We start from the raw sequence: 72089 nt of genomic DNA, 5'->3' as shown, positions 1-72089 counted from the left end.
AGTTTAAGATAGCATTCATGGAGCAGTTTGGCAAAAGAATTAATCCAAGCTCAGTTATGAAAACATTAATGGGTATCCGAAAAGAAGAAGATGAGTTAGTACCTTCTTTTAGTCTTAGGTTTGCTAGGGCATTGGATGACATTCTTAGCAGCTATAGACAAAAGATGCAGTATTCTAAATCATTTAGTTGGCTACATTTGATGAGGAAGAGAGTTATTTGCTGAAGATAAGGATCCTAAAACCTTGCATCAAGATTATAGGATAGCAATGGATAATGAGAACAATTTAAAATATGGAATCCCTAAGGGTTATCTATCTACAAGGGTATGTTATATTAAGATATTAGAGGTTGAAGTAAAGAATAAATCTGAACATAAAGAACCATATCAAGGCCCTTATATCCAAACTGATCATATTATCCCTATTATTAATTATGATTTGAACAAAAATATGAGTGAAGAGAACTTGTCCTAGACAATGGTTATTCCTCTTATTGATGAAGAAGGGGTTAATGAGAAATTATCTGACATAGTAGATGTAGAGATGGATATGGTGTCAATCACTTTATTGAAAGACAACAACAATAATTGCTCCAGAAAGAGCATCTCATAGGAAATTTGTTTGCAGTCTTGTGGTTTACATAGATCCGATGGTGAGTGTGAAGAATTGGAAATTTTTATGTCTGAAATGGATTCAAGTCTGCAGGATTTTGATAATATGAATTGAGTCTCTCAGGAAGTAATTGTATATGATAATGAAAAACTTAGATAATGAGATACCATCATCTTTAATTGATAAGATCACTGAGATAGATAGTTGTGTGGTATGTTCAAATAATGAGGAAGTCATATTAAACTAGTTTAGGGATCATCCTTATAATGGACCAATTTTATGCAAGGAGTTAAATTAATTTGAAGAGTGGGAGTTTGAAGAAGATGAAAAAGATTATGCTAAAAGCGGTTGTCCTGATCTTCTGAGGGATTTCTATAAAACTGATCTAGAAACATTTATGACTAGTAAATGGGAGGATTATTTCCTCTTTGATGTCATGAATACCGATATTGAATATGAGAGTGTGGAGTTTGATGATATTGACCTAGGTTCTGAAATAGATGAAAGAGATTGTTGTCTTGTTTTCCCGCATGACATTTTGAAGCCAGAATGGTATTTTTTTGTGTTACATGAAGATAACATTGTTGAAAGGGTGAATGATGGTTTTTTTTTCATCATACAGTGATTTGAATGTACACACAGTTAATCAAGACACACTGGCCATAATAACAAAAAATGGAAGTGAATTAGAATGTTTTTCAGATATCGACTATTCTGATATGGATGTTTGTAAAATTGTTACCATATTGGATGAGCCACCATATGAGAAATTTATTTTTGACCTTTGCAATGAGTTGCCACCATGTTCGCAAAAATGCTTTAGTGATAAGAAATCTTATAGGGGTGCTAACAGGTGAAGAAAGCAATTTTTATGATGGCAGCTGCATAACAAAGTATGAAAGTTTTAACTTCTCTTTTCAGCTTGTTGAGGTAGACATGAAACCCGTTGAATATTGTTATCAACTCATCTCCATTTCGGTTAGTGAGTCTAGCTTCTGTATATGTCATGCAAAGCTAGATGGCAAGGTTCAGATGAATGGACATTGTACTCAGATAAAAGGTTTTTTCTAACATGCTGAGGAAGAAAAAAAAATATAGTTATTATATCTCTAGATTGTTCAAAATGCAACATGATCATAACTATATTTTTGACAAAGGAAAGTATTGGTTGACATTGGCAGATGGCATTGGGCCATCATATGTGGTTTGATCCTGCAGGCCATAAATAATTTGGGGTAGAGTAAGTTTATTGACTTTATGCCCAATAGAACCATAAATAAATTCCCTCTTAAAGATGATATGACACTGTTTAGTTAGGATTTGGTGGGTTCGTTGATATAGGTGGAAAGTCAAGTGCCGAGTAAAAAAACAATGACCGTTAGATTTTCCAAGCTGGAGGAGAATTGTAGTTGAGTTTCAAATGAGAAATTAGGAGGGATTTTGAAGGCACCGATCATAGCTTGCGTAGGAAAAAAGGGAAGAATGAATTGGATACAAACTTGGTGGCTTCAAATTGGTTAGACATTTAAAGATGATAGCCTAGAGATTTGAAAGGATATGGATAATGTTCCGGTTGAAGTGTGATGGATCACGAGTTCTTTGATGAATTTAGAGATTTGTCTATTGGTAGAGGTCCTAATGTAGAATAATCTACACCCATGGAAAAATAAAATGAGGATAAAATCACTCGCATCAAATGAACCTTGACAGAAGAATACAGTGGATGTGATATGCATGAATTATAGTGTCAATAGCTAACAGAGTAAATTAAGAACACCAGAGTGATGATGTTTCATGAATAAAAACTACTTGATGAAGTATTGTTCAACTATAAATGCAACAAGGTGGTGATCAAATTGGTGGGAGAGTATGAAGCCTTTTCATTTTCTGAATATACTTTTTCCTTCTGCAAAGGGAATGATGTTTGAGAAAGCTTGTAGATGGAGTTACAATATACTTTGTTATACTGGATGGATTTCTTATCTCATGTGTGAGTATGCCTATTGTCACAGGGGATGTGAAAGTGGGGAGGATTCCTAGAGGGGGCGTGAAAGCCTTTTCTTATGAAGAAAGGCCATGCATGGCATAGCCTCTGTGTCTACTCTATAATTGGATGACAAGGGGTTCTGAGAGAGCTCGTAGAGGAATGAAAAGGAACACGTCTAGATAGGGATTGGTAGCTATTGGGACTATTTAAAATTGAGTCAAGTTTAGAGGCCTATTTCAAAATTTCGCTTTTTATGTCAGAAAAGTACCTGAATAAGTCAGTTTGAATGGCCTAGTTAGAGAGGGGGTAAATGAAGTCAGTTGATTTTCAAAGGGTAAGGCTCAGGATTCATGTCCCACACATTTCATTTGGCCTATTCAGTGATGTGCAACTTTTAGAATTCAATTTGGATAAGTTTATGAGGTACCCATTTTGAGGGGTGAGCTCGAAGTGCATTTTAGGCACAAATGCAGATTTTATTGAGTAGCCTACTTTGAGTGATTACATATTTTTCCCTATTGATCTTCATGGAGAATTTCAAAATGGATTCAATTCTATGCATAAATATGAGTCTGTCTGCAAAATTTCAAGTCTTGACGAATCCATTTGCTTAGTTTTCATAGCCAAATCCGTTTGCAGTTTGTGTGGTTTGACTAGTCCTTGTTTCGACAGCTAGTCGGAGCCCTATTTTACACAAGTGTAAAAGTTGCCTCAGTAAGCGTTACATCAGAATGTTTGTTTCGGGCTAATTTTAGTATAAATGATGAGCTACGTTTCAAATTTCAAGCCTCTGTCAATCTGTTTGATCGATTTCCAAAAGGATTCATTTAGCTATCATTTTTAGTTATCCACACTTCCATTGTTATATCAGTTAATGTAGCCATTTTTGTGAGCGCGCCATTTGCATCCTGTCAGTCTTGTGATTGAACTGAGATTTCCAAGTTTTAATATGTACTTTAAGGTACATATGTTCTGAATTTGAGGACCTACGGAGGTCGTTTGATATTTTTGAGAAAGGCATCATGTGTTGCCAGGACATTGACTTCATCAGGTCTGCAGTGTCGACAAAGCTAGTTGGGCATTTTTGCCAATTAATATATCATCGCTCAGGACTCATCTTGAGAAACTGTTTGGTAGATTTCATGCTTGCATATCAGAGTACATGCCTGTCAGATGGCGAGCTCCAGAAAGGTGTTTTGACAGGTTTGAAAATTATGTCTTCGCTATTAAATGCGAAAATGTGGCATAATAGTCTGAAGGTTGCACATTTAAGTCTGATAATCCGAAAATGATGTCGATCATTTCCAGAGGTATGTTTGAGGTCCATGAAGCCTTTCAGAGGTCAGTTGTATGAAAACAATTTTTTTTTTAGTCGGACCCACTTTGGGGCCCGACCTGGCTCATGCTAGTGCATTAAATTTTGTGGCGAACTCTTCATATTTCATGGCAATGCATCTTCCCATGCCTTGGTCTTCACATTTCTAATATCATTGTTCAAGTGTTTTGATTTTGTTCAATGTGAGCAATTGGATTTGTCACAAATCTTCTCATTACAGTTTACTCTGGAGTAGTGGGTTCAGGAATTACGTGGTGTTCTTGAAATGTGGGAAGATGTGAGACTTGTTGTTTTTAGGAATGCAATGGCATGCCATCTCTCGGGGACAAATATATATAAGTATGCAAAATATCTATTGGAGAGGTTAGAAATAAAATGGGGAAATGTTTTGGGACCAAAGCTTATAGAAGCATAGAGCAGTGCAAGTGATTTGCAGCAAGCATGAAGTGCTCTCCTATAGCATGGATCAAATTTGAGTGTGCTAAAGTGAGGAGAGTATTTGAATAAAATCTAAAATTAGGCAAGCATCTACTATGGTGGTTTCCTCTTTAAGTAGCAGAGGGAATGTTGTGGATCTTATTCCAGAGGATAAACGCCTGAAATGGGTTTTCAAGCTATGGAGAAAATTAAAGCAAATGCAATTAGCTAGTCCAAAGTCCTCTTCCCCTCCTCTCACGTGGTATTTGGCAGGTGTAGCATTGTTGTAAACGCAGCGTGGTGGAAGAGAAGCTCCAACAGACATGGAAACCATAAAAAATGCACATTGGAAGCCCCATGTGACTGGTGTTTGGCAAAGGGGCTGCAGGGAGATGCAAAAAAATGCTCCAAACTTCAAGCGGTATCCTCCATTTTGTGGTCTCCTATCCTCCTTTCCCCCCTGCGTGACATGGAGGATGGTAAAAAAGGCTACGTTGGAGCTTTCTAGCAAATGCAAACCAGTATTCCCCCCTCCTTTGCGTTGAACATGAAGTTGATGGCAATATTGGCATGGTGCCAAACTCTCCTTCTGCATGGTGTTTGAGCAGTAGCTGGAGTCTTTTGAAGGAAATGCAATTGGCTGGTGTAATTCCTATATAAATCTTCATGTGGTTTTGTGGGCAACATCAGATGCCTCATGCAACTCAAATGACAAATGTAATATCAAATCTGTAACCTTTGCTGGCCTCTTCTCACATGATGATTGCAAGTTGGAAGGCTGATGGTGTCTCTCCCTCCATGTGGGCCATGAAGTCTCCATAACTCTGTGCCTCCTCCCTGTTGTGCAACGATAGCATCTTCCTTTTCATGTGGATTGGTGTTTGGCAAAGGTTTTTTAAAAAAATGCAATCAATAACCAACACTCCCCTCCATGCGATGATTGTTAAAGATAATGCATGAAACTCCCGCACATGTTTTAAAAATGTGCAGAAAGCAACTTTCAAAATAATCAATTCCCAGTCCTTAGCATGGCATCCTCCCTTCACATGCATGGTGTTTGGAAAAGGCATTTGAAACCCTTCAGAAAATAAGAAATAGCAATAGTGAATGGCGCTCGAACAAATCAAAGTTTCAGACCAAAAGCGCCATTGAAATTTTGAGCAGGAAAGCTTAAAATGCACAGTCCCAGGCAAAATGTATTATCCCACATTTGCTGGGTGAAGGGATTTTTTATTCTTTAAAAGGAATACTCCACTCATGTAATATGTCTAAGCCATAAAGGCTTTTGACGAACAATGCCTATGGGCGCCCAATCTGGGCCCACGTGCGAGCATGGATCTTGAGTCGATGGAGGAGTTGATTGAGAAGCGACCAGGTGGAACCCATATAGGCACGCTTCCCGAGGGAACCAGGTGAATTTTGCAGAGAAAGGTCGACTTAACCGATGAGCAGGTCTGAGATGATCTGACGAAGCATGTGATTTCATAGGCTGAAGATGCATGCGAGTTACACCCTTTGAAGTTGCAAAAAAGATAAAGATCATGCAGGTTCCAGTCGATCGGATAGTCCACGCGGTTTCACAGGGCTAAGTTGCTCCCCAGTTAAGTCCTGCGAAACAGCAAAACGCAAAATGGTGAAAAGGGCAAAAATGCAGCATGGTTAAAGAACGCACATGTTAGCTGGAGATCAACGACTCGCGCGGTTTCACAAAGGAAAGATGCATGAAAGTTAGAGCCTACAAAATGGCAAAAGCCAGTTGGCACAGAGGTGGCACCTAGGTGGCGATGACGTGGCGCTGAGGTGGTGTACATGTGGCGGCCAAGTGGCAGTGACAAAGCGAATGACATGGCGATGATGAGGTGTCATCCTAGGTGGCATCCAGTCAACCCCATCAACCAATCAGAGGCTACCATGTGGCAAAGTGTCAAGGCCAAAAGGGAGGCAAAAATCAAAATTAAAATCAGTTAAATGATATAGTTGAAACTATAGAGAAAATTCAAAAAATTTAAATGATGGCCTGTTGTTCAAGATTAATTCGTCCAGGGTTTAATTTTTGGCCAAATGTAGAAGTATTATATATTGCCAAAAAGCTCTCGAGATGAGGATTTCAGTTATGGAGTTAGTTTCAACAAATGTGGGATATTTTGGAAGTAGTTTCCAAGGGAAAGAAGAAGATAATGAATTTTAGTTGGAGAAAGGGGACACATGGCATGTTTTGATGGATCCTGATATTTTTTCCTTCTCCTTCTTATTCCCAATTCTTCTCAGTTGTAGGGGTTCCAATTTTTGAGAGATTTTCTCCAAGAGAGAAATCCAAAATTGCAGGTTCCAGTGATGGCATCTTTTTATCAATGCAAATGACAGTGTGTTTTTCTATGTTTTCAGTGTTGTCTTTACTGTAGGTTTAGTTTCAGTTTGCAAGTTTACACATATGCAAGGCATGTGTGAGTTTCCATGAAATTGTCTCCAAAATGTACACAGATTCATATAATTTCATATTATCAAGGATAATTTGAGTTGTCTCTTTTAGATTCCTCTAAGAGTGTAATGTTTGTCTTTTTGGGTATTCTTCAAGGAAGGATTTAAATCCTAAAACCCAACATTAATGATTGTGAATACATATTGGATATATATACATATAAGTATGGTTTTGTGACAGAGCAGAGGATTGTATTAATGCCAGGCATTGATACATGAAAATTTAATGTTGAAAAGAACTTGCATCTGAGATTTCTCTTCCAGTTTTATGCATGACTCTGTGGCCTGGATAAAGCACTGGTCTCTTGTAATATTGAAAGGTTGTCAGAACACCATTTAAAAATCCAAAATCAGAATATCTTTTATATTTTATATTATGTGGAAATGTCCCTCCATCTCATGATTCAAAAAATGTTGAGTTTCAAGTGTGGATCTAGCCCATCTGTAGTTACCTCTTAGTTTTTGAACCTTTTGAGATCCATCTGCTTTTGATTGATGCAGTCTTGTGTGTAATAGATCTAATTAAAGGCATCAAAGGTATACCTGCCTAGGTTTTGCAGAGCCTGAAGAGTAGAAGGATTCTTATCCTTCTCATGTTGTCCAAGCCCTGAGGTGTTTCATTGATTGAGATTGGCTATCTCATAGATAGATTTGCAGGTGTCTTGGATTATCACTTTTGGTGAACAACAGTAGCAATCCATCCATGTAGCTGCATGGAAGCTGTGAACCCTCCCCATTATCTTATGTTTACCCTCTAACTCCCCCTCCCACTATTTTTGATCCTGGGCATGAAGGTTGAAGCTCCTCCTTTATTTTAGAGGCGACTTCTCTTCTTGCGAGGACCCCATTTCCTTTCCTAAAAAGGAAACACTCAATATGACAAAAACACAACATCTGACACTCCATCTGAAGGTGTCAAGGCGATAATGACGTGGTTCAAACAATATTTCCCCTACCAATTTTTAGTTAAGAATGATGATTCACAGGTGCTAGCGCATGGACATGTAAACATTTTTGTAACAAAATTGCATATGACCTTCTAGGGCTAATTGTTAAGAATGAATCTGCTATTAACATGTGTCTTCTAGCCAGAAGCTTGTGGCTCCCTTTAATTCTTTAAAAAGGAAAATCATGGCTAGAAGAAGGGTTCAGATTTGTTGGAAATGTCTTGTAGGTTCAGTTTTCTTGTTCTTTGGGTTTTTCCTAGTCTAGTAGTGAGTCAAAGTGAAGCAAACAAGTTGTAAAATATTTTACAGAGAAAATAAAAAAATGTTTTAGTGTCAAATTTTGTATAGGTTCTTGAAGGAGTTATGCATAAATTTTATCTTGTAACAGAGATAGCAGTTTATCTATAAAAATAGAATTCTGACCTTTCTCTCTCCATTGCATGATTCTATCACTTTTTAAGTGAAATGAATCAAGGTTTATTTCATTTAGTGCATTGTTATGATGTATGTAACTTTTTGTTTATGCTTGGGCCCAAGGGGCCAATTAAATTGCTTAAATGGAGTTACAGAATGATAGGAATTATGCAAGGATTTTAGATAAGTAGTTTTGGGTTGGGGTTACAAATGGGATATATTGTAAGGCAGTATCATCTCAGATCTTATGTTATCAGATCAATTTTTGTCACACTTTCAGGTTTATGTTTCACGTCTTTCAAGTTCCCAATAGAGTAAGGCACTAATCAGTGCTTGTAACCGGTTTTGTTTATCAGTCTTGTTTTATTTTCAACTGATGAATCACTACAAATCTCATAAATATCAGAATATCATTTGTTAAGTTTTATGTATTTTCTAAAAGTTGTCCCACCCTTTCTCATACTCTAGCTTAAGGTTAAGGATCACTAAAGGATTTACCATCCTTGAGCATTCTCCCTTTCTATTGAGTCTTTTCGTGAGATAATCTGCTTTGTTTTTTCAGCAAATTTCTGAGTATCGTTGTAGAGAGCAGAAAATTTTATAAAGGGAACACCCTCCCTGGTTCTCCAGAGCCTAAAGTGCAGAAGGAATTTGTGCCCTTGTTAATGTTTGTCCAAGCCTAATGGATATTGATAGTTGGAGGTGGCTCTGCATATATATTTGGAGGAATCAACTTGGTCTCTGCCTAGTGGCAGTGTAAGCCCATCCTTTTTTGGGAACCAACATAAGGAATTTCAGTTGGGTAAGAAAACAAGGATTTCTCTCAAAAGCAAACATTATACATTAGAAGGATTTCTAGATCTTATGCATATTGACCTATTTGGACCTACATTATAAGTGTGCAGGGTGATAGGAATTTTATGTTGCTAATTGATGATTATTCTAAGATGATGTGGGTTGTCTTTTTGAAAGAGAAATTAGAAGCATTTGATAAATTCAAGATATTCAAAGAAAAGGTTGAGACTGAGTCTGGATTGAAGGTGAAATGTTTAAGATCTAATAGAGGTGGAGAATTTTCTTCCAGTGAGTTCAATTCATTTTGTGATAATAATTGAATTAGATGACAATTATCTGCTCCTAGAACCCCTCAGCAAAATGGAGTCGTTGAGAGGAAGAAAATAACTATTTTGGATGTTGCAAGGACTCTGCTGATTGAAGGAAATTTTCTAAAGATTTACTAGAGAGAAGCCATTAGCACTGATGTTTATACATTCAATAGATTTCACATCAAAGGTGATATCAATAAGGCCTGTTATGAGCTAAGGTTTGGTCATGTTCCTACTGTGAGATATTTCAGAGTATTTGGTAGAAAATATTATATCAAGAGAGATGAGGATATAGGAAAGTTTGATGCTAGAAGTGATGAAGGTATATTCTTGGGATATTCTACAAAGAGCAAGGCCTATTGGTGCTACAATAAGAGATTGAGAAAGATTGTAGAGATTGCAAATGTGGAGGTGGATAAGAACCTTGGGAAAGAGATCAAAGCATGTGATTATGATGATGGTTAGCATATTGTTTTAACACCTATTCATCTTGAAGAACCTAAGAAGAATGATCCCGTAGAGACAGTTAATCTGGATGTTGCTGCTACTCATGAAGGAGCACAGGAACCTGATAATCAAACCAATTAGAAGACTCCAAGGTATGTAAGATTGAATCATTCTAAAAATCAAAATTGGTCATAAGAATAAAGGTGTAAAAATTAGAAGAAGGTTAGCTACTAAAGAAGTATGCTTGATTTCTAAAATTGAAACTAAAGATCTTGTTGAAGCCTGTAAAGATGAAAATTAGATGAGAGATATGGAAGAAGAATTATATCATATTGAAAAGAATAATACATGGGAGCTTGCGCCTAGATCTAATGATAAGAATGTTATTGGTACTAAATGGGTATTCAAAAATAAACTAAATGAAGCTGGTGAAGTTGTCAGAAATAAAGCTAGACTTGTTTTCAAAGGATATTCACAACAAGAAGGAATTGTTTATGAGGAGAATTTTGCCCCAGTTGCCTGAATTGAAGCTGTTAGACTATTGGTTGCTTATGCTACTTATAAAGATTTCAAGGTATATCAGATGGATGTTAAATCTATTGGCAATTGAGACTCAATTGGTTGGTTTCAGTATGTTGTCATTGATGACATGGTATTGTGTTTCAACTTCGTGTTTTGGTTCTATGGTGTATGGACAGGCACTTCACAAATACTACACCAACATCGACACCAACAAGACAGAAGGATTTCTTTGGTCATCAACAATGCAGGGTGACATGGTTTAGTAAAGGTTATTGATATTACTTGGATCCAACATCGGCAATTTTTTTTTAATGTTTATACATTTATGTTATCTGGCCAACATGTAATTCGATATTGTATATATCTTTGTAAGCCAAAATAAGGCATGTAAATTTGTATAGGGTATATTGGACAATTTGATAGATATTTTTGTAATACATATACAAGAGATATATGATAAGAGATTATGGATATGTGAATGTAATATGATGTAAAATATATTAGAGAGATCATGTATGTGAGGAAATTCATGTAAGGGTTATTCTAGTAAAGTGTTTAGGGTTTCAGACCGGAACAAACAGAGCTTAAATCAAAACTGTATTCTGGCATAGAAGATGCTATCTTAGCAGTTCACACTTCTCTAGATTGTAGTATAGATTTTTATGTAGTCAGTGAGGCTCCTTTTGTGATTGAGCAGGATGTAAGCTTCTTGCAAGTGCATGCCCCTCATATTTTATAATATCTCTTCATATGGCCGGTGGATTGATATTGTGGGTCACAAATCCCACCATGGTTTTTCCTCTTTGAGGTTTTCCACATATAAATTTGTGTGTTATGGTTCTCATTTATGTGATTGGCTTATTGGTTGATTTACTTCTTTCAATTCTGTATGTATCGGTATACCGATTGGTGTATGCATGTTTTAATAAGGCTAAAACTTATCATTATGGTATAACACTGATTCACCCCCCCTCTTAGTGCTATTTGTTTCCAGCAATCGGTATTAGAGCCTTGTGCCTCAGAGGAAGTTTAACAGCTTGAGGAAGATCTTGAAACTGGAATCCATGGATATGGCTTTGGAGAAGCAACTTGAGATAGCACTTGAAGATTATGATGTTGAAAGGTTGCATAAATTAAAGCTACAAGATGAATTGAATTTTGCTAAGGAATTCATTCTTGTCATACAAGAGAGGCTATCATTTGTTCAAGCTAGGAGGAAGGAACTTTTGCAAAGTCAGGATGGTGAAGAAAAAGATGCACTTAAGGAACAATGTCAGAAATTGAGTCAGGAGAACATGGTTATGAAGAATTAAATTCAAGCTATAACTATGAGGATGTCTAAGGAGATTGAGGACAAAAAGAAGATGGAAGAAAATCTTGTTGTATCCTTGAAGAACAAATTTGAAGAATGTGGTAGGTTGGTTCATGAAAATGATATGTTGAGAATTGATTTGGTACAATCCCAAAGTAATGAACAAGAGCTTGAGAGACAAATGATAATTCTGAGAGAAGATTTAACTACTACAAGTGAGTACAAAGAAAAAATAAAGATTGGCTCAGCACAACTAGATGAGTTATTGAAGAGACAAAGGTAGATTGGAGATTCCAATGGACTTGGATTTGAGCAAGGACAAAGTTTCGATACTGCTAATGAAGATCAAAACCATAAGTTAGCGGTAAGGCAATTTAATGCTTATAAAGTCAATGGTAGATGTTTTGTTTGCAATATATTTGGTCATATGGCTAGGTAATGTAGAAACAGAGAAAATTAGAACCCTAATTCTGGTCCCGGTAAATGTTTTAAATGCAATAAGTTTGGTCATAAAACAAAAGATTACAAAATGAATGTTAAATGCTATGCATGTGGAAAATTTGGACATATGGCTAATCAGTGCAGGTCAAGAAATTTCATTGGTTTTAGCAAATAAATTCAAAGGAACAATGTTACATGTTATGAATGTAATGAGGTTGGACATATTGCTAAGTTTTGTAGAAGCATAAATCCACCGGTTAATAATGGAGGATCAAATGAGAAAGGAAAAGAGAATGTTAGTGAAATCCAACAAGATCATACTCAGAGATGGGTTAGGAAGACTGAAGAACAATCATTAGATGGGAATGTCCCGGTTACTTATTCAACAGAAAAGGCTTCTCCTACATCGACAGGGAGCTCATCTGGTAACTAAGGCATATGCCTTAGGGGTAAGAAAAATTCATGAAGATACTGCATATGCCCCTGGAAGAGGTTTTGGAAGGTGTTCTAGATGTTGGAGATGATTATCCAACATGGATATGTTCCGAGCAAGATCAGGTATCTTTCACCGACACTCATTTATGTCCATGGAAGATTAGGGTTTTTGTCAAAGGTTAAAAGGTCAAATTGACTTCATTGTTTTGATTAAGTAAAAGCAGGTATTTGAAAGGCACCCAAACCTTGTACAAGCCTAGAGATCAGAAGGACATGAAAGAAACATGCCTGATCACTTCAAAAAATAGAAAGATCCCACCTGAACAAAAAGGGATCAACTTACATAACATAAAAAACTAGAAATAGATAATGAAAGGACAACACAACGATAATAAAAAGAGAGAACCTAGAACCCTTGCAGAAATAGAGACAAAGACCTAAATGCTTTTCATGATATCCTCGGCATGGACAACCATTTGTTTTATGTTGTTCGCCGAGGTCTTTAACTCCTCCAGCTCATGACCTTTGATGTCACCCTTGGTCCTTATATTAGCTCTGGTATGCTTTTCATGACCCTTCTTGTCCGACTGATCTTTATCACCATCCTTCTCTGCATTGTTCTCAAATCTATTGATCAGGATGTTCATGTTATCCACCGAAGCTTTGAGGATCTGAAAATTTTGATCTGCAATCTTCTTAACATTGAGTTCCAGTCTGTCCATTCTGCTACCCAGATTGTTCATTTTATTTTCCATTCCTTTAATCTCCTTGTTATCTTCCATCTCATTGACCTTTTTTTCCATTGCTATGATTTTACCCACTATACATTCAATTGCTTCTGAATTGTGAAGTACAACAACTAATTACTTAACATGTTCCACCAGGGGTTTATCACCAACCATAACTCTTGTAATAGCCTCATATCAGTCTTCAAACTATTAATATCCTTCACCATGGTTCCTATGGTATTACAGAAAGATTTTATAGTATAATTATCACATATACCAATTTTATCCCCTTTATCCTTCTTCTGCAGACTTATGGTGTTCAAACCCTCAATGTTGCCCATCATTGGGTTTTCCTCCCACTCTTTATCCTGACCCTCATCCTTCATGTTCCCCTCAAATTCCTTCTCATAATCAACCGGAACATGGTTGATGTCTTTATTGTTTCCCTTTTTAGTGTTCTTCCTCTGAATCTGCTTTCCAGTTGCTTTCCCTTTATTTTTTTTAATAAATTTTTTCTCAAAGGATTCAGTTTCAGATTCTGAAATGTCTTAATCCACCACAATCCTTTTCCTCTTAGCCTTATTCTTCCCTTTTTTACTAGTCTCTTTCGAATCTCCCTCAGTCTCCGAATCAAAGTTGAATCCGATGGCTTCACTCTCTGTAGTCTCATTTCTTGCATTTTTGCGTTTAATAGGCTTTTCAATGCATTTCCCTTTAAGCATTTTATAAACCAGAACCATAAGCCCCTAGTGGAGGGCATGGTCACCTTTGGGGTCTTTCTGAACCTCCTTGATAGTGTGGTCTATAGAACAGGCTAGGTAACATGGCAAGCTCACCTTTTCCCTATGGCAAAAATGGTTGAGTAGGACAAAGTGATGACCATAGGCTCTAGTAAACCTACCATCCAAATTAATTTAGGCGATAGAAGCAAATAAAACAAACCTCCATGGCCTGCAAATACTCTTTGGGGCATGGTAGGAATTGTCGATTTTCACCATCTTTCTCCTCTCATCATCCATGACTGGGAACTTGTCTGCTGCTTTATCCGATATGTTGTGGTCCCTATAAAATTTCATGCCCTCAGTAATCATCCCCATAGCCTCAACAATGACCTCCTCATCAACATTCATCATCTAGGACCCGACCAAGATTTTGCAATTTTTCCAGTTCTTGATGAAATAGTTGGTAATTGTGGGATCTTTCCCACTTAGCCTCTCCATGAATAGATTCAGACCCCCCTGCTGAAGGATATCCCACACTTTGATGTTCTTTCTCTAGTCTGAGCAAGAGGTGGGTTTGAATCTTTTCTTATTATCTCCCATTTTTTCAGCGCTTTCCTTAAAATTCCTTCTCTGGGCTTCAAAACCTCTTCTCTAGTTTCTATGGATGCCCTATAAAAACACCTAGAATCCGTGCCAGATAATTATGATAAGGCACCTATATAAATGCTCATTACCTATGAAATAACCCTGCATCGAAAAAAGCGATAGAGGAATTAGAAACTATGATTAAAAGTACCACATTGCCTAGCCTGGCTGCGGTCCAGATTAAGCAGGGATTTCATTTCACTTGCAATCTCACTTTCACCATAACTAGTAATGATGTCTTCTGATTGGCAAGCCAGGTTGGCAGCCCAATTAACATAGGAATTGGCCACCCTATACACATGTGTAAAAACACACATTTCAAATTCCTCACTAATTTTCTTAGTCGCTTTAATAGCATTACTAATTGACCAAGAAGGTGGGAATTTCATATTTAAACAATTGATTATGTTCAATGAATCTCCTTCACACCAGACTCTAGTGCATTTGGCTTCCTTAGCAAGGATCATCCCATGGTAAGCCGCCATGGCTTCAGCTACATGGTTTGTCTGATTTCCTATGGGGATGCTTTTTATGATTTTGCATGTTCCCCATTCATCCCTAAGGACCACTCCACATCCTGCAACACTTGGATTACCCTTTGAAGTGCCGTCAAAATTAATTTTCATTCACCCATTGGGTGGGCTGACCCATATCACACCCTCTCTAGGATTGATCTGAAAGTGCTCTTGACCCTTTAATCTCCACTTATTGTAGATAAATTGATCATCCTTGTCTTGAGGATTATCAATGCCTCCTATGATATTCATATTTTCCACTATACTTCTTTTTATTTTCTCAAACACAATTTTAGCCTTAGAAATCTTCTCTTTGAAAACTTTGTTATTTCTCTCTTTCCATACACCCCAACACATATGAGGTAAGGGAAGTTTCCATAATAAATTAGTAGACTTATTTCTTGAAGGATGATGCCAAGAGTTGAAAACCTCCTGAATCGACTCTGGGAAGCCCCAACTGATTTTGAAGTGGTCCAGACATCTTCCCCAAACATCAACACAGAAAGGGCAATAAAGGAGCATATGATTAATGGTCTCCTCATTTTTCTTACATAGAATACAAACACTAGGCATGCTCATACCTCTTTTTATGATATTCTTAATTGTCAGAATTTTATCTTGAAGGGTTGTCTAGAAAAAAATGTTAATCTTAGGGGTGAGGCCTTTCACCCATGCCTTAGCCCAGCATGGGCTTTCCATGTTAAAGTACTATTGATAATAAAGAGAAGCCATAGTGAATGTACCACTTGCTGTGAGTTTCCAAATTAATTGGTCTTCCTCTTCAACCCTTACCATAGAGTTCATAACTTTGTTCAGACCTCCCAAGGACTGATCCACCTGAGATAAATTCTTCCACTGTGCATCTTCCCAGTAATCACCCACCATAGATCCAAATCTTTCCTTACACTAGTTCTAAAATCTACTCCACTCAGGATTTTCAATCAATGGGGACTCCAACAACTAAGAATCATCCCATAATTGGATAAGATTCCTTTTCCCCATTTTCCATTTTGCACCTTTAGCAATTAAGTCTCTTGTTCTAGAAACATTTTTCCAAATGTTGGAGCCAATTGGAATATTTTCTGAATTAAGGAAGCTTTAAAGAGTTGGACATTGTCTTTTATACTTGTTGTCCCATATCAGTTTTCACTCTCCCTGATTTTTATACCCTCTCCAAATCTGCTTGGCCATAAGGAACTCATTTATGTCTCTTATTCTTCTAAGACCCAGTCCTCCCTTTCTTATTGGCTTGCATACCTTATCTCAAGCAATTAGATTCATTCTCTTCTTCTCCTCAACCCCTGTCCATAAAAAAATCTTTGAATCTTTTCAATAGCCTCTGCATACTTGGCAGGAATTCTAAAGAGACTAATGGCATAAAGAGGGATACTTTGAAGAGTAGATTTCAATAGCTAGATCTTACCATCCTGGCTTAGAAGAGCACCCTTCCAACCAGTTAGCTTCTTGTGGAATTTATCCACCAAAGCTGCCCAAAAAGTGTCAGGTGGATCATGGCATAAGGGGAGCCCCAAATAGGAAGCATGAAGACTCCCTACTTGACAACCCAGGATATTACTTATTTTAATCCTCCTCTCCGGGGTGTTGATAAAATAAACAAAAATTTTAGACCAATTAATAAGTTATCTAGTAGCTGAACCATAACTATGCAGAGCATTCTTTAAACTTCTAGAGTCCTGCACCATAGCTTTCCCCATTATTATAGAATCATCAACAAACTGGTGATGGGAACAGATTTGATCCGTAAAAGATGGATTCAATCCACAAAACTCCCCTTTCTCAACCAACTTCCCAATACATCTCCCCAGACACTCCACCATTATAATAAAGATAACTGGGGATAGGGGATCTACCTGCCTAAGTAATCTAGATGCTTTAAAGAAAGGGGAAGGAGATCCATTCATTAAAATAGAGAAAGAAGTTGAGGAAACTAATTGTCTGATAAGATTAATACTTCTAGAGCTGAAGCCAAAAGAAGAGAGCACATCCATCATAAAATCCCAATCCACTCTGTCATAGACTTTAGATAGGTCAAGCTTCAGAAAAAAGCCTTCTTTTTTAGAGTTAGACAAAGAATGGATATTTCCATGGACTGAGATGATCGAGTCCAAGATTTGTCTACCTAGGACAAAACCACTTTGCTGAGGAGATATGATAGAGGGAAGCAAATTTAGGATTCTAGAAGTTAGAACCTTGGAAATTATCTTATAAAGAGAGTTGCATAGACTTATAGGTCTGAAGAGATCCATAGAATCAACCCCCATCTTTTTGGGGATAAGAACAATAAAAGTGCCATTTACCTCTTTCAAAATTTTTCTAGCACTAAAAAACTCTTTCACAGCTCTAGACACATCATCTCCAATAATATGCCAGTACATTTGAAAAAAGAACATGGGAAAACCATCCGGGCCTGGGGCCTTGTTGCCTTCAAAGGAGTTGACAACTTTTAGAATCTCATCATGGGATGGGATAGCAGTCAGGTGAGAATTCTGATCATCCCCTAAGATTGTAGGAATGCATTCTAGAAGATTCCTTTGGGCTTGCATATCCAAATTTTGATCCTTAGCAAGTAGATTGGAGAAAAAATCCATAGCAGCCCTGCTCATGGGTTCTTCTTCTTCAACACTTCTGCCATTCACTTTAATCTAAGATATTCTATTAATGGCCTTATGTCTTAGGGTGGACATGTGGAAGTATTTAGTATTCCTGTCCCCTTCCTTCAACCAAACATTTCTTGATCTTTGTTTCCAGTAGGTTTCTTCTTTGGCTATTATGTCATGATATCTCATAAGGATAACATCTTCAACATCTCTTGAAGTATTAGTATAACCATTATTATGTATCTCATCCTGAATATCCTTTAGCTCTAAGAGGATTGTGGCTTTCAAGGCAAAGATATTCCCAAAGCAATCCTTATTCCACTTCTTAACATTTTCTTTTACAATCTTTAGCTTTTTAACCACTCTATACATGGCATTTCCTTCAATACTGACCTGCCACCAATCCTTAATCTTTCTTTCCATATCCATGTGTTTAGTCCATATTCTTTCAAATATGTAAGGGAAATGCCTCCTTCTATTCTTTGCCTCCACCTTAAAGGTAACTGGGTAATGATCTGATCCTGCCCTTATGTGAGAAGATAAAGAACAAACATGAAAGTTAAACCAATCTAGGGATAGAAGAGCTCTGTCAAGTCTAACCTGAATTAAATCCTCGCCACTCCTTCTATTAGTCTAGGTAAATTTAACTCCTTGCAACTCCAGGTCATGGATAGAATTATTGTTAATAAAGTCCATCAAGTCCAATCTACTGTCCAAATTAACTTGACTCCCTCCCTTTTTGTCATTTTCTTTCAAGGGGGTGTTGAAATCTCCCATAATAACCTAGCTATCCTCAACAAACCTACTTCTTAACAAACTAAGATTTCTCCATAAATCACTTCTGCTGGTCTTAGTGTTAGGAGCATACAAATTAGTTAAGACCCAAGTAGTGCATTTTTTAAGATGCTTAAATCTGATACAAGCCAAGTTGTTGTCCTGAATCAACACCTCTCCTTCTACATTGTTTTTGTTCCAAAAAGTAACAATACCTCCCAAGGCACGTTCTGAACTCCCTCCACTAACTCCTCCATTTTTGAACATCTTCAAACTTTCTACTTTATCTTTTTCCATCTTGGTTTCTTGAATCAAAAAAATATCAGGGTTTTTATCTCTAATAATACTTTTAACTAAATCATGTTTGTGAGGATTGTTCAGTCCTCGAATATTCCAAGAGATGATCTTCATGATTTTTTAGAAAAACCTGCCTCAAAGATGGTTCTTTGAGTCCCATCTGCAATATTCCTACTTGTTTTCATAGACCTCTTTTTAGCATTTGAATGTCATCCTGGAGAAGTATGCTGCACCCCCACATCCCCAAGCTTGCTTCTGGTGTTTCTAGTAAGTGTACTATTATTAATGTTATTGTTATTCTTTTTTTTTGAAATTGACTTCATTGTTAATCACCTTGCATTCAGAGAGATTTCAGAGTGATTCAGAGTGACTAAGAGAAATCAAAGGAAATTCAGAGAAATTAGATTTCTTTTTGAGCGATCTCACCGACGTCTGGAAGAATTTGTTGGAGGTTTTCACTGAGAGCAATCGAAATGTATTTATCTTTAAACATGGAAGTGGGATCATCATCTATTCTTGTTTTTGTTGCAAACCCAACTGTAGTAGAGGTCAAGGACCACCCCAGGCCAATTTTCAAGTGGTATCCACATGTGGCTACCCTGGAAGATTTAGTTGGAATAGTATCTCACATTCTGGAGGGAGTTGTCTATGTAGAGGATGTTAGGGCATATATTCATTGTGTTAGATAGTTTAAATAACCAGAAGACAATTGAGAGGGGGGGGTGAAACAGTTGTCACTAATTACCAAAACCATTAACAATTTAAAATTTAATACCAGAATAGCAGTTAAACCAACTAAGCATAAACAATAATCACAGAATAAAATCCATCCATATAACACCAAGATTTGTATGTGGAAAACCGGGTAAAGGGAAAAACCATGGTGTGAAGCCTACCCATAATCAGATAATACTTCTGTAGTAAGTATGTGAATTACAATTAAGGGGCTTGCAATTTCAGGAAGGCCAACAACCTAGAGTGCACTGCTCATCACAAAAGGAGCCTTAGCGACTACATATAAATCCAGACTATAAGCCGAAGAAGTGTTGAACTGCAAAAGATAGCATCTCCTATGCCTGAGTACAACTCTGGTTAAGCTTAATACCAAAGGAATAAATCCTCTTACATAAACCCAATTTGATCTCCAATGATCAACCAACTCCTCTTCCTAAATGATATTACATTATTCGCACATTACATTCCTTGACCATGACCTATCACATTAACCATGATGATCTACAATGAGATCTTACATCTATATATACAAACCCTCGACCATAAACAATTAGGTCAGCCACCAAACAATAAACCAATTACATAATTAGAAACCATGATGACTTTAGACCAAACAAATAGTATCAACACATAAGACATCCCAGAAATACATCAATAGGTCATATCCACACATTACATTAAAGGCAGTCCATAACCTAGATCAACCAGGGCCAAGTATAGGTCCATATGCTTCAGCAATGATCTCCATCTACCAAGTCTCAAACATGATCACCAACAACATCCTATAACTCCACTAGAAGCTGCACCAACACCAGTTATGCAATTCATCAAAGATCTCCATCAAAATCTCTATTGGTGAAACCCTCACTGGAACCAGAAACCAATCTTCTAAGCAAGCAGGATAGCTTCCGATCACCAAAGCAAAACCAACTGACCAAATATGAGTATAAGTATCATGAACAAACTTATTCCATCACTAGAGTATACTAGAGCCTACCAGATCATTCCAGATCCAAGTTAACCAGAAACCACTCAACCTACCGGGACCAGAAGGGTGCCAGTAAAGCATCCAAATAGCTAGTGTTGGCATCAATGACAAAACATCAATGCCACACATAGTCAATTCCACCAAATGGCCAGTACACTGTCACACCAAGGACTTGAGAACTTAAAAAATTAAGGGGATGTATATGAGTGAGCTGATGGGAGAATCTGGAAAGATGATATTAACATACGAACATATTGAAGAACTAGGGTTTACAAACATTCTGGATATTTTGGAATTTGAGGATGAAATAATCAGATATGTTTTGAGAAAAGTACAGGGGGATTTTATATGGCTGAAAAGACCTTAGAATATCACCAAGGAAGCCATCCGATAAATCACTAGTTTACCATAGGTTAGGCAACATCTAGACAAGAAGGTCTCAAATGATTTCGTGAGAAAGATCACTAACATGACTTGACAAAAGATCCATGAAAGTGAGCACTATCATTGACACATACATCAAATTTGGTAGCATGATCATCAGGTATGAGAGAGAATGTAAAACTAGATCTATGTGGTTGGATGCTAGATGAGTTGTTAATAAACTTAGGGAAGATTAAGGGTGAAAAGAAGGGTATATTCTGGTATGGCAACTTGATAGTTTGCTTGATGTTATATGTAGAGCCCCACCCCGATCAAGCTTTGGTTAACTTAGCTGACCAAGGTTGACCATATTAATAAATACAATAATTCAATAGGATGAGTTATGTTAGATGGATAAATTAGTGAGAAAAGTAATTAAACCAGGTTATGGAAGCATTTTACCCTGCGGTGCACATTTTGATGTGTTATAGATTTAGATCCTATAGGATCCACTGATTTGATAATCTTGATATGACTTATGTCAGCTATCTCAGAATTTACAGTACTTCATTATGATATTAGAAAACACGGATGCATATTTCTTTTATGATTGAGTTTCATAAGGATTATAATGATGCTTTTTGAGTAAATTGCATTATGTGGATTTTATTGGATAAATGATAAATTGATCGTTATGATTGAAATTATATGCAAAGTGTCTGAATTGTATGCGATGTCTGAATTGTACTCTTTTGATAATATTATACGTGATTTTTGAAAATTACTAATGTGCAAGTGAGATGTGTAGAAAAATTATCCATGTGACCATGGAAATTATTCGAAGAATCAAGCCTAGGCCTATGTGCGATTGTGAAGCCAGGGGTTGTCTATTTGGAGAGACAACCCCTCATTTGTAAATGTATTTTAATTTGTAAATGTTATGCTTGGATGGGTGTTTAATTGGAAGATTTGTTTAATTTATAAATTTCAAAGAGACATTTGCCATGTGTGTTTTGGTGATGTGTAATTCTTTTTGAAGTGTCACTTGACACATGTGTTGTAAGTTGAGTTGGCATTGTCATGTCTCATTTTGAGGAATTTATTTTACCAATGTTTATATTTTCAATTATCCTAGATGTTTCCAAGTAAACCTAGGATAGTGAGCCATTAGAGGGGGTCAACTCAAAGTTGACCCGTAGGTAAACTTTGGGTAGACTTCCAAGGGGTTAAACTAACTCCTGGGGTCAAGTTTGGGGCACTTTTAGTGGGCCATATGGTGTACCTATGGATGAAGGCCAAATTTGGCCATGTGTCCACTCCCTAGGGCTTGTTTAACCTCCCCAAAAAGTGAGTTTCCCAAGTTGGCCGAATTTCATCTTTAGAAGAGCCTTCCTTGGTTAGGTAACCCACTTCATGAGTGTCATTCCTTTTCTCCATTTCCTTTCCCTTTTTGAGGTACCTTGGTTAGGGAGTGTGTAAGGCTTTGGGAAGACCAACCAATGAACATCCTTCACCCTTCCCAAGTGGGTTGGAAAGAGTGAGGTGTGGCTTCATAGGGAATAGTTTGGGAGGGAAGAGTTTGATCACCCACTCTCCATTTTGGAGACTTGAAATTTGCAGAAATTTTGGGTAGGATTGGGAAGATTTTTGGCTAAGTTTGGAAGGAGAAAAGTTGTGGATTTGGGCAGCTCTCCTACAATTTTCCTTACCTTATTGGCAGCTTAAGGTTGTTTAAATTTCTAAATATTGTATGAGGTTGTTTGCATTTGAAAAGATTGTTTGTTGCATTGTTTCCTTTGTTGCTTTTCCTTGTTGTTTTTATGTATGTGTAGGAAGATGTGGATTCCTTCCATTTGTTGTTTTTGCTGTGTTTTTATGTCTTTGTTTATGGGAGTTTTTCAAAGCCAAACTCACCCTTGGGAGGGTAGAGTGGCCTTGGGATGAAGGGTTATTTGACAACCCTTTTGAGTGAGAGGATCTCTTTGGAAGAGAGTGATTCTCAAGGGATTTTTGTGGCCCTTGCTGCATATTATTATGATTATAAAATGGGGGTCATAAGGGGAGTTGTAGGCTTGTATGCCTTGGGGGTCATAAGGAATTTAGGGGACAAGTTTGGAACTTGTGGTTATGTTATATTGGCAGCCTTGTCATGGCATTATGTGCACTACTGCAGAATTCTCCTCAAGGGTATTTAGTCCACCTTCACCCCACTTAAAAGTCACATAAGTGACATTGTTTAAACCTTGGGTTGGAAGTGTTTTTGTTGTGTTTGAGTTTTTCTGCATGTATGTGTTTGTTTGTGTGTTACCCGTCTAGCCCTTGATTCTCCTAGCTTGGGGGTGGCTTCTAGTAAGCCTAGATTGAGAGGTGAGCCTCCATGGTCACAACCTCAAGTTTATATTGTAGGTTGATTTGGAAAAGACTTGGAAGGAAAAGCTTGGAAAAGAGTTTATTCTCTTGTATTTAGTTGCAGAAAAAAAAGAGAGTTCATTTTTGTATTTTAGTTATAAAGAAAGAAAAAAAAAAGAGTTTTCTTTTATTGTATTTATATTGCAGAAAGGAAAATGTATTATTGACTAAGTTCTACCATGTAATATATGTGTTTTATTTGAAGTATTGACTCTTTTAAATAAAGTGAAAGCATTTTGATTATTTTTGTTTTGATATAGTTGCTGGAAAAATGATGTTATATGCTATTTTTTTTTAATATTAATGCAGAAAGGAATGAGAGTTAATTTTCATTTGAGTTATTTTTTTTTCATTTTGAAAAAGATATACATGTTTTAAAATAAAAAAAGGAAGAAAAATAAATAGATGGTATTACTGCATTGTACCTTGCTGTTATAAATCAATGGATTTTAGAAATTGATAGTTGCAATCATAAAGTAATTTATTTCTGCTAAGAGTTATAAATCTGGAAATGCATGTTACTAGGAAAAATAATTTTAATTTTGTTATTTCTGTTCATTCAGTAAAAAATAGTAAAATTACTCATTTTGTAAATAAATAAAACTGCCATGTTTTTACATTCTATAAAATCTAAAAATGGACCTCGATAATGCCCCGAGTGAAAATAAGATAAAAGATTTACTCCTATTCTGTTAATGGAAAACAATCTGCTAAAACTATTGAAATTCAGATTTTACCATATAAAGTTATATATATATATGCTGCATAAAGAAATATTTAGATATTAATGTTGTTGGTTTATTTATCTAGTTTTGATAGTCATTTTTATATCATTGCATATTTTAAATATATACAAATATATATAAGAATATATATATATATATATATATATATATCTCTGTGTGTGTGTGTGTGTACATATATATATAAATATATATACAAAAAAAATATAAATAATTTTTTTTTTTTTTAAAAGAAGGGACTATAACCCTACCCCAAGGCCCAGACTCGAAGTTCCCTGTGGGCTGCCTCGGGGTGGCTCGGGGCCCTCTATGGGCTGAGGTCCACAGGGACACCCGTAGCGCCGTTGTGGGCTGCGACTCGCAGGGGCGACCTTGTCCGCCACTACAGGCCATGTCCCATAGGGAAGCCGTAGTGCCGCTGCGGGCCACGACTCATAGTGGTGGCCCTCGGTGCCATTGTGGGTGGCACCCACCTCCTCCACCACTACCATTAACACAGGCCACCATTAACCCTTGTGGTTTCTCTTTTTCATACCGCCGCCACTCCTACAAAACCCTACACACACACACACCAAACAAACAAAAAAAGAACAAAGAACATGAAATGTTAAAATATGCAACCCTAACTCATTTTCGGGTTAGGGTTAGGGTAACCATATAAAAATTAAAGAAAAGAAGATAAGAAATGCAACCCTAGCCCACATTCGGGTTAGGGTTAGCATTTAGTAAGAATAAAATATTAGGGTTGATTATTTTTTAAAAAAGAAGAAGGGATAACTCAACCCTAATCAGGATTCATAATTAAAATATTAATTATAAGGAGAGGGGGAATTCTTTTTAAATCTGAAAAAGAATTCCCCCCCATTTAATTATAAGCCATATGTGGAATTTAATTTTAACTCCTTATTTATCTAAGGAGAAAATTAATTTTAATATAGCCCTTTTTTATCAAGGAATGATTTAAATTGGGAATTAGTGTTATATAGTTATATTAATCGCATAATTGACTTAATTTTATTAACCAAGGGTTATTAATGAGGATATTATATAGATAATTTTCATATTTAATTAAATATGGATGTTAGGTTAAATTTTAATTTGGGGGAATTTATTAATGAAATTTATTAATTGTTTTATGTGAATTCTAGCCTGTGAAGTCATTATTGGCCAATTATTAATAAGTTGAAATTTAAATGTATTAGGGATTTTAAAATTGACTTTAATATATAAAATATTTATTTGGCAAATATCATCATTGAAATAGTTAACCTTAATGGTTATATTTAAAAAGTTAAATTGCGTGTGCTCAATTAATTAATTTTAATTTGAGGTAACACTACCATCATTTTATTTAGCCTTGAGTATTTTAAATGCTATTGAGATATTTAACATCTCTTGATTTTAATTAGAGGAAATGAATTAGATCAATTAGATTAATGAATTAAGTTGCGATGACCCTCTTAGGGAATAATTAGTCTTCTCTAATTATTGTCGCTTTATTGATTTAGTTAATTAGATCAACTTTAGTAAACGAATCTATTTAACCCAGAGTTAACCCATAATAAAGACAAAACTTATTTGATTTCATTTTAATGTAGATTATTTAATGAATTTATGTTGTTTTAAAAAAAAATTGTTGTTCCGTTTTTGCCCAGAAGTTTGGGCATGACATTATATTTCATGAATGATACACCCGGTTTTGGTAAGAGGCAATGGGATTTTGACATCTCAGTAGGAAGACAATTGAAATAGTCAATTGCTTCTTTAGGAGGCCATAGAGATGATAAGGTATGGGGATATTTCAAAGCATTCCAGAAAACTATGAGGTCTAGGGTAAGGGTACCTAAGCATATTATAGAAAAATATTCAACCGACATATGCTTCATGGTAAAGAAGGATGAGACACCCATGGAAGCAGTTAAGCCTTGAAAAATTTGGATTGAAGAAATGGGATATGAGGTGGATGCACAGATTCTTGATGCCTATGCAAAAATGTTGATTAATGCACTAATAGATGAGGAAGAGAAGCCCTGTGGTACTGCACAACAAAAAACACAAGAGGTTGAAGCAGAGTTCAACCGGAAGAAAAAAAAGCAGGAAGGAAAAGAAAGAAAATTTGTGGAGAAGGTCTCAAAGGACATCAAAGAACTAATTGATGTTGTCTCGGAGAAAGGAAGAAAGAGGAAGGATCCTGAAGTTCATATTGATCATGTTACTACAGAATCAAAATCTGAGGATAACACACCATTGGCATTTAAGAGGTTTGTTAGGAAGAAACCAGAGGAGACAAAGGCATAATCTAAGAAGCAACCGGTTAGGAAGGTTACATTCAAAATATTGGCACAAAAGAAAGCACCAAAAGATACACCTTCAACTGCATCCGATACTACAAAGAGGAAGAAGAAGAGTGACATCGACTTAGCAATTGAATATGGTAATGTGACTATCATACCACCTAAAACTTGTACAAAATTAGTAGATGAAATCACTAAAGATGACATGTTGAAGAATGTTCAATTTTATTATGAACACTAAGAGGATGATGAACAAAGAGAGGTAGAGGAAGCAATCCTGCTATACTTGGATATTTATAAGAAAGCCTTAATCGATAGAAAATCAAATACTGGCTGAATTGTATAATATGTTAGATGCTATAAGACTATCAGCTATGCAAGAAGGTAAACATATTAAAATTTAAGAGCTATTATCTATCTATGTTACTATTGCTCCAGATGAAATGGAAAAGACACTTGAGGGGTAGACAAATGTTTTTTCAATAGAAAACATAGGATAACTAGTCTGATGCTAGGAAGAGTAAATGAAATAATAAAGGAGACTCAAAAAGCATGGGTTAAATTTCTTGGAGAAAATATGGGATTCTTTACTTCACTGGAAACCAAGACAGACACTGTAGATACCCCAGTTGAAGGAAAAGGAAAGGGGATTATGGTTACTTCACCCTCTATTTTGAAAAATATTAAGATAGTGGAAATTGAGCCACCGGTAAATACAAATGTACAAACAAATATTGAGATATCCGTTAATACAGAGAGTGAACAAACTAATATTGTACTGGATACTAATATTGAGGATAATTTTCCTCCAGATACAAATGTACATGTTGAGATTATAGTTTCTATAAAGGAACCAACAATTACATAGACTGCACCAAGTGGCGAGGCCACTGGTGCAAGTGAGGAGGTTATAAAGGATTAATTTTTAGAAGAGAAGGCAAAGGAATCTAGCAAGCAACCGGTTGTTGGTCCATCATTATTGTCAATTGAAACTTCACAGGTAGAAAAGAAAAACATCACAGAGATGAGTCCCACTGAACTGATGATGATGGCAGCACAAAACCTAATGAAGGAGGGATCCACAAATAAAGGAATTATTGATCAATCAATCACTGTTTTACACAGACTGGGCCCAAAGTGTAAGATTGAAAATGAAGCGATCCCATCCAGCAAGCTTAAGATAATCACTGAGCATATTTCAAAGGATTTTCAATCCTTACAACAAATCTCAAACTAACAAACACTAGAAAGGCTTACTCAGGCTAAGAGAGCTGCATTTGATTAGGTAATTGAAACTAGGAAGAAAAAGATTGATGAGAAGATGATACTAATAGAAAATTCTTTGAAGAAATGTACAAATATATATAGGGTATGTTGTAACATTGAAATACTTATAGCTAATGTGGATAAAATGATAAAAGAAATTCAAGAGAAAATTGCAAGTATAGCTAATTCTTTTGACAGACTGATTTCATTGACTACATCAATTGATGGTCAAATTTTGATTTTGGGGCACCAAATTTATGTTCTTGAGAAGGAAAGAGACAAAATAATAAGAAGAGCTAGAAGTCTGAGAGGCTTGGTGAGTCCCCAGTTGGATTCACTCAGTGTACACAAGAAACAATGCATGGATATGGTGGGAAAGCCCACACCGACATAGGTAAATGAGAAAGAGTCTTTTGCACATATATTGAGTGGACTTGTATCTATTTCTGACACATTCAAAACTAGTTGGGATATTTATCTAGAGTTATTGGAGAAGGCTTATCCGAAAATTTTGAAATTTGTCAAGCTCTGGTAAGACATTTTTGGGATACTCATCGTATAGTTCTTATTATTTAACATTATTTTTTAGATTTTTTGGTTGGCATTGATGTCAAAGGGGGAGTAGTGTAGATGTGAAAAAGAATAAAAGGTGTTTTATACATTAGGGGGAGTTATGGAGTTATGAAGATATGGAGTATTTTTGCATATTCAGCTCAAGGGGAGTAGTGCAGGATGAAACCGACAGATGAAGCCTTGACCATTTTTCACATGAGTGTTGCCATCAATGCCAAAGGGGGAGATTGTTGGCAATTGACACTCAATTGGTTGGTTTCACTATGTTGTCATTGATGGCAACATGGTATTATGTTCTAGCTTCATGTTTTGGTTCTATGGTGTACCGTCAGACACTTCACAAATACTACACCGACATTGGCATTGACAAGATAGAAGGATTTATTTGGTCACCAACAATGCAAGCCAACATGGTTTAGTAAAGTTTATCGGTATTACTTGGATCTAGCATCGACAATTGATTTTAATGTTTATACATTTATGTTATCTGACTGACATGTAATTGAATATTGTATATATCTTTGTAAGCCAACATAAGGCATGTAAATTTGTATAGGGTATATAGGACAGTTTGATAGAACATTTTATAATACATATACAAGAGATATATGATAGGATATAATGGATATGTGAATGTAATATGATGCAAAATATATCAGAGAGATCATGTATGTGAGGAAATTCATGTAAGGGTTATTCAGGTAAAAGGTTTAGGGTTTCAGACCAGAACAAACAGAGCTTAAATCAAAACTGTATTCTGGCATAGAAGATGCTATCTTAGCAGTTCACACCTCCGGATTGTAGTATAGATTTTTATGTAGTCAGCGAGGCTCCTTTTGTGACTGAGCAGTGTGCTCTAGGCTATAAGACTTCCTGCAAGTGTAGGCCCCTCATATTTTGTAATGTCTCTTCATATGGCCAGTGGATTGATATTGTGGGTCAGAAATCTCACCGTGGTTTTTCCTCTTTGAGGTTTTCCACGTATAAATTTGTGTGTTATGGTTCTCATTTATGTGATTGGATTATTGGTTTCTTTAGTTCTTTCATTTATGTATGTACTGGTATACTGGTTGGTGTATGCATGTTTTAATAAAGCTAAAACTTATCATTCTTGTATAACACTGATTCACCCCCCTCTCGGTGTTATTGGTTTCCAACAAAATCCGCCTTTTTGAATGGTGATCTTGAGGAAGAAGTTTACATTTAACAACCTAATGGATTTTCATTGTCAAATGATGGACACATGGTTTGTAAGTTGAAGAAAGCTCTTTATGGATTGAAAGAAGCCCCTAGAGCCTAGTATGCTAGACTAGATAAATACTTGTTGAAATTGGGATTTACTAAAGGTGTTGTTGGCACTAATCTGTATTTCAAGATTTAAAATGATAACATCCTAATTTTTGAAGTCTTTGTTGATGATATAATCTTTGTTGGTGATGATAACTTGAGCATGAAGTTTGTCGGTGATATGTAGAAGGAATTTATGATGTCTATGATTGGTGAGATGAAATTTTTCTTAGGTTTGTAGATTGCATAGACTTGAAAAGGTATATTCATATCTCAAACAAAGTATGTGAAGGAATTGATGAATATTTTTGGATTAAATGACTCCAAACTGGTTGGAACTCCTATGGTGATTGGTTGTTAATTGTCAAAAAATGATGAATCTCCTAAAGCTAATCAGAGTTTGTACATATCTATGGTTGGTGGACTGTTGTATTTTACTCAGACTAGGACATACATTATGCATGTTGTGTATGGCTTCTAGATATCAAGATGATCCAAAATAAATTCACATCACTACTATTAAGAGGATATTCAAATAATTGAAAGGAAATGTGGACTATGGTCTATGGTATCCGATGAATGATTATTTTATGCTTTATGCTTATACTGATGTTGATTGGGCTGGTGATGATGATGAATGGAAGAGCACTACCAGTGGAGCATTCTTTTTGGGTAAGAATTTGATTTCATGGGCTAGAAAGAAACAAGATTCAATATACCTATCTACTACTAAAGATGAGTACATTGCTGCTGCTAGTAATTGCAATTAGGTAGTTTGGATTAAGAAAATGTTAAAAGATATCAGAGTTATTTATGATGCTTGCCTACTGTTATTTACTATGACAATTCTAGTGCTATCAACATGTTAAAAAATCTGATGCAACATTCAAAGACTAAACATGTGTCAATCAAATATCATTACTTGAGAGAGCAAGTCAGTAAAGAGAAGGTGAAGCCAGAGTATGTATCTACAAAGGAACAAATAGCTGATATTTGCACTAAACCTTTTCTTGTAGATACATTTGTCTACTTGAGAGGCAAGTTAGGGGTATCCACCCCTCTTTATGAGAACTAGATGCATTGAGTTGCATCAATCTGGTGGATTTCATAGCTTTATCTCTTTATCCTGATTGGTGTGTTGGTGTTGTTCCTCTACTAGAGTATTCTGTGTTTTGGGGAGAGAGATTCATGTTTCTATTTTGGAGAGAATTTGGTTTTTTGTTTTGAGAGATTTGACATTGTTGTGAAATGGGGAGAGAGATCATGTGAGAAACTTCTTTCTAAGTCCTAATCTTAGGGGCAGTTTGTTGGAGATATCTTTTAATCTTTGTATTGTTTGTTTTTCACATTCATATGTTTCCATAAATTCCAAAGGGGGAGATTGTTGGATATTGTCATACATTGTTGCTACTAGGATCTGTTGTTGTCATTGATGTCAACATATTACTATGATTTTGTCATGCCCAAACTTTGGGCAAAACACAGACAACAATTTTTTTTTAAAACACTAAATTTCATGCAACCATTGCTTAATTAGTTAATACATCTAACCAAATTGTTCCAAATAAATTCTTAATTGATATTAAATTTGGACATAACTAATTACGATATCTCCTATTATTAAACGACACAAATAAATTTTATAAGGGTAATATTAAATTTACTTGAAAGTCCTTTCCATTTCAGTTGCGCTTATTAATACTTAATTAGATCCATTTCTTCTAATAGGCATTAATAAACTTACTTGGTTCGATATCAATTATTTAACAAATATCAAGTTCCCATCATCTGGTTTATACATTCTTTCTTAATAATTTAATTTAAATGCGGAATACTCAAGTATTATTTTATTATCTCGTCAAATTTAATCAATAGATTGATTTAATCAAAATTCTAAAATAGTTGACGAAGACATTAATAATCTTCAATAATCATTATTTGATTTTAGGAACTAATTAAATTAGTCCTAGCATTTGGTTTTTTTTTTAAAATGTCTATGTTTTATTTTACATAGTTAAAGTGTAGTTTAAATCAAATCGACTGAAGGGTCGAACAAATCCATAATGAAATTTGTTCTATAAAAACCTGTATTTAGATGGACTAAAACATTTCCTATAGTCCTAATATTTTATCAAGTTATTATAAGTTTTCTAGTATTTAATCTCCATGAATAATTACAATTGTTCTTAAAAAAGAAAAAAAAAACATCTTATTTAATGTCAATATAAAAGGGTCATAAACTATGAGTATATCAATTAAATAAGTAACCTAGGATATCGGTAAAATAATTAACATTGTCCATTAAACCTACTTAATATATTAATAAATAAAATTCTCATTAGAAAATATGGGCATACCAAGTATATGGTTAACATCACACATTTAAATCTAATTAATTTATAATTAACAAAACCCCTCTCAACTCTATATTCCTTTTAATCTCTTATTTGCCCTAAACACTCAAATTATTTTAACTCTCATGAAAAAAAAACTATTAAAACCCTAATTTATAATAATACAAAATTGTTCTTTCATTTTATACTTCTTTCATTTTCTTATTTTTTTTTCTTTCTCTGGAATACCCTAACCCCACCAGGTTAGGGTTTCACATTTCCTTTGATGCTTGTAGAGGCCGAATGGAACAGGAATGGCGGAGAGGGTTGAGGAGGCGGCGGCATAAAAGGGAGGCGACTGAGCTCGAAGTGGGGGAGGAGTGGTGGTGCGGGGTTTTTTCCCTGGTTGTGTCGTCCACTGTGTGTCCACATAGTGGCGGCTGCGCGGGACCATCCACTATGTGTCCACACAGTGGCGGCTGCGTGGGACCGTCCACTGTGTGTCCACATAGTGGCAGTCGCACGAGACCGTTCACTGTGCGACCACACAGTGGCGGCCGTGGGGCTGTCCACTGTGTGACCTCACAGTGGAAGCCCTTCAGCTCTTCTCCTCCCCAAAAAACACTTGTTTGATAATTTTTTTTTATAAATATATATTTAGAAAAAAAAAAGGAACTTAAAACTTAAAAAAATGAATTCTTTTACTTATATATATATATATTTTTTGAATAAATATATAATCCTTCCATGCTTAATTTAGGAGTAGATTTAAAATAGATTTTGTTTTATAGATGAATATCGTCCCAATGATATATATATATATATATATATATATATATATATATATATATATATATATATATATATATATATATATATATATATATATATATATATATATATATATATAGTTATATTATTAATATATTTTAAATCTAAATAGGATTTAAGGCCAAACTTGCATTTAAGCCAATATAATTTTTTATTTTTTTTCCTCTCAATAACATAGAACAGATTATTATTAATTCTTAGATTTAAATCAAGGTATTATTTTTTTTTTTTTAAAGTTAAATACCATAAATCAGAGGTAGGCTAATCCAATGAAATTATGCAGCAACTATAGAATATGATATTATTTAAATGAAATAGACTATTCATCTCTAGATTATATTTTCTACAAAAAGGTAAATAACAGGGTTTAATACTTTTAACAGCAAGTCTATAAATATGTAATTATTTAAACTAGATTGACCATTTAAATTTTCTAAACTTTAATTTCTGCAATTAAATATGTGATTTTAATTTCTGCACTTTATTTACCTAGAATCCTTTAAATTAAACCATGCAATTAGGAATTAACTGAAACATTTGCATTTCAAAGTAACTTGCATGCAATCATTAAATTAATTCTTTACTTTTCTAATGTATTTCATAATCAAAAAAGGGATGAAATAAATTTCTTTCTTTTCGAAATAATATACACTCAACAAATATCAAATTCAAAACTTTAGTAACTAAACCCAAAATTATTCACTTCATTGCTGCAGTAACTAAAATAGTACATTTCTTTAAATTACATCAAAAAGACATTATCGCCATTTTACAAATAGGTCTCTCATTATTAATAAATGAGGACTTCAAACAAAGTAATAAATATATTTCCAATAGTTTTTTGCAACAAGTAACTCCATCAAATTTCCATTTGTCCTAAACCATTCCTTCCAACAACCGGCAAATAATCAAAGGATATGACCATGGAGTGCTCACCTCCTAGCCTAGGCTAACTAGTAGCCACCCTCGAGCTCGGAGAACCAAGCCCTAGACAGGTAACACACATGCAAACTCAAATAAACAAGGGAAAACAACCACAATCACATTCCCAACCAAGGCTACACTGCACCACACATTGTGATGTCTTTTCAAGGGTGGTAGTGGACCAAGTACCCTGAGGAGACTACAAGTATGGTAAAACATATAGCCACCTCATGGAAAACCAACACATATAGCCACCTCATGGCAAACCAAATACATCAAGTATAACAACCCCACATTCCTTATGCCCCCCAAGGCATTCATGCCTTAATTCCCTCCTTATGACCCCCAATGCATAAACAAGCCATGCAGCCAGGGTCACATAGACTCCCTTGTAATTGCTCTCATAACAAGAGTCTCTCACTCGAGGGCTGTCACTTCTACCACCCACAAGATCCTCCTCTCTCCCAAGAGTAAGAGGTCTTGATGACTCCCAAAAACACATACAATGTATAAACACAAAATACCAAATAAATTTCCAAGAGGACATGCACGGAAACTAGTCTCTTACACGAACATTACTTTCAAAAACACATGCAATAAGAAATCCATTATAAGAAAGATACAACCAACCTTAATTTGCCCAGAGGTATGCTAGTTTTGTTGAGGATGAGCAACCCAATTCCATGGTTCTTCCCTTTCTACCCTTAGCAAAATTCTCAATCCAAAAATCTAGCTTATTCTTTTCAAAATTCTTTTGTCTCCAAAAATGGAGAGTGGGTGATTGCCCCCAAAATCTCTCTTTCTTGCTTAAGAAGACACTAGTGTGAGTTCTCTCAAGTTTGTAAAACTGAAAAGGAAAGTAAAGTAAGATGGGAAGAGGGAACTTCCATTCAAAAAGGAAGGTTAACCACTTAGCTCAAGCCTTCTAATTTCAATTTTCGCACAACTTAGAAAACCTACTTTTTAGGGTGTCTAAATGGTCACATGGGAGTAGAAACTTGCCTAAAATTACCCCTAACCCTTAGGTATACCTTATGGGCTTTAGGAAACCTTATTAAACTACCCCTAGGTGTCCATTTAACCCTTTTTTAACCCCTCTGAAGTTTATTTTCGGGTCAAACCTATGTTGACCATCCCAAAGATTCTTTACCCAAGGGATTTATGGAATCCCATTACATTAATTGAAAAAGCTATAGTTAAACAATTCCCACCAAGAGACAATTTAAAAATTCAAACATAAATCCACACGTGTCAAGTGACACAAAGAAAATACTTTTACAAAATTATACATGAAATCATGTCTCTTGTGGGATTTACATAAATCAATTAAATAACACTTAACACACATGCATCATTTACTATTACGAATAAAATACGACACAAACGGTGTGTTGTCTCTCCAAATAGACAAACCCCGGTTTTACGAACATAAATAGGTCTAGGTTTGGTTCTCCGTAATATTTCCATGGTCACATGAATATCTTTTCCCGCACCACTCAAATACACATTAGTAATTTCCAATAACCTCATATAATATTAAACACCTGAATTAGAATACACATCAAACACTTCCCATACAATTTACATTTGAACAATTCAATAAATCTCATATCCAATTAAATCCACATAAGTAGTTATCACAATTCTCATAATTTTGGTCCACACATAAAGCATACATCTTAATTCTATCATCATAATAAAGTCCTGCAAATCCAATAATGACATACATCATCTCCAATTTATCCTATTCTAGAATCATATAAAGTTTTTTATCATAAAGCATATAAATGAAGTATCAACATTCATCAATGTTATCAAATCATGAAATCATATATGTTCTACATCCAGACATAGCTGACATATGTTAAATCAAGATTATCCAATCAATGGATCTTTTAGGATTTCAAATTCATAACATTTCAAAATGTACACCATAAGGTGCAATAACTCTATAACTTGGTTCAGTTACCTTTCTCACCAATCTATCTATCTAACATAGTCCATCCTATTGAATTATAAAGCATTTATTAATAGGTCAAACATGGTCAACTAAGTTAATCAAAGCTTGGTTTGGGGAAGGCCTTACAGATTTACTCCGGTGTATTAGGGAAGATTTTCTGATCTAGTTTGTATTGTTGGTTTGTTCATCATTGTTTTGCAGAGTTTGGTTTATCCTCTGTTATATTTCAGTGTGATCACATCTGGTGCTAAGACTTTGGGATGGTCTTGTGTATCTATATTTGAGATGGTTTGTGATTTGGTGCTCCACAAGTTATCTTTCTTCATGATAGTTGTTGATTGGTTGTATTCTTGTGCTTTCAGACATTGACCGATGAAGATTTGAAATGTAGTTTTGGTGCAATTGTTTTAGACGATTCTAACGTGCTTTCTAGTGTTTCCTAGTCTTGTCCTATTTGATTTGGTGATTCGTATTGATCTTTGTGCGCGTTTTTGGTGGTTTTCATCAACCGATGTATGTTATGTGGTATTTCTTGTGGTGTAACGTGTTATGGTTGTTCTTGGCATGATTTCCAGTGGATTTGTGTGTGTCAGATTTTGAATTAGGACCATTTTATGCTATGTAAACCATTATATTGGTCTGGTGGTCGATCTTTGTATCATGTGATGTAATTTAATATTTATGAATTGAGGGCTAAGGATTTAGCCAACCTTGTTATCAAGGTTGATGAATTGTATATATAGGTTATATAGTCATGTAGTTTAGGTATCATTGTTATGTCTGCATTATCAAAGAGAGTTTTATGCAAGAACAAGTGATTTATGTTGGCTTTATGATGATTGTAATGTATTCATCACTTATTGTCATTGATGAAACACTCTCACACACATATGTGACAACACTGACTACCGATGTAACTTCAATTGGTTTACACTTCTAACTAGTATGTACCTATGAGATAACCTGAGATAACACTAGATCGGCATCAGAATCAGAATGAAGATGAAGAAGAAGATCTAGTGAAGATTCCATAACAACGATTAATTTTCAACTGGTATTAAAATGCTCTAACCGGTATCTATTTTTGTGATGAGTTACTTGCACTGTTTGTTTGGCGGTCATTTTTGTGATGAGTTATGATTATATGTCTAGATTCACTGCACCTAGGAAATTGTGTTCCTGTGGCTGACATAAGGATTGTATGTCTATTTAAGACATTGTACTGAACCATCTTTTGAGTCAAGTAGAAGATAGAGAGTTGTTATGTGAAAAGAATTAAAAAAAGCTTTTGTTAAGAAGTGATAAATGTTAAGATGTAGAGAAAAATTGAATATACGTAGAAGGATCTGATCAAGCAAGTCCTATGCTACTCAAAATAGATCAAGCTACTCTTGTTGTTTTCTAATCATTACAATGGGTGCAAATCCCTTAACTGGGTAATCTCTAACAAGCTTCATTGTACAAATCCTCTAACAAGGTGATCCATTAGTTTGGATTCTCAAATCCTCTAGCGAGGTTACTCCTAATAGGGTAGTACTCTTAATAGGATATAAGCTTCTAATCAAGCTTGGAATCTCTAACAAGATTCGCTCCTAGCAAAGCTCTTTGTATGGCCTTAACCGGCCAATTTTCTATTACTACAGATAGTTAACTTGTGAGTTCCATCTCACCGTGGTTTTTACCTATTTGGGTTTTCCATGTATAAACACGTGTTATGGTGGATGTTCTACATTTTATGGATGTTATTATTTCATTTTGGATAGCATGTATTTTGTTTAACCGCTTGGTTAAGAACATCTATAGATTAGTATTCAAAGTAGTGTGTGTTTTGGAGTCACTGATTCACCCCCCTCTCAGTGTTTTTCAAGTCCATCAATTGGTATCAGAGCCCAACTTCTTTGAAGCCTAACCGCTTAGAAGGGAATCTTGAAACCACCATGGGGGATAGAAGCTACTTTGAGATGGTTAGAGAACTAGAAGCTAGTAGAAATGAAGTTGAAACTCTTAGGGGTAAATTGAAAGCTTCTGAAGTCAAAAGGGGAGATCTATCTGAAAAACTATTAGAAATATCTGACAATAGTTCTTCGGATGAAGCTAATATTGATGCCTTACCAAAAGAAGTTGAAAAGTTGCAGGGTGAGAAATTGAATCTAAGAAGAGAACTGGAAGGTCTCACTATTCGTATGAGTCAGGAGCTAGAATCCAGAAGAGTTGTTGAAGATCTTATCAAAACAAAAGATCAAGAGATCCAAAAAATCAAATGGGAAAGAGACACTATGCATGAGGATTTAATAGCTAAAACAGAAGAAAATGAGAACTTAAAGTTAGACCTTGAGTTGACATCATCCTTGAAAGCCAATTTGTCTAAACATAATGAATATCTTGTCACTTAACTTGCTGAAGCCAATGAGAAAATGGAAAACTTTGCTAAAAGTTCTACCATGCTGGAAGAACAAATTCAATCACAAAGAATGAAGGGTGATATCTCTGGACTTGGCTTTCACACAACTGAGAAAGGTGAATCCTTCGGTACAAATAGAAACTATCCAAAGAATAAAAATGCATCTAAAGTAAATAAGACTACTAGAAAGAAAGCTTTCAAATCTGTCTATTTTGTTTGTCATAAGCCCAGTCATACTGCAAATTTTTGTAGGAACAAACCTATGAGAAATGCAAGTTATAATACCAATACTAGGTATGCATCTAGAAAGTTTGAAGGACACTGCTACACTTGTGGAATATATGGGCATAAACATATTGACTACAAATACGGTGCAAACAATCCTGTACCACACATGCATCCTAGACCATATGGTGACCAAACAAAAAACTATGATAACTAGGTAAACAGGAACTGGCAAAGATCCTATGACAACAGTTTTAGTCCATTTAAGATGGAAAAGGTAACAAGTGTGGTGTGTACCTTTTGCAATAAAGTTGGTCATGTGGCTATGAACTATAGAAAAAGAATAGGAAGAGGAAATGTAGGACCCTAGAGATCATCTGGTATGGTCTGTTATCACTACAACAAACCAAGACATTTGGCTAAGTTTTGCAGAACAAGAAATAGAAAACTGGTCAACTCCTCTAAGGATCAAAAAGGAAAGTAGAAGGTTGATGTTGAGGAAACAAGAGAAGGCATGAATAAGACATGGAAAAAGAAGAGTGAAGAAGTGCTTGTAGAAGAAATTAATCCTTCACCTAGTGAAGAGAGTCCAACACCGGTGACTTAAGCCTATCTAAAATGGCTAAGGGGAGCGTAACATCAAAACATAATTTAGACCCCTTTGTAGAATTAGTGAGAAAGAATCTGTTTGAATTTTGGTGACTTTTTTTTGTGCTGACATGTTAATCAACTAGTATGCCACTTAAGCGGTGAAATTAGGGTTTTTAACCTAAAAATACGAGCATTTATTATGATCGGTAAAAAGGATAAAAGAAAGTTTTACCCTATCATTTTTACCCTAATCCTTTCAAAAAGAATTGAATCAATTGAAGAAGTAGAGAAAAATAGTATTGGTGTGAATTATAAAATTGCTTTGAGATTGAGAGAAATTAAGCTGAATTGGTAGCTGTAGAGAAGCGAACAAGAGTGCATTTGAACAATTCAACCTGGAAACGAAGAGACATACAAGACATTAGGTATTTCTTTGAACTTTGTCTTGAATCCTATTTATCTTCAAATGATATCTACATCTAAACTTGTAGAGAGATTATTAATCACTGCTGAGCTTGAAGAAGTTGTAAAGGCAGAGAAAATTATGTCTTATAATGCATTATCACAAGTACCGAGTGGAGTCATTGTCCAAGGTGATTTGTGCAGCTATATAGATTGCAAAATTGAGGATATGGGAACTCTTCACATCTATACTCAGCTAAAATCACTCTGTGATGAGGAAGGAAAGATAAAAACTAAGTATGCTAGGGTTTTTGAGAAAGGATTTCATAATGCTGCCTACCCTCTTGAAGATTTTGAAGATGAACACATAAGAATAATTTTGAGTCGAGTACATGGAGAGAATATGTATCTGGAAAGGACTCATACAATTACCAAGGAAGCCATTAGGGCTGTAACGGGTTATTGTTCAACCGGTAAAATTCTTGAGTTAAGGAAAATCACAAAAGATATAGTCTTCAAGCTAACCGGTTCCACCTCTGATGGGCGTGCTTTCTTTGTTAACAATATCAGAGATCTTGCGGTGAAGCTTGCAGCAATGGTAATAGGCTACAAAGTATTTTACTCCAATAGACTTAATAGTGTTCCATCTGCAGCAATTCATACAACATACAGTATGATTATTGAAGATGAAAACTATGATATCTGTGAAGCTATCAGAGTCCAGCTTTTTCTAAATTTGAAATCCATCAAAAAGGACAATACTCAGAAATTTAAGTTTGGTCAGCTACTAGCTAGGTTATTTTTCTATTTCCAGAATTTTCTACCTGGTATAGGTGACATTGAATGGTCCAAAGAACAACCAGTCAATGCTCAGATAAGAAATAGTATTAAAGCTGTGAAAAATACCTTTTCGGCTGCCACCAATAGATACTGAAATGAATTTCAGAAGAAAATGAGCATGACGATGAGGCTACCGGAAGATGCAGTAAGACATTTTGAAAAAGACATAATCTTCAGGGTTACAACTAATTTTTGCTTAATGCAAGCAAGAGAACCTAGAGAGGAAGAGATGGAAGAAATGAGCTACGAAGTCAATGATGACTTACTGGTTGGCTATGCTAATACTCTGTTAGCATCGCCTGTAGGCAAAAAAGGCAAAATTGGATATTCTTGCAATCCAAGCTGCACCTACTGAAACCAGTACTGAATTTGTAGCTAAAGCTAAAGGAAAACAAAAGAAAAGTGAAGAAAAATCTCCTGTAAAGAAGACTACAAGGGTGACTCGAAGTATCCTAAGCAAAAAGGAGAAAGGACCCAAAATAACTGAGAAAAAGGAGAGTGTACCAAAGAAGAGAAGAAATAGGAAATTAATTTTGCAACCAGAATTTGAGGGAACAAAGTTTGATGAAGAACCTAAGAAGGCGAAAGCAACTGGCAGAACATCAAAAAAGGCAAAGGTAGTACCAAAGGTAATTACACCTCTAGATATTGCCTCCTACAAACCTAAAACTATGTTTGAAAGAACAATGAAAATGTTGGGAAGGAACAGGTTTGAAAATGTTAAAGAACATTATGGTTCTTTTACCATAGATGAGCAAAAGAAAATACACCAACAGGTAATAAAATTGTTGATTCATTATAGTAGATATCTTCATGAAGTAGAAAAATATATTTTAGTATCCTTGTATAATAGTTTGTTAGAAAAATGGGAAGGAGCCACTCAGTTAGATAAAGAAATTGTTGATGAAATATTTGTATAGTATTTTCCCACATTGTCATCAGATGGAATTAGTGCTTTGACAGAGGAATACAAAGTATATTTTGATTTTAAAATTAGAAGATTAAAGCTTCTTAAATGAAAAAGAGCAATTATTGAGACAAAAACTCATCAACTAGACTATCAAATCAAACAAAGGGTAGATGCCCTCCAATCTATTGATAAGGATGAATCCGCAGATGATGTTTCTCTACCAGAATTGGACATAGAGGAAATTGTCCTAGCTGATATAGTCTTCTCAACTAAGAAGAAGGATGACTTAGTTATTCATATTGATGAGGACATTGAGGATTTAGTAGACCTATTGGAATATATTACTACACCTGATATGTATATTCCTTCAATCATAGAAGTACAGAATACAACAAGTATTGGAAGATATTACTGCACTGGATATGGATATTCCTTCAATCATAGAAGTACAAAATACAACAGGTGATCAACCAGCTACTCAAACAGAGGAAGTCAGTATACTGGCAACTAAACAACAAGAGAAACCTCAACCGGCAAATGAACAACTAGAGAAACCCCAATCTCCACCGGCCATTGAGATCACTCAAAAGGAGACCACTAAGGAAGCTATTACACAAAAGGCAAAAGATGAAACGGAAGCAAATATAGAAAGAGCCATCATTAAGTGTATATCCTTTGAAAAGGGATAGCAAAAACTGCTTGATGATGATGATGATGATGATGACTCTTTAAGTATTTCAGGACCTATTAATATGAATACCCTGAGCACTTCTAAAATGATGAAGTTTGTGCGTATGATGGAAGATTGTGCATATAAGAAGAGGATGAAAGAACAAAGAATTGAGGTAGAGATAATTCAGAATGTTGTAGACATCTTGTCTAGATTACTACCAGAAACCTCCGTCGCACATCTTCCCACTCCTATCAGCAAACTCGGTCAGTTAGTTGCAGAGGCATCTGATCAAATCAAAACGCTTGAAGATGCTGCTCACATGTCTATTGAAAAGAGCCATAAGAAGGCATATGGAGATAAGCTAGCAAAGCACATTGAGAATAGCAAAATGGCTTTATCTCATAATGACAGTCTATTGAAGAAAGCTATTGAATCTAGAGGAAAGTATATTGCCTCTACCTACAATGTTACTTTCTTTTATTATGATATTTCTAACAATCAAGTTGAAACTGAGTAGGAAATAGAAAGGTTATGTAAGACATATGTCCCACTCCAGGACTCTATTCATGTCTTTAATTGGTCTATAGATGAACTGCATGACATACTGATCAAGAATGATAATAAGAGAGCTAAGAGATTCCAATCTCTAAGAGAGCTCAAGAATCAACTCACCTCACAGATTAACATTCTTCAGAGAGCCTACTCTCGTACTAAAGCTATTCTTGCTACTCTGGAAACATGCTCACTTGATTTAATGGAGGAATTCTATTATCAACTGCTATCTACATCAGAGTATACGAATCACATACTGGAATCATGGCAGAATGCTCTATCTCAGATGAAACAAAATTTCAACCATATTTTAATGAGAATTCCTAATGCAGACTTTGTTTTCAAGAGTCATATATACTGAACTTTTTGATACAAACTTTCTCTATATATATATTTTGCTTTATCATTTTGGCATTGCTATCAAAGGGGGAGTAATAATAATATGTATGTATGTGTGTTTGTTTTTGAAAAATTTGTATTTATGCATACACTACAAGGGAGTACTATAATGTTACATTCAAAAGGGATCTTGAGCATATATATGTAGATATATTTTATGCACACTTAGCAGTATTGTAAATTACTCAAAATTTTCTAAGTGTTGCCATCAGTGCCAAAGGGGGAGATTGTTGTCTTGATGATGATTGTAATGTATTCATCACTTATTAGTTTACACTTCTAGCTGGTATGTTTAAGGTTTATCTCTAAACTGGTACTTTGTGTCAACCGGTATGTACCTATGAGATAACCTGAGATAACACCAAATCATCATCAGAATCAGAATGAAGATGAAGAAGAAGATCTAGTGAAGATTCCATTACAATGGTTAATTTTCAACCGGTATTAAAATGCTCTAACCGGTATCTATTTTTGTGATGAGTTACCAGCACTGTTTGTTTGGTGGTCATTTTTGTGATGAGTTATGATTATATGTCTAGATTCACTGCACCTAGGAAATTGTGTTCCTATGGCCGACATAAGGATTGTATGTCTATTTAAGACATTGTAGTGAACTGTCTTTTGATTCAAGTAGAAGATAGAGAGTTGTAATGTGAAAAGGATAAAAAAAAGCTTTTGTTAAGAAGTGATAAATGTTAAGATGCAGAGAAAAATTGAATATACTTAGAAGGATATGATCAAGCAAGTCCTGTGCTACTCAAAACAGATCAAGCTACTCTTGTTGTTTTCTAATCATTACAATGGGTGCAAATCCCTTAACTAGGTAAGCTCTAACAAGCTTCATTGTACAAATCCTCTAACAAGGTGATCCATTAGTTTGGATTGTCAAATTCTCTAGTGAGGTTACTACTAATAGGGTATAAGCTTCTAATCAAGCTTGGAATCTCTAACAAGATTTGCTCCTAGCAGAGCTCTTTGTAAGGCCTTAACCGGTCATTTTTCTATTACTGCAAATAGTTAACTTGTGAGTTCCATCTCACTATGGTTTTTACCTATTTGGGTTTTCCACATATAAACACGTGTTATGGTGGATGTTCTAGTTTTTGTGGATGTTGTTATTTCATTTTGGATAGCATGTATTTTGTTTAACCGCTTGGTTAAGAACATCTATAGATTATTATTCAAAGTAGTGTGTGTTTTGGAGTCACTGATTCACCCCCCCCTCTTAGTGCTTTTCAAGTCCATCAATTTATCCTTCCATGTTGAGTTTGTGGTGTGATTGATGTTGCAGGAAATACATCTATGCTTAACCGGAACTGCAATCAAGCATTTGGAGATGCTATTCTTTCATTTCATTTCATCCTAATTGTAGTCCAAATCTTGTTGTAAGTTAGTGAGGCATCCTTGAGGGTTGTAGCCTTCCAAACCATTATATTTGAGTAGTGAGCTCTAGGCAGTGTGCTTGAATGCAAGTGCATTCCCCATTGTAATATTTTTACATACTACTGTAGAGTATCATCTTACTATGGGTAGGTTCCCACCATGGTTTTTCCCTTTACTAGGTTTTCCACGTCAAAATCTTGGTATTGTGTGTTGTGCTTTCAATTTTCCTATCTTTCTTACTACTACAATTTATTAGATCTATTTTTGGTGGTTAAGTTTGTTATTCTGGTGAAGAATGATTCACCCCCCCTCTCAGTCTTCCCTCTTTGTTGTTGCTAACAATTATATAGATGCTATTCACAATCCAAATCCCCAACCAATTTCACAGCTACCCACATTATTTGACCCTATGTCACCCGCTAATTAGAAGCTCTTGGGTCAAATTCAAAAGAGCAAGATGGTGACAAAATTATTTCTAGAATTGGTGGATGGGATTACTTAATCTGGTATAGAGTACTTCAAGAACCCAAGCAAAGTATATGAAAATTCCATAACATTAATGAGAGATGGAAACATAAATTACTAACTAGAAACATGAGGAAACATAGTGGATAGTTGTGGTGGCTCAAATGAATGATGTTACAAAGTATGGTATTATGAAGTTTTTATCAAAAATACCTATGAAGGGCTTGGACAATAATTTTCTCTACATGTGCAAGAAAATCATTGGGTGGCATAACTCTATTGTGAAGTAGAGATATGAAGATTCTACTAAACTGTGGAACGAGTTAGCTCAATTCATTTTATCCGTGCAAAATGACTTGAAATTCATAGAAATGAAATGTCTGAAGGAGGATGGAAAATCAATAGAGTCTGGAAGTTATCACCCAATTGTCTGAGGGAAAAATTAATTATGTTAGAGAAGAAAAAACTCTAGCGACAAATGATTCTCAACTGTGGCGAAAATTGAGCCCTATCATTTCTATGCATAGAACACCTGGGTAGTCACGTGAATATTATGGCCCAAGTTTGGTGAGACAAGGAAGTGTGGTGATAGAGGATCACTCATATCAGACTCCCAAACTATGTTGTTATACAGTTTTTCAGCTGCTCATCTGAAATGGAAATGTGTCACCATTGCAGTACAAAATCAGCCTGAGGATCTCATTCCATAGCTTCGATCTCGTTCATGCGGGCCTTTTAAAGTTATTTGATGATGAATTTTAGGACACTTTTTAGAAATTAGTTTTTTGGTTATATTTAGAAAGTGAGTCTTGACTCTAGGGTAGGGTTATGTAACTTTGTGTTTCCCTAAACTGTAATTAGCCAATCTATGGCTATATATGTTTTAAAAAGACTATGTGAAGGTCTGAGAATTTTTCGCTTTCAGACTTGATATAATTTATTTTACAGTTGCATAATATTTTGATAAGAAAACACTCATTTATCTATGAATAGATGAAAGTGAATATTTTGGAGTTTCAAATCTGTGTGTTCGATGAATGAAGTTGAATTTCTGTTGGAATTCATTTTTGTCTAAATAGTCTATTGTTTCTTTAAGAAATGTTATGCATTTGATGAAAAAATTAGTTTGAAAGTTTCTTTTGAATGAAAGGGTGCAAGACATAACAAATCCTGTGAAATTTGTCATTTGAGAACAATATTTCTAAAAATCGTGTTTACAACATAGTGATGTGTAAATGTGGAAATGCCTTTGGTACTTTCTGGTTAAAAGTATATGTATAGTTTATTTTCTTGTTTTCATTCATTGAAAATCTAAGAGGGAGATGTACCTAAGAAAAATTCAAAGGGAAACTTTCATAAGTTTACCCAACTATTTGGTTATTATTTTGTTCTTTAAAGGGGCGATAGAGTTGTGATTATTTCATTTTCATCAAAGGACAAATCTATTAACCAACATTCACATTCTTGCTTCTACAAATTTTTGTAATATGACTATATTTTTTGCAAGCATAGAAAACAATTTTGTTTCTTTGATTAGGTCTAGATTTATCTTGATTTCCCTTTGATCTACATTGATTAGCAATATGTCCAAATCTTCCACAAGCATAGCATCTTATATTTCTCCTATTTACCATACTTCTACATTCAACTAACTTATGACCATATTTATTACAATTGAAACATTATCTAGAGAATGATAAATTATTCTGATTTGCCCTATTTCTACATTGACTTTCCATATGACCAAATCTATTGCAAACAAATAATTTACCATTGAATTTGTAAGCATTAGGTTGTGCTACCAAAGATCTCTTGTTCTTTTGATGATGAGGTTTAGCATTTCTTTGACCAGATCCAAAGCTTTCTCCATTCTGAAATCCAAGTCCTCCCATATCACCTTTATTGTTTTGAATTTGCAACATTTCATCTAGCTTAGCTGAGATAGCATTAAATTTTTCCTTGTACTCATTAGTCATGGTAAGTTCATCTCTCAGAATTATGATATATCTCTTTAGTTCTTGCTCATTTTCATGAATTGTATCAATTCAAGCTTCATCAAGTTATTTTCATGATTAAGTTTGTAACATTCATCAGATCTATCCTTTAATGACTGAGTCAAGAATTCCTCATTCTTCTTCCTATCTTCAATCTCATTTGTAAGCTTCATCACATGGATTGAATTTCATTCTTCATGATTGCATTATCTCTAGCAAGTTTTTCACATTCATTTATCTTGTCTTTTAAGGCCTGGTCATCAATACTTTGGTCTTCTTTCCCCTTGATTTTGTCCATAAGCTCCTTTCTCTTTTCTCTAGATGTGTTCACTTTTTCCTTCAAGGACTAAATGAAGTCTTTGACATTGCTTATATTTCTTCTTAGGCTATTTGCTTCTTTTCTTGCTATATCTAGATCTTAAAGTGCCATAATGAGTTGTTTCTATAAACTTCAGTCCATCAATTACCTATCCTAGATCTTCCTCAAGCTATTAGGCTTCCTTAGAGGACCTAATATCTGATACCAATTGTTGGAATCAATGAACATTGAGATGGGGGTGAATCATTTTTCTGCAGTTTATAACTTTCTTCAACTTAATCTTAAACCACTAGATGAAAATAAATAAAAGTAAAATGCAGAAACTCAACACACACAAGCATAAAACCATAACACCATAATTTTTACGTGTAAACCCAGAAAAGGAAAAAGCATAGTGAGATTGAGACCCACAATATTATAATATTGTAATCAAGAGTATAATAATATTACAAGGGAAATGCGCATGCATTCAGACACACTACCTATAGCTCACTGCTCAATTATTATAGAGGGCTACAACCTCTGGAGGACACTATCCTACAAATGATAATAATGTTGGAATTTGCATAAAGATTACATTAATGATATGTTATGTTATCATTGATGTCAATTGAGCCGACAAATTGTTGATATTGCTGTTATTGATATTGTCTTGTAACCGGTAGGAAGGAGCTTTGTGGAAGATGTTGTAAACCTTTATGTAAGTATGTGAGTTGAACTAGTAACCGGTGTATAAGGTTAATGTTGGCATTCTACACTCTTATGAGAATAGCTGGTGTTGTCATTGATGGCAACCATCTAGAAACCTTCTGGCATTAATCTGGTAAAGCCACCGGTAGGCACAACACTGGCATAGACATCTACATACATTGATAGACACTTCACCAATAGCAGCAACAATGCATACCGACACCCCAGCCGACAGGGAAGAAACTTTGGTTTATTGTATTTAATTGTAATTAACTTTTGTAAAGCCGACATGGCATATTATAAAAGACTCATATATATGTATGAGATCTTATAGGTCATTTTAAGAGTGGTATAATTTCTATAAGGTGATATAAGTGACAACAAAGGTTTTGATTATAGAATGAGCTTAAACCGGTACTGAACCTGGCATAGTTGATGCTGATTTGAAGCAGTACATTGTATTGGATTTTAATAATCCACTTTTGTAGTTAGTGTGACTCTTATTGAGCAGTAAGCTCTAGGCAGTTGGCCGTCCTACATGTGCTAGCCCCTCATTGTAAGTAATATTTATTCATTGGCCAGTGAGTGAATATTGTGGGTCACAAATCCCACCGAGGTTTTTCCCACACCAGGTTTTCTCGTTAAACATCTTGTGTTATGGTGTGTTTTCTATGCTGTCTTTATTGTTCCTATTTAGTGCATGAATTCTTATTTACCAGTACACTATTTTGGAATGCAAAGTTGTTAATAAGGTTAAATATTCTGCTAACTGGTTAGATACTGATTCACCTCCCCTCTTAGTATCTTTGGGACTGCCATTAATCCTAACAATTGGTATTAGAGCCTGGTCCTCTATTTTCAAAAGCCTAACAACTTGAGGAAGATTCTGACACCAGTACAGATGGAGAACTTAAGAAAATAATTGGAAGGAGCTCTTGTTGATTATGATTCAGAGAAGTTCAAGAATATGAAACTTGAAGATGATCTAAGGTATGCACATGAATTCATTCAAGGACCTAAGGAGAATATTACTATAGCTCGAAATAAAAGAAAAAAACTTCATGAGAAGATGCAGAATGATATTGATGAAAAGGAAAGTATTAATGAACTTGTGAACAAGTTGAGACAAGAAAACAACACTATAAGGAATGAAATGCAAGATATGACTATGATATTTTGTAAAGACATTGAAGACGGGAAGAAGAATGAAGATGACTTGACTAGGAGACTTAATGATGCTGGAAATGAAAATTTAAGACTCAGTCATGAAAATGATATGTTGAAGACATATCTGATTCACATGCAACATGATAAAACTAAACTTATGAGACAAAAAGGAATTCTAGAAAATGAGTTGGCTACTACAAATCAACACAAAGAGACATTCAAGAAAAGTTCAGTGGAATTTGATAATATGCTGAAAAGTCAGAAAACTAATGGAGATACTAATGGACTTGGATTTGAAGTTGGAGAAAGTTTCAGTGCTACAAACAATCATGATCATAGTAAACTGGTAAGACAACCTAATGCTTACAAATTTAATGGGAAATTCTTTAACTGTAACAAGTATGGTAATGGAGAAAATCCATCTAGATCTAGAAACAATCAAAACATTAATGCACCCACCGATTAGTGTTCCAAATGCAACAAAGTTGGTCATAATTTAGAGAACTATAGAATGAATGTAAGATGTTATATTTGTGGAAGATTTGGGCACTTATCTAGTCAATGCAGAACACAAACCGGCATAGGATATGGAAAGGCTATTTAGAAGAATAATGTGACTTGTTATGCTTGTAACAAAATTGGACATATTGCAAAATTTTGTAGAAGCAAGACTTCACTGGCAAATAATAAAGGACCTAGTCTTAAAGGCAAAGAAAAGGTAGATGAGGTAAAGCAAGAATTTTCAAAATAATGGATTAGGCAGACATATCAGAATTTTGATGAGACTATTTCTTCATCGGTAGAAAAGAGTATTACTCCACTGACAGGAGATTCTTCATCCAACTAAGAAGTAACCCTTTGGGGTTATTACAACAAGTTGAATATCATGCAAATTACCCTCAGTTGATGGTGAGAAGATAGATTTCTTCTTTACCGGTAGATGTGTTAAGTTTTCACTTAATCGATGAGCATTTAATGCAGTTGTTGAAGGTAAAGTCATTATAAATCATCGATTTTCCCTCATTTCTAATTCAACGAGCATTCAATTAGTAGAGAGCACAAAATATGAGCAAAGGTATTCAAGGAGAAGGTATGAAGTGATTTCTTTCAAGCATTCAGACATTATCAGATAGCTAAAGGTATTTTTCAAATGGCTTCTTCTTCTGCTCCCAAATTTATTGCAAACCCTACTATTGTGAAAAATATAAAAGGCCCTAGGCCCATGTTCAAAATTATTCCCAAAGTAGCTAAGCAAGATGATTCCATAGGTGCATTTTCAAAGATTCCTAAAGGTGTAGCTTATGCTGAAGACCCTAGGATATATATTCACTACAACATTGAAGAATTAGGATCTGAGGAGTTGTTAAAAATGTTTAGAACCATAATTTGTGATGAAAATGGCACTATCAAACCCGAGCACAAGATTGTGGAGACTTCAGGTTTTGTTGAAATTTTGAACATCCGTGAATTTCTAGAAGATGTAGTGAGAATTGTCGTAAGTAGGGCGCATGGAGAATTTCTTTGGTTAAACTCTGTCTGTAAATTCACCCAGCAAGAAATTAGGGTAGTAATAGGTTTACCCTCAACCGACAGTAGAATAGATAAAACAAAGAAGACTCCTAACAATAAATTCATGACCCTAACCAGAGCAACATCTGATAGTAGATCTCTAAGAGTGAATGACATCAAGGACATCAATGTAAGATTCATAAGTATGATACTTGGTTACAAGACTACACATGTAAACAAACTTAATTCAGTTTCTAGTCTTTGCATTAATAGTGCTTATGAAATGGTTAGCAATAATGCAAAAATAGATGTGTGTGAATGGTTGAAAGATGAACTCATAGATAACTTGAAAAAGATAAAAGGTGACAAGAAAGGGACATTTCGCTTTTGTAATCTCTTAGTATGCTTAATGTTGTATTTCACAAAGGAAATCCATGGTATAGGACATAAAGACTTTGGATATGACACACCAGTAGGAAAACAATTATAGGAAGCTTTCACCAGCATGGGTACTGCTAAGGAAAACGACATAACTGAATACTTTAAAGTTTTTCAAGCTAAAATGAAAACAAGAGATAGACTACCACAGAGTGTAGTGGATAAATATGATAAAGAAATCTATTTTTTCATCAAGAAGGATGAGACATGGATGGAAGCAGTACTTCCTAGAACTGTATGGGTAACAGAAATGGGTTATCAGGTAGATCTCAACATAATTGAGACTTATGCAAAAGCTTTGTTAGATGCACCAAGAGAGCCAACAGAAGAAGTTTTTCGTAGTGCAGAAATAATTGAAAGTAATGTGAAAACAATGAAGCAAAGGAAGAGAAGAGAAAAGCATATAAGAGATGCTTCTAAGTAGGTAAAGGAAAGCAAAGAAAATGTTATGAACATTACTGGTATAAAGGCTAGTGAGCTAGAAGGACTGCAACTGGAGGCACACATTTCACCGGTTGGCACATCTTCTGACAGTGAGATACCAGCTAAATTCAAAAGAGTTGAAAGGAAGAGAAAACCTTCACTGGTACCCTCTCCTTCACCCAAAATAACAAAGAGTTTAAGGAACAAACAATAGGCAGTAAGGCAATTGGCTAAGAAACTAACTCCCAAGAAGAAAAAAAAAACCAGTTATACCTCCATTGGATAACTTGCTAAATGAAATAACGGATGATGGTAACTTGGCTAATGTGAGAAAATTGTATAACACATTCAAGGATTCAAAAAAGGAAAGCATTGAAAACAATATAATCTTACATCTGGATATATATAAGAAAGTTTTAATTGAAGTTAAGGATGACTTGTCTAATGAACTATATAGAAGGTTAGATGCAAAGAGGATTGCAGTAATGGAATTGGACAAGAAACTTAAAGTTGAAAAACTTCTAGTTGTACATCCGGTTAACTCAAAAGAGGAGATTGATGACCTAATTTGTGAAGCTAACAGATCCATTTTTGCTAGTGTTCACCGACAAGTAAGTTTGATGGAAGGTAGAGTAAATGAGATTGCAGAGGAAACTGCTAATAAATGGGATATCTTTTTTGTGGAAAAAGAAAAACAAGAAGAATTGAACATGCCAAATAAATCATTCAAAGTTTATCGGAAGGATAAAGACAAAGGGAAAGGTAAAGTTGGTGGAATACCAAACATCAAGATAACTAACAACTTGCCACCACCCTTGGATACTGCACTGGTACATACCGATGAACCACCGGTTACTGACAATGTAGGTATCACACATGATAACACTAATCCTGATTCTAAATTTCTATTTAGCATGAATGTAGACACTCAGGAAGTGAACACTATTGTGGATAAGGAAAATATAGAGGTTAAGGATGATATTGCTGACAGTGGAAATGTTGCTAAGCAACCAGAAGAGACTATTGAGGTTGAGATTCAAACAGAGAAAACATTACAAATAGAGAAATCATTGGATACTGGAATGAATAATGGAGGTACAAAGATTAGCCTTCAAAAGCCTACTGAGACAGAGATACCAGCAATTGAGCACACTAAGAAATCGATAGAGAAACCTATAGAGGCATAGGTACATATTGAGGTAGTTAAACCGGTAATCACTGAGATAACAATTAGAAAAACATTATAGGTTGAAATGAAAACTCAGACTGATCCACCAAAGGATAATACAAGAAAATTGGCTACAAATGTTGGAAGCACAAAGGTAATTAAGGTAGTTGGTCAGACATTCGGTACTTCATTAAGTGAATTCAGGCCTACTAATGTGATAGAGGCACTCTTGGACTCTATCAAGAAGATAATTGAATGTAATGCATTGGATTACAAAGCAATTGATGACACAATAGCAATACTTAAGTTGATTGCACTGAACTATAACACAGATCATGTAAATGATTCTTTAGGTAAGTTGGACACAATGTGCAAATTCATTACCGAAAATGTAATAACCATTGATAAGGTGAATGAGGACACATTCAAAGAGAAATTTGAAAAGGAAAAGGATAAATTCTTTCAGGATACAATAAAGATGTGCATAGAACACATGAACACACTTTTATAGGCACTAAACACTACAATTTTGGAATATAAAGAGTTGTACAAAGAAACATGCAAACCACATTTGTTGACACAGGACATAGAAAAGGAAATAAGCAGAGTACAAAAAGAAATAGATGACATAGATGATAACATAATTGGTTCATCCAAACCTATATCAGTTATTGAGTAGGAAATAGTAGGTTTTGAGGAGAAATTGGAGAAATTTGAGAAAGAGAAGGAAAGGATTAAGGCTAATGCCAGAGAGCTTAAATATAAACTTGGTCCTAAGTTGGATAACCTTATCTCTCTGAGAAATGAGATCTCTAAGGCATTAATTCAAGGAGAAAGATCACTGGAAGAGCACATATATCATCTCACCAGAACAATCCAATAGACAAAGGCAAACTTGAACAACAATAGATTCATGCAGAGTTTAAATTTGGTTTTGGCAGACATATTTCATATTATAACCAACTAGTTACAAACTTTGAGGTGAATTTTTTTTTTTGCACTCGTTTGACAGTTTTTGACAGCCTTTGTCATTGATGTCAAAGGGGGAGTAGTGGACACAGAAAAATGATCATTCAGAGGAGATCATCTGCTCAGGTGGAGCACATATTTTTGGTAACTTTTTGGACTTCACTTTTTGCAAACAGTTTTTGGATTTTTCTCATGAGTGTTGCCATCAATGCCAAAGGGGGAGATTGTTGGCATTATACACTCTTATGAGAATAGTTGGTGTTGTCATTGATGGCAACCATCTGGCAACCTTCTAGCATTCATCTGTTAAAGCCACTGGTAGGCACCAACACCGACATAGACATCTACATACACCGGCAGACACTTCACCGACAGCGGCAACAATGCATATCGGCACCCCAGTCGACAGGGAATAAACTTTTGTTTATTGTATTTAATTGTAATTAACTTTTGTAAATTCAACATGGCATATTGTAAAAGACTCATATATATGTATGAGATCTTATAGGTCATTTTAAGAGTGGCATAATTTGTATAAGGTGATATAAGTGACAACGAAGGTTTTGGTTATAGAATGAGCTTAAATCGATACTAAACCTAGCATAGTTGATGCCGATTTGAAGTATTACATTGTATTGGATTTTATTAATCCACTTTTGTAGTCAGTGTGACTCTTATTGAGCAGTGAGCTCTAGGCAGTTGGCCTCCCTGCATGTGAAGGCCCCTCATTGTAAGTAATATTTATTAATTGGCCAGTGAGTGAATATTGTGGGTCACAAATCCCACCAAGGTTTTTCCCACACCAGGTTTCCTCGTTAAACATCTTGTGTTATGGTGTGTTTTCTATGCTATCTTTATTGTTCCTATTTAGTGCATTAATTCTTATTTACCGATACACTATTTTGGAATGCAGAGTTGTTAATAAGGTTAAATATTTTGCTAACCAGTTAGATACTGATTCACCCCCCCCCTCTCAGTATCTTTGGGACTATCATTAATCCTAATAGTTAAACCCTTTCTATGTTATGTAACCGGTAAACCCTATCAGTTGTTTTTGTTAAACCCTAACCGATTAAGTTTGCTAAAATGGTTATGTTTGTTTATGATTTGAGCGATAATGATGGTGACACGTGTGGTCATTGTATGAAGATAAGTTCAGATTGTTTTGGTGCATTTGTTTGATTGTCTAGGGAATGAGCAAAGTGGATTGCATCTATTGCAAAGTGCATGATGTGTTACAAGTCCGATGAAGCAATGATCATGGAGTAGTTGGAATTTTCTTGAAGAATGTGTATAGATTTCTATGTAAATCCAATGGTCACACTTGAATCAATTTGTTTGTAATCTCTATGAGAGAATTAGATTTTTGATGTGTTACCGACCTAATTAATTTGTATTTAAGGTTGATGAAGTTGTTTTGTAAAATTTATTAACAAGAGTTGGCTGAAATGAGTTGAGTGTGTGGTTGCCTAATTGCTGAATGGATCTACAGTTTGAGTAAAGGAAGATTGAAGCTGAAAAGGATCTGATTAAGCAAATGTAGTTCTATTCAGATAGATCAAGAAAAACCTGTTGTCTTCTAATAATTATAGAAAATTTGAAATCCCCTAACCAGGTAAGCTCTAACAAGCTTGGTTAATTCTTAAATCCTCTAACAAGGTGGTCCATTAGCTTGGATTCTCAAATCCTCTACCAAGGTTTCTCCTAATAGGGTATTTTCTTTTTATCAAGGCATTTTATAAATCCCTTAACTGGGTGATTCATAACAGAATCAGTTCTTAACAAGACTTATTGTAAAATCTTTAATAGGCTTGGCTCCAAACATGGAAAACTTCAGATAGCTATCTTGTGAGTCTCATATCACCGTGGTTTGTACCTATTTGTGTTTTCCACATATAAACATTTGTGTCATGTGGTGAATGTTTTTGTGGTTATGATCTTATTTGTTGATTTGATTAACTTCTGATAAGGCATAATAACTAGAAGCATTGAGAGATGAAGTGTGTTGAGATATGATTAAGCATTTTTATGTTTGCAAGATTGAAATTGTTTACTCTTGAGTTGTTATAACAGTTAATCGGTTGATGTTGAGTATTCTTATGAGTATTGATCTTGACAGTGATATCTTACTGATAAGTTTACTTTGTGAGTTTGAGTTTGAGTTTGGGAATTTTGCATCAGTTTTTCAGTTAACCGATTTATTACTGATTCACCCCCACTCTTAGTAATCTACTAGATACTTAATCTTTCATCATACCATCAATTGGTATCAGAGCGTCTCAGGTCCTCTTAAATTTAAAATCCTAACAACTTGAGGAAAAGATCTTATAGATCATGATGAAGAAGGAAGGTCCAAAGTTCAAAAAAGATAACTATAGGATATGGAGAGACAAAATGAAGACTTACATTAAAAGTCTGGGAAGTCAATATTGGGATCATGTAGAAACTCAGTATGTTACACCTATTGGAACTCTGACCGAGGATCAAAAGAAATAATAGCAAGAAAATCATCAAGCATTAGAGGCTATTATCAGTTTCTAGTCTGATGCTAAATATGTAGATGTTCATGGTCTTGAAACTACATATGAAGTATGGAAGAAACTTGAAGAGATTTATAGTGGTGATGAACATGTTAAGATTGATAAAGAGGAGAGCCTAAGATTAAAGTTTGATGAAATGAGAATATTTGAAGGTGAGAATTGTTAGGATTCCCACAGATACTAAGAGGGGGGGGTGAATCAGTATCTAACCAGTGAATAAAATTTCTTAACTTAAAACATGTAGAGCATATTATAACAGTGTACTGGTATGCAAGAAATAATGCAATAAATAGAATTGAAAACAACCACATGAAAAACACACCATAACACAATGATTTAATGAGGAAACCCGGTGTACCTCGATGGGATTTGTGACCCACAATATCCACTTACTGGCCAATAAGAGAATATTACTTACAAGAGGGGCCTGCACATGTAGGAAGGCCAACTGCCTAGAGCTCACTACTCAATGGGAAGTCTCACTGACTTACAATGACGGATTATACAAATCCAGTATCTTGTATTGCTTCAAAATAGCATCTATAATGCTAGATCTAGTACCGGTTTCTGCTCTGCTTCTTACATAAACCCTTAACCTATATTTTGCATAATAGGTCTGCCTAATATTTCTTCCTTTTCTTACTTTCTACTTACTTACAAATGTCTACATTGATCTCTCTTATATATAAGAGTCATTTTACAACTTGCAAAGTTGGCTTACAAAGTTTTTACAATAATAAACAAAATATAATATATCAAAAATCATGTCGGCCTCTATGCCGGTATGCTTCCTTTCACTGTGCCAATGTCGGTGGTCTAAGTGTTGATGTAGAGTGTGATTTGTTGATGTCGGTGTAATGCATTTCCTATGTCATAGGATTGTAAGGTTGCCATCAATGAAAAAACCTTCAATCACCTACAATGTCTCATTGGAGTGTGCATATACCAACAATCTCCCCCTTTGGCATTGATGGCAACACTCATGAGAAAATTCAAAAGTTTATCCAAAATTGTAATCCAAAAATATGTTACCAAAAATGTCTTACAAAAAAGATATGCTCCGACTGAGTAGATAATTCTTCTGTTGGTTATTTTTCTTATTTTCTCATACTACTACTCCCCCTTTGGCATCAATGACAAAGGTTGTCGAGGTGTCAATGGAGTTGTCACCTCAACCTTGTAACTGGGTAGTTACAATTTGAAATAGATCTGCCAAAATCAAGTTTATACTCTCCATAAACTTCTTACTATCTCTTATTGATGTCTCTATTCTTTGAATTGTATCAGTGAGGTGTTGCATATGCTCTGCTAGTGTTCTCTATCCCTGTACAAGTGCCTCAGATATTTCCTTCCACATGAATGCTAGATAGTCCAATCTTGGACTCAGTCGTAGTCTCAAATTCTTTGCCTTATCCACTATTCTCTCCTTTTCTCTTCCTAGCTTAAGTAACTCTTCCTCAAAACTTGTTATCTTCTATTCAAAAATTGATAATGTATCAGGTGAGTTAACAAAACTATCTGTAAGTTTATTGATTTCATCCTCTACCTTGCTCATCTTCTTATCTATGTCTACTGTCAAAATGTTTGTTTTGCAAGTATCTTTATACAGAGTTTTAAATTCCTTTAATAAGCTGCATAGTTCCGGTAGAAGTGTGTCAAATTCCCTTGTACACTTCTTTATCTGATTTTCAAAGAATTTTTGCTTTTCAAGTTCCATCTTATCCTTTAATGCCTCTTCCTTTATTTGCTCAATTGTCACTATGTTCTCAGTGATGTACTTGGACAAAATGTCAATTTGACTTAATGAATCTTTATTGTCTATATTGTAGTTAGGAGCTAGCCTTTTCAAAATTGGAATTGTGTCATCTATAGCTTTATAAGCTTGTGCACTACAATCTATTATCCTTTTGATTGAATCTAAGAGTACTTTAGTTATATTAGCTGATTTATAGCCTGCTGATGATGAACTAACATTCTGAACTCCATCGGTGGAGGAAGTAACCAAGCTTGTTGTGACCTCTGGTAGGTTTGTTTGTGTTTGCATTTGCAGCATCACTTAGTCTTTTGGTCAAATCTTCTTCATTCTTCATTCTATCTTCAATTTCTTTACAAAATCTCATAGTCATATCCTGCATCTCATTCTTTGTTGTCATGTTCTCTTGTTTCAGCTTGTTTATCATATCATTAAGAGATTCCTTTTCATCATTCTCATTGTGCATCTTTTCACAAAGTTCTCTTCTCTTGTTTCTTGAAATGGTAAGATTTTCTTGAAGTGCCTGAATGATATCCTGGCTGCTTTTAGATCATCTTCTAATTTGATATTTTTCAGTTTCTCTGCATCATAGTTTGAAAGAGCTACTTCTAGCTGCTTCATCAGATTTTCCATCTTTACCAGTGTCAAGATCTTCCTCAAGCTATTAGGCTTCTAAAAATAGAGGACCAAGCTCTGATACCAATTGTTAGGATTCCCATAGATACTGAGAGGGGCGGGTGAATCAGTATCTAACCGGTGAATAAAATTTCTTAATTTAAAACATGTAGAGCATATTATAACAATGTATCGGTATGCAAGAAATAATGCAATAAATAGAATTAAAACAACCACATGAAAAATACACCATAACACAATGATTTAATGAGGAAACCCAGTGTGGGAAAAACCTCAGTGGGATTTGTGACCCACAATATTCACTTACTGGCCAATAAGAGAATATTACTTACAAGAGGGGCTTGTACATGCAGGAAGGCCAACTGCCTAGAGCTCACTACTCAATGGGAAGTCTCACTGACTTACAATGATGGATTATACAAATCCAGTATCTTGTACTACTTCAAACTAGCATCTATAATGCCAGAGCCAGTACCGGTTTCTACTCTGCTTCTTACATAAACCCTTAACCTATATTTTGCATAATAGGTCTGCCTAATATTTCTTCCTTTTCTTACTTTCTACTTACTTACAAAATGTCTACAATGATCTCTCTTATATATAAGAGTCATTTTACAACTTGCCAAGTCATCTTACAAATTTTTTACAATAATAAATAAAATATAATATATCAAAAATCTTGTCGGCCTCTATGTCGGTATGCTTCCTTTCTCTATGCCGGTGCCACTAGTCTGAGTGCCAGTGTAGAGTGTGATATGTTGATGCCAGTGTAATGCCTTGCCGTTGTCATAGGATTGTAAGGTTGCTATCAATGACAAAACCTTCAATCACCTACAATGTCTCATTGGAGTGTGCATATGCTAACAAGAATATCCAACAGTATGGTCAAAGAATAAAAGAGATAGTTGGTGAAATAAAGAGTGCAGGAGGGAAAGTGGAAGATGCCACAGTGATCAGTAAGGTACTGAGAACCCTGCTACTGGTCTATGCTATCTGAGTTGCAACTATTTAGGATTTGAATTCCATTGACAAAACTAAGGTAACTCTTGACTCTATCATTGGCAAACTTATTGCTATTGAATTAAATGGCTATGATGATAGTGTATAGAAATTAGAATCTACATTCAGAGCTTATATCTCTAACCCATCTATGAGAAAAAGTAGAGATACTTGTCATGGATATGAATCTACATCCAATAGAGATGCTAATGATGAAGACAACCTAGTAGAACTTGAAGCATTATTGGCAAAATGACTACCTAGAGGCACTAGTAAATATAGAGGTAAACTACCTTTAAAATGTTTTGCATGCAAGAAGATTGGTCATATAGAAGCTAATTTTGCTAATGGTGAAAATGAACACAAGAGAGACAAATTCAAGAATTATAAGGGTAAAGGCAAGAGAGATTGTCTTATAGTGGTTGATAGTGGTATCACTGATGAAGAATATGATGATGATGCTAGTGAAGATATTGTGTTTGTAGCTATTAAGGAAGAGATATCAGATCAGAAGGTGTTAGTGTCCAGGATATACCTTTGATAATTAGATCATTGATAGTGGTTGTTCACATCATATGATTGGTGATCGGAGCAAATTTATTTTCTTGAAAGAATTTGATGGCAGTGTTGTCAGATTTGACAATGACTCTCCATGTATGGTTAAAGGCAAGGGAGTTATTTCTCTTAATGGGAAGAGCAGTGCTGACAATGTCTATTGGGTTGAAGGTCTGAAGCACAATCTTCTAAGTGTGACACAACTTAATGATAGAGGATACCCACTAGAGTTTAGAAATGATATGTGAAAAATCTTTGTTAACAAAGGTGAATTGATTGTAGCTGGGAAACAAACCAGAGGTAATCTATTTAATCTTAATCCTAAAGTTAGAAACTATTTGATTGCAAAGATAGATGATAGATGGATTTGGCATAGGATATTTTGTCATATAAAATTTGAAAACATTGTTAAAGTTAGTAAGTCCAAGATAGTAAGAGGTCTGCCTCAACTAGACAAATCGGTTGATGCTCTTTGTAAAGAATGTCAGTTAGGAAATATGACTTCTTCTATTGGAAATTGATAATCATCAAATTCATTTTGTTGTCATTGATGGCAACAAGATCATATAGAAGGAAACAAGACTTGATGGAAGTCACCAATCAGTACTAGGAGTCATATACCGGTAGATACCAACATTGAAAGCATTCAAGGCTACACCGGCACCGACACTGACACCGACATCACTACTTCAAGGAAGCCGACATGAAGAAAGATTTATTTTAGTAAATCATTTTGTAATTATTATTGAGGCTGATATTGAATATTCTTTGTAAATGCATTGTAAGCTGACATAAGGCATTTCATATGTAATAGGTATATAAGTCAGTCTACTAGGTCAATTTAAGACAGGAAGAGATGATATAGAGATAGACATATAGCATAACTGTGAGATGCAAAATATATGTATGGAGATCATTTTTATATGCAGACAGTGTATCATGCAATGATCTACAGATAGATAGGAAAGCACTCATGGAGGAGAAGTAATACCGGTAATAGTTCAAGATTGTGAACTAGTATAGAGAAGAACCAGAACCAAAACTCTATTTGGCATGGCAAATGCATTCTTGAGTTAATTTTTATTTATTTACTTTGGTAGAAAGCTTGTAGTCAGTGAGGCTCTTTAGTGATGAGCAGTATGCTCTAGGCAGTGTGCCTTCTTGCAAGTGTAGGAACCTATTTATGTAATATCTTTTCATGTGGCTAGTGAACTAATATTGTGGGTCACAAATCCCACCGTGGTTTTTCCTCATTGAGGTTTTCAATGTATAAATTCTATGTGTTATGGTGCTCATTTATGTGGAGGGTTTATGTGCTTCTTGTTATATTCTTATTTGTTTACCGGTACATACATGCAATGTTTAGAAAGTTAAAGATTCTTGATTCCGAAAGAACACTGATTCACCCCCCCTCTCAATGTTCTCAGATCCCAACAATTGGTATCAGAGCCTGGTACCTCGGAAGAAGTTTAACAACTTGAGGAAGATCCTAAAACCGAAATCTTTGAACATGCCTATAGAGAAACAACTTGAGATGGCTCTTGAGGATTATGATGCTGAAAGGATTAAGAACTTCAAATTGCAAGAAGAAATGAAGTCTACAAATGATTCCATTCTTATCTTATAAGAAAGGTTATCATCTTCTCAAGCCAAAAGAAAAGAACTTTTGCAACAACCAGATGGTGAGGAGAAGAATTCTCTTAAGGAACAATGTCAGAAACTAAGTCAAGCAAATATGCTCATGAAGAATGAAATGCAAGATCTGACCATGAGGTTATCAAAAGATATTGAGGACGGAAAGAAGAAGGAAGATAGTCTTGTTTTATCTTTGAAGAACAAATTTGATGAATGTGGAAGATTGACTCATGAGAATAATTTGTTGAGAATTGATTTGGCACACTCCTTGAACAATGAACAAGAACTTGAAAGGGAAATAACTACTCTGAGAGATGATCTGACTATTGCAAGGGAATATAAAGAAAATTTTAGGACCAGTGCTACACAATTAGATGACTTACTAAAAAGATAAAGACAAATTGATAATTCTAGAGGACTTGGATTTGTACAAGGTGAAAGCTCCGGTACTGCTAATGAAGATTAGACAACTGGTATGCATAACTCATTAGAATAGAGGAAACCGGTAAAGCAATCTAATTGTTATAAATTCAATGGTATATTCTTTGTTTGCAATAAATTTGGGCATATGGCTAAACAATATAGAAATAAGGCAAATCAAAACTACAATTTTGTTCCCGGTCAATGCACAAACTGCAAGAAATATGGTCATAAATTAGAAGACTGCAGAATGAATGTTTAATGTCATGCATGTGGAATTTTTGGACATTTTTATAATCATTGTAGGTCAATAGATAACAATAATACCAGATATGTCAAAGCAATTTAGAAGAGCATTGTTACATGTTATGCATGCAACAAAATAGGTCATACTACTAAGTATTGCAGAAGCAAGAGTCAACTGGCTAATAATGATAAAGACTATGAGAAAGGGATGCAGAAGGTATATGAAATACAACAAGATCATACCAAGAGATGGGTTATAAAATCTGAAGAACAAAGTGGAGATGGATCTATACTGGTATATCTATTGCAATTTCATGCATTCATGCCGCATATCAAATGCTAAGAAATAATGTGAAGTATGACTTACGTGAATGGATGAGGAGTGAGTTAATGTTAAAACTTAAAAAGATCAAAGGAACCAAGAAAGGAACATTCATATATGGAAACTTAATTGTCTATTTAATACTTTATTTCCTGAATGAGCTACCCAATTTAGGAAAGAAGTAATGGGCTCATGACATACCGATAGGTATACAAATCAAAATGGCTATCACTGGTCTTGGTACCGACAGGGATGAGAAGCTATAGGGTTACTTCAAGAAATTTGAGGAGAACATGAGGCAAAGGGAAATAATCTCTAAGAACATTGTGGAGAAGTATTCCATTGACATATGTTTCATGGTGAAAACTGATGAAACCCTCATGGAAGCAGTTGAACCTAGGCAAATCTAGATCACTAAGCTTGAATATGAGGTAGATGATAGTATTTTTGAGCTTTATGCAAAGATGGTGTTAGATTCCTCATTAGATGATAAAACATAGCACTTCGGTACAATAGGAGAAAAGGCTCTTGAAGTGAAAATAGGTTTCAATAGAAAAAGAAGAGAGAAAAAAATTGATAAAATGTCTGCATATGTGTAGAATGTGATTTAAAAAATAGATACTCAGCTAGGTTCCAAATCTAAATAGGCAGTCAAACTGGTAGAGGTTGCTACTGAAGAAGTGAAGAAGCCACACGTTCACATTTCCTTAATCACTTCTTACTCTGACCCTAAGGATAATGAGCCTTTGGCTTTCAAAAGGGTGCAAAGGAAGGATGTGGTTGTCATGCCCAAAATTTAGGGCAAGAACGGGATAATTTAAAAAAAAAAAAAAACCATAACTTAGAACATCAATTTGACTAATTTGGAATATCCTACATGTTTGTTTTAACTAAGTTTAGAGTTAACTTTATTCCATTAACACAAGTAAACAAATAATTATTCAAATAAAAAGAATAATACCAAATAAATTATTATCTTATCTCTTCAACTTATTCTATTAGATTAAATTAAATCCAAAGATCTGAATTGCTTGACAAGGGTACTATAAGTTTCCAATAGTCATAATTAGCTTTTATATTCTCAATAAAATTATTCCAATCTCCATTTTAGTCCCTTTAGATAAGTAATGTTGCCACGAAATTTAGTTTCCCCAACGTTAATTTAATACATTGAAAATTAATAATATTCTGCTTAAATTAAATTATTTCAACTATTTAATTAAGTCTTTTATTACTACTTAAAATTTTAAACTAAAACTTACTCCCTCTATTTAAATCAATTTAATCCGTACTTAAGATGTACTCAAATTAATTTAACTAAGGTATGATTAAGCCCACTTGCTTTTATTTATTCCAAAAAAATCTCCATTAAATAAATATTTAATCCTATAGAAATTCTTATTTTCCTTAACTACCACTTTCTATTTCTTAATTACATATATGTGTATATAAATAATTACAATTATTTATATAAACACATATATTGAAAACTAATATTTAAACCATGTAATATTTTCTTTCTAAATTTATTTAGACCAAACCATGCAAACCCTAGTTATAGGTTTGCATTATAAAATACTCCTAAGATTAAATTTTTTTATTAAATCTAACATCATTACCCTAGCCCTACCCGGGCTAGGGTTTTATAAATTTTTTTTTTTTTATTACTCCTTTTCTTATTAACAGGGCTGAATTTACGACCCCCGGGTGGCAGCCATGGCAGAGGAGGGACGTAGTTCGGGCAGCGGTGAAAGTGGCAGATGCGGCCGAATGTGGAAGAGGCGATCGAAAATGGTAGAGGCCGCCGAAGGGGGGGCTTGCTCCCCACAGAGATGGTGACACCGTCGCTGTGGGTCGCCGCCCATAGTGGGGGCTGAGGCCTTCCACTGTGGGTTGCAGCCCACAGTGGCGGCTACGGCCACCACTGGGGGGCCTGTGCCCACTGTGAAAAAAGGGCCGCCCTGCAGGGTAATCCGCAGGGGCCAAGCCCAACAATAAAATTATATATATATATTTTTTATATTTAAAACAAAATTTAAATTGTTGTTTATTTTTTATTTTTTAAATATAATTATATATTATATATATATATATATGTTTGTATATATATATATATATATATATATATATATATATATATATATATATATATATATATATATATATATATATATATATATATATATATATATATATATGAATATATATATTGTACGTTAGGAAATAGGAAATCATCACAAGACAAGATAAACCTACTAATCTAGCTCAATCACAAAAGTTGATTGCAATGATCTATCCTAAACAACACTCAATAGAGACATGAAATAAAAGCATGTAAAAGATTATGCAAACCAGATGTTCCCTTCATGCGGCTCCATTGTTCTTCTTTCTTCTCCAAATAGTTTTGTTGTAGATCTCACCTTCAAGTGCATACACCTAATTGAGAAAGCAAGATTGACATTGACACAAGAATACTAGAAGCATGATTTGACAAAGTGATTAGAAATTCAATAGTTTGATTAGGGGATTCAAAAATGCGATCAATTGGGGATCTTGATTGAAGAAATTCATCCAATTTATAGATAAATTGGAGAAATGAATCAAATTAGCATGAAATTGATTCGAATGGAAATTCAAATCAAGAATAGCAAAATTATGACATGTGTATGACAAATTGCTATGCAAGGATTTATGACAATTTATGACAAATTTCTATGCAAGGATTTATGACAATTTATGACAAATTTCTATGCAAGGATTTATGACAATTTATGACAAATTTCTATGTCATTCCCATGAATTTAGGAGAGAAATAGGAGGAAATTGAAATTAGGAATTAGAAAATTAAGAAATTAGAAAATGAGGAATTTAGGAATTAAGAAATTGATGGAAATTAGAAATTAGAAATTAGGTAAATTAATTAATTATTTGTCATTTATTAATTAATTCACAAAGAGGAATAATTAGCCAATTAAATGAACATTTAATTGCAATGAGAAGACTTAGGATATTAATTCTAGAGGAAGAAATGACAAACCAGGTTAAATGATGAAATCACGAAACCCTAGAAGATGAATTAGGTCTTGATGAAAGATAATTAACTCGATCATGATTTGATTTTGGATTGATAAATGACCAATGTGATAAATGATTTGATTGAGAAAATGTGCCAATTGACGAGGAACAACGACTAATTGATCCAAATTGACATGATTGAAGAGAGGACGAGGATCGATGACAAACTAGGTTGCAAGATGACAAGATTAAAAATGACCACGATTGATGACAAATCGATCGCAAAATGACAAAATCAAACATGACAACGACCGATGACAAATCGATCGTTAAACGACAAGATTGAAAATGATAAGGATTGATGATAAATCGATCGCCAGATGACAAGATTGATAAGAGGACAACGATCGATGACAAATCAATCGCAAGATTGACAAGAGGACAAAACCCTAATTAGGATTGATGATGTCCAAAATGATGACAAATGAGTACGCACATTGATGCGACAGGATAAAATTGATCAAAATCATGATTGGATAGCATTGTCGACAAGACCAAATTCGAGAGCGAGATAAATGAAAAATGTAGAAGAATGACTCAATGCTCGCAAATGATAAAAACCAAGTATGAATCATAGGAGAAATGTTAATGCGATGCAAAAACCTAAAATGAGGCAATGCGCAAATGTTAAAGTATGACTTCGCAAGCGTTGACCATTTTTAGTTGTCTACATTTTGCCCCTCTTTGAGACAATGCGATTTTAAGAGTTGTTTCAAAGAACAATAATAAAAATGCCCCAGACAATAATAATGACATACGCATCCCCCCTCGAGGAATTGGCCGGAAACATGCAGAGAAGAGGCCAATTGATCGATAAAAATGATAGAAAATGATGGGAGCAAACAGACTGCCAAGACTGATGGAAGAAATGTTAGTGAGAAGAAATTAGACAGAGGACAGTTAGAGATGAAGAAAAACTTGCTTTCAGTAATGCACTTTGTAGGTGAGAACCTTTATTTTTAATGTAGCAAAATGGATGTGTAGCATCATGGCATTGAATGCCAGAGCTGAAATGCAACCCTTTTTGCAAAAGACAGACACATTGCAGACAAACAACAATCACAACAAAAAGAAAAGGACCATGATCCATCCCGGTCACTCTAAATCACTCAGTGACATCATCGAGCAACATAGGAACATGATCGAAGCCAAAGATAAATCAGTAGAAAGATAAGATGCACAAATTCCAACAAATCAAACAAACATCTTGATCTTCATTGTCAAAAGTTGAAAGCGTTGATAGGACAATCATGCTGTCTGGTTTTAGGACATGCGGTACCCCGTCTAAGATAGGACACAATCTGGTTTCGAGTATACCACACCCTATATAAGACCCATGATAGTAGAGACAAGGACAAATGATTTTGAGGTTGATTGATATAACAATTTGGATCAGGTTGAATGTCTGAGTTGATTGAAAGAGTTCATCTGTTAATGCATGATTTCAGTAAAGCACATTGTTGGATTGCATGTTGTTGGAGGGATGCTCATTGATTTGCATTATGCACAAAAGGGATCATTTATTGACAAAATGTGTGCTTTTGGATTTTAATGTTTTGAAAAAAAAATTTGTTCATTTTTTTCAGGACTTTATATGACTTTTTAGGGATTTTTTCAGGACATTTTTTTAGATATCTTTTCAGGACATTATTCGATTTTTTTTTAAGATTTTTTTCAGGACATTTTTAAATGTTTTTGAGATTTTTTTAGGACATTTTAAAATGTTTTTTAGATTTTTTTCAGGACATTTTAAAATGTTTTTGAGATTTTTTTTAGGACATTTTTAAATGTTTTTGAGATTTTTTCCAAGACATTTTTAAATGTTTTTGAGATTTTTTTCAGGACATTTTTAAATGTTTTTGAGATTTTGCCCCTAGTGTCTAGCAAGGCAAGGAATATGACAGGTGAATAAATAGGCTTGCTGAAATGATGGCGGATAGAGGGAAGACAAAGACCTTTTATCGTGGAGACAATACGGATGCAATTTTCAAGGGCTATTGCGTGATGGGACAAGAGACTAGATATGACAATGTAAAGTAGGAACATGGCATGAGAGACATGTCAAGAGGTTTTTGAAACCATGTTTAAATTTTGTGTCCTTATGTCAGATCAAGATCAAGGAATGAAAAAGAGTGTATGGATAGTGATAAGATATGGATAGGATAAGCAAGACAAAGAATGGATAAGGGACATGGACTGAAAGTCAGGATAGGCTAAGGGATAGTGGTAGAAAGTTGCAATAAGATAGGGAATATGGATGAAAAGTTATAATAAGCAAATGGATAAATGACCCAAAAGCTATGATAGACTGAAAGTTGCAAACAAGATGCATGATGCTCATGATGATCCTCAGCCTTGTCAAGATCAAAGGTGGAAAGGGAAAATGGACATGAGGGATGATAGGACAAGGAAGGGTAATGACAGGGGTTCGATAGGATAATGAAGGGTATGTAGCGTCCTAAAATTGTGACACTTGCAATTTCGACTGCATTTCGGTCTTCACGATGGCGACACAATACGCAACCTGAATGGAGACCCCGAAACTTACTCACGACACCAAAAACTGCATTTTTCAAGTACCCTGGCCTGAACCTCCTTGCACCCTGATGCCCCGGGAGGTGGGACTAGAGCGCCCAGCGCCCTGGTCCCTGGGTCCTATTTTGGGCCTGGTTTCCTAAGGGGTCTCGGGTCTTTTTGTTTGCAATTTGGAAATTAACTTTCCTGGTCGGCCTAAGGTCGGGAAAATCAGTCTATCAGCCCTAAATGACAAGTATATAAACTACATTTTCCTCTTTCATTCGATATGATGGAAAAAGATATGTGTACAAAGCGTGGAAACTATACTCAAGAATTCAAGCATTCAAGCATTCCTTCTAAGTCTCCATTCAAGGCTAAGTGTTGCATTCAAGACAAGGATTCAACCATTGAAGAGGAGATCACTTACTACATACTACTACAACATACAACATACAACATCTAAACCTTCGCACATAAGGATACAAACATCCTTAGAACAAGGTATTAGTACTTGTTTTACAGTCATTTACATTTACAGCTCTTGCTCATTTCTTGGTTAATTCCAAAACCGGGGTTTGACCTAAAGGCAAACCCCTAATCCCTAACCCCCCAATCGTCTTCGCTTTTCTATGTGTAGGTTGCAGGTACACGGCTGAAATTGAAGATCTGGAATCCTTGTGTAGAGATGAACAGATCCCCCTTCATTTCGCAGATTTTTCGGAGGACCGTGGCGCCAGGCGCCATCGTCCCGACAACTTTTGCTCAAATTTGCAGGACAGCGCCGTATCGACATTTTACTGCTAATTCCAGGTCCGTAGCTTCATACTGTATTCCTATCTCAGTTTATAAGCGAATCTTTGTCACTTTCTATGCATTCCTAGCTCAATTCTTCTATGCACATTCTTTACAAAAGAGGGTAGCCTTGCTGTCTTAACCCTTGAAACTCATTTAGCATCCAATCTTGCATTGCGTGGGATTGGATCTTGTGGGTTTCAACCCCTCTTTTGAATGTAAAGTCTCCCCCCTAAGTGAACACCATCGAATCCTAGCGAACCTCCCTTCTCTCTCCTTGGAGTTGGAAGAGGGGAGAGCAACTAGGGTTCGATCGTGATTTTTCCGCTTTACATTTTGGTGAACCCGACGTGAACATCCTTTCTGATTTTTCATGCTTAGATCTGAAAAAATTGATTACATTTCCATGTTTGATCTTTTGCAAAATTTTAGAGGTGATTGCATAAAAACCCTAAAATTTCTTTTTAGTAATTAAACTTGTGAAATTTTTAATTGTTAATGCTTATTTCGGATCTGTCCTTCTATTACAAATTATCAATTCATATCTATGCTTTAATTTTGAAAATTAAGTGGTTAAGTGTCAAAACCCTAATTTTTGAAACTCTCTTGATTCAACCTTTGTTCGACAATTTCACTGATCAAAACATCTCCAAATCAGTTGTAACTTTGGATTCCACAATAAAATCACAATATCTTTTATCCCTGAAAATTTGGAAAAAAGTTGCGAGGACCGTGGCGCCGGGCGCCATTGTCCCCGACATTTTTTTTGAAATTTCGGGAGCGAGATCTTACTGTATTTTTCTGCTAAAATCCAGAATTTTGGCTGATTTTATCAATTTTAACACCTTCAAAATTACAGTCAAAGTTGGTCTTGTGATTGCTTGGATTAAGGCTTTTAAACATTCAAAAATCATTGAAACTGAAATTTTGTGTCAAAATTGTGTTCTTACTGTCCTAAATCTGAAAAGTGTGTTTGCATTCATTAACAATTTCAGTTCTTTATTCAAATTCTTGCATTTTGTGACTTTTGAAATTAAGTGCTTAATTACAACAACTTTGATTTCCGCTTTCAAAATTGAATTTTGCATGAAATTGAGTCAATTTTTGAATTTCAAAATTTGCATTGCTCTTGACATTCCCTCTAAAATCATAAAATTCAAAATTTCAGTTTCCCTCTCTTTTTCAAAATTCAAATTTTGCATTTTTCGACAATCTGGGTAGGGTTCAATTTTGAGATTGCAACTTTAATTTGGCCTATCTACAGATCGTAAAATTACTCAATTTTTTCAGATTAGCTCTAAAATCATCATACCTTTCATCCCTGCAAATTTCAAAAAAAGTTGCAAGGACCGTGTTGCACTCCGAGCGCCACGGTCCTGGACATTTTTTCCGAAATTTCGGGAGACTGTGGTGATTGCATTTAACAGCTTAAATCCAGAAGATTGGCTGATTTTACTGAAAATTGCTACCTCTAAAATCAAAATTTTCTCTCCTTCTCTAGTGCATGAGTTTTACAACAATAAGTCCTACTTACACTATTCCCATTAGACGAAGCCGTAGAATTAAGTCTTTCCGAGGTTTAACTACTGAGGAGATGGAACCTAATTTGAATAGCCTTTTTAACGAGGACATGGGTAATTCCTCTAATCCTCCTAATGATGAAGAAGCTCTCCATGAGGTTTCTAAAGAACAAATTTTGAAATTGGATAACCAATTTGACGATTTTCACCAATGGATGTCTCATGAGTACCCTGATAGTCAAGCTCTTCCTTTAATTGAGGGTCTAAAATGTATGCTTCAAAGTGATAAGAATGGAATTGATATTTTGCGTGGTATTGCACACATTGTTTATTCGAACGTGATGCCTATGAAGAGTTGTGCCGAAACTTTAGGTTATACACAACCTCCTACACAAGTCAATCATTCTATTCCTTTGATGACTTCTATTGCTAGCATACCTACCTTTACATCAAACATAATGGCTACTTCTACACAAGACATTCCTCCTATGATCACTAGTCATGGGGGCAATCCTTCCTTTTCAATTAACCCTCTTCCTTCATTCAATCCGACTTCTTCATTCATTCCTTCAATGAGTGTTCCTATTACATCTTCACAAATGAACATGATGCAAGGGGGCAATTCATTTAATCATTCCATTCCTCCTTGTAGTGTTCCTCCTGTCCAATCATCTCCTATGACCAATTATCATAGGGTCCCACCACCTTACTCTTTACCTTCTTTCAATAACATAACACCTCCATCTCAATCTAACACATCTAATATGAACTCTTCGACTGAAGCGACCATTAACAATCTTGCACAAACTGTCTCTTCTTTACAGCAACAAATTGCCTCTATGAATCAATCTAAGTTTAGTGTGCCCACATTTGATGTTGCGAGCCCACTTTCTCTTGACATTGTTCGAGCTATTCCCCCTAAACATGTTGAAATTCCACATTTGGAACTTTATAATGGTAAAGGTGATCCTCTAACACATGTTAAGACTTTTCAAACAATATGTACTGATTTTGCTTATGACCCAAGGTTGCTTGCAAAACTGTTTACAAGAACATTAAGAGACAAAGCCCTACAATGGTATTGCTCGTTGCCTTCCTATTCTATTACTTCTTTCAAACAACTTGCAAATGCTTTCATTCAACAATTTCAAAACAATATAAGTCCTAAAGTTACTTTGATTGATTTAATGCATTGTAAACAAGGTGTTAAAGAAAAAGTGACTGATTTCATTGGTAGATATAAGCATTTGTATGCTCAAATTTCTTTTCCAGTGCCTGACAATGATATTCAAAGAATCTTTATTTCTAATTTACAAAAAGATATTCGAGACAAACTTCTATTTTCTGAGTTTACTTCTTTCCAACAGTTGTGTGCCACTCTTCACAATTATCAACTGACTGTGAGTCAAATGGAACAATCACATCCTATGGCTCCGAGTGATAAGGGTGATAGCAGTCAACAACCATTTGGGAAGTTTAAACCGAATAGAGACTCCATCAAATACAATGAAAACGTCATCAACAGCAATGTGAATGCAGCATCAGGTGTGCCTCCTATTTCTTAATTTTTCAAGAAAGAAAGAAAGTATACTCCTTTGAATGAATCATTGCATGGTATTATGAATAAATTATTGGAACAAAATGTGCTTACTCTTCCTTCTATAAGACAAATTGATCCTGCAAAGATTACTTCACCTTATTTTGATAACAAAGCCTTTTGTCAATTTCATCGTCAGCCTGGGCATGATACTGAAAAATGTTTTTCTTTAAAGGGTAAAATTCAAGATTTGATTGATAATAATACTATCTCTATTTCTGGAGTGAATGATAAAGGCAATACATCTGTAGCTCCTCCTAATCAAAATCTTCAGATTTTCACTGATCCATTACCTTCTCATACCTCTAATGCGGTTGAGACTAACGATTCCTCTCTTTCATCTAATGGTCTTGTGTCTATGACTCCGAATGTGATTAACTTTGTAGAGCAGCAAGAAAACCCTAAAGAACCTTCCATCACATTTGATTCCAATGAAACCATTAGGGCACCTGATGGTCCTTTATACATAGTTGCGAAAGTCAAAAATACACCTTGCCGTGGAGTG

The sequence above is a fragment of the Cryptomeria japonica genome, chromosome 11 (assembly GCF_030272615.1).
Source record: "Cryptomeria japonica chromosome 11, Sugi_1.0, whole genome shotgun sequence".
Classification (NCBI taxonomy): Eukaryota; Viridiplantae; Streptophyta; class Pinopsida; order Cupressales; family Cupressaceae; genus Cryptomeria; species Cryptomeria japonica.
The sequence above is the reverse complement of the archived record's forward strand: the minus strand, read 5'-3'. Positions refer to the sequence as shown.